Below are 63,978 nucleotides of genomic sequence, written 5' to 3'. Positions count from 1 at the left end.
ACCCCCTATAGCTGCGTGGGCGGGTGCATTTGATTTCCAGCCAACCTTCGGGTTTGCAGCCATTCGGGAATCCTTCAAAGCTCACCTAGCTGAGGACACATTCCCAAGCTGTCGGACTGTCCTAAGGCAAAGGGTGTGGAATGTTTGATCTAGGGATTGAATGTATGGTTTGGCATGAATGATGTGATTGTTGAGTGAGGTAGAGATCTTCTTGTATCGTTGACGCTTGTAAAGCCTCACATTCTCATTCTTGATTTGTAGTAGGGTGAAACTTGGGAGGGAACCACTACTTGTATATCAGTCCTAAGAGATATATTCAGTCTGGGGTTGTGTCCGACTTGAGAACGAAATTTTGTAATCCCTATTCTTTTAACCTTCCTCGGCATGTTAGCCCCAGTAGATCTTGGGAAGCGACTGCAACTTGGTCTCTTTTGAGCAGCTACAAGGGCAGGTCGCATCACTTATTGACTCATATCAATTCTCTCTTTTTCGTTGGCAAAAAGGATGTTTCCCACCAAATATTTGGAATTGCCTAGCTCTCCTTCCACCTTGGTAATGAATGATGGGGATCCTCTTGTGCTCAAGACTCCAAGCAAGTTAAGTTCGTGGAAAGGCAGGCTATTGTCCTTTGCAGGGAGATTGATTCTTATTAAATCCGTTATTGTAGCCTTTCCCACGTTTTGGCTATTAGTCTTGAAATGGTTTGCTGGTATAGTCAGAAAATTGGAAGCTCTTACTTGTAAATTTCTACGGTGGGATGTGGAGGGTCATTATAGGCTTCACCTATTATCCTAGAAAGTGTTATCATTTCTTGTTAAAGAAAGCAGGGTTGGCATCCGTAAACCTGCTGAAGCCAATGTTTCTTATGTGGCTTATTTAGGGTGTGTGGCTCTAACTAGTGAAACTTTATGGGCGGCTGTTTGTAGATCTAAATACCTTAGACTAGTAAGTGCTTGGGATTCTAATCTGCCAAGACTTGCAATCCCCTCTATGGAAAAATATCTTTTCTTGCTGGCAGAGGGTTATGAGTCTCATTTCTTGGAAGCTTAGAGACAGCTCTTTGGTCAAGTTTTGACTTGATCTATGGCGGGTTCCCTTTTGTGTCAAAGGTTTCTAGACTATGCCTATGGTCAATTTGCGAGAGATCTTTCTATCAATGTGAGCCTCACAATCAATAATTATAGGGAACTTCAGGACACATGGAGCCCAAAACGTTGGATGCGTCTCGTGTCAATCTTCTTCAAGGTAAAGATTTTTTGGTGTGGAATGATACTCATTTTCCTATCTTAGGGAGGAGTCAAATCGGAGACAGGATCAAAATGCAAATTATGGAATACTAGTCTTTACCTAGAGGCTAGAGCGTGTTGGTTCTCCTTTATTGTGAGCTATAATAGACTACCTACGGATTGTTATGCTCAGAGGAGGAGCATGACTTTAGCCTCCATGTGTGCTCTGTGTAGTGGACAGTCCTATTTTTCTGTTCCTATTCTTTGCAGATTTGGAAATATGTTTTGTCATGGTTCGGGACGCGATGGCCTTCATGTTTTGATATGGGAGCCTTGTTCCATTGGTGGCTAAGGAGGAGATTTCCGTTCAAGGAATGGTGGACTTGTTGGTTGCTTTGTTTGGAATTACTATTTGGAAAGTCTGGCTCATTCGTAAGCAAGCGGTCCATGGCGCCTTTTTTGAAACCAATTGCTGAAGCCAAACTGGAGGTCTGGATGGCTTGTTCTGAGGTGATTTTAAAGCAGAATTGGACTGATAAGGTGAGGAAAGCCATTCTTCTTTGGTTCAAGACTAACGTGTTCTTGTCAGAGAGAATTAGTCGACATCACCATTCGTGTTTGGAGGTGGAGGTCTCGAGGGTTAATGGCAACTGCATGGGTCCTTTATTTTGAGGCGCAAAGGTCTGATCAGACTTAAAGAGAACTTTTTTTTTTTTTAATGATGATTTCATTCTCCATGACTATCATTTGCTAAGGTTTCTATTGGATCATAATGAAGAGATGGACATGCTCTACATTCGGTCTAACTGCACTAGATGAAAAAGGTCTTTTAGGGAGCTGTTGGCTTGTTTGTCTGCCTCCAAAGGAAGTTATGCCGTGTGAGGTTCTATCCTCGATAAGTTTCAGATTAGCGATGGCACCATCTCCTTGAATGTGATTCAGCTATTGGTTGAATAACTGTATATTTTGTATAGTTTTTTGCTTTTTTTCATCTGTTTTTTGGTTGTTGTATTCCTTCATTCTTTTGCAATATAGAGGCCTGCCCTCAGCTATTTTTCTGCGGAAATGGATGTATTCTAGTTTGGAGATTCAATATCTCAAAGTCCTCCCATCTTAGGGAAGTCTTATGTGCCTTTGATTCACGCCTTTCCTTCTCCATGCTCCTCTTGCTTTCAACGTGCAGCAATTGTAATTTTTTTTTTTCCTTGTCTGTAGATCCTTCCTGGCCTAATATAAGGCTACCACTGTTCAGAAAGCAAACAGAAAGCAGGGAACACAAATTGACAATTTGACAATCGTGCCGTGCCCTTCATTGGAGAGGTATATATATGAGCTAAATCTACTGTCCAAAACTTTAAGATCCCATGTGTCCATGGTTAAATAGGGACCCTTTCAATCTTGTTCAAGTTAGCTGACTGGAATACTTCCCTACCCATCCATCAAGACTTATAGCTTGCTTGTTTTTTCACATGAAAGGCTTAACGCTATGAGGCACAGGCCTGCCAGTGTTGAGAGGAAGAGATTGCCCATAATTCTCCAAGAGTGATTTTGATTCATCTTCACAAGAAAACTACTTCATTAATCCTCACCTTTAAGCAAGTCAGATAACATTCTCACTTCAAATGTCATATTACTCATGGCGGCATTTTATCAACATTTGGGGTGAGTAACAAGAGGCTATCAAGGCTCAACAGAAGGTGAAGACAGCAGAGCCAACATTAAATCGAGGCACAATCAACAACCAGACCAGAGAAAAAGACGATGATACTGCATGTCACTTGCACTGCCAGGACCAGGTGGTTTCAGTTTAAGATCAAGTTGCAAGAGATTGAGAATTCATATTCAGGTCATCTTTTGGCATAAACTGATACAAATCTGCCTAACCCCACTTTGTCTATAAGTGGCCGACTTATGCATCAGCCCACCAGTTAAACATGTTTACAGAGGAAGTTGATGACTACAGTACACCAGTTGCTTTACAGCCATATAGTTGGAGGAAAAAGAAGCAGTCCAGGCGTAATTCCAGGTGAGCCGACAAATCAAATAACATGGTTATCCCACCGCAAAAGGCAAGCGTTTAACCTCCACTACATCGAGTTACGGCTTACCCATCTCATGAAGTCGACGCAACTTAAGCCGACACATGGGATGCGAAACCAAGAATCAGACACGGGAGAGTTTAGCCCAGCCTCGTCAACCATGACAGACTCCGCCAGTTGTTGGCTTCAAACCATATGATGGATTCGACTAGATTCAGTTTGCAGTGATAGCAACAGAGCCAACATGGAGCAGCCCATGACTAGAGTTTTTTCCAGCCTGGGTTCCCACCCAACTCTTTAAGTTGCCCATTTTGCATGTTTGAGTAAGTTGACGAACCCACTGTGTTCTGGTCCATTATGATGCATGCAATGTTGTCACACGGGTGTGGGGTGCAAGTGCTGGCGCTGGTGCGCGATGCAGCAAGTTAAAAAAAAAAATTGAATGTGAGTGCGGTGTGGACCTACGTATATGTGATTTGCTATATATAAGTAATTTTATTTGTCTATACTTGAACTTTTTTTTAATCAAGGTTACCTTAATCTCATACAAAATTTAAGTTTTGTTAAATAAAATAAAGAAGGAGAAAAAGAAGAGGGAAAGATAAGAGAAGGAAAAAATGAAAAAAAAAAAAACGGAGAGAAAAGAAAAACAGGTGAGGTCAACAGCCCCCAACTCGGTTTGAGGTGTGGTGTCAGGAAAAACCTGCATCCACGTCAACCCGCAGCATCCACGTCAACCGGCAGCGTCGACACACCACCATATTTGTCACACCCGTGTGACTCAGATGCAATGGTGGCAATGGTGAAATGTTCATAAGCAGCATCCCAGACCATGTGTTCTGCAGTCCAGAGAAACTCCATCTGATGAGTCTAGTTCTTTGGCTACTGAAACGTGAAAATATGATTCCACAGCATAACTTCCTGCTCATTTCTTACAACACTCAGAAAGGTGGGGCTTCCTGTATCTCTGGGCCCCATCTAAAGATTCATGATATTCATTTACATTTTACACTTAAGCAAGTTCAAAGCATTTATTCACATTACAGGTGACTATTCCCAATCACCATCGAAGAAACCAGCATCTTTCATCTCTGAGTAGTACACGTTCTCCAAATGGAGATCTTCTTCCTATCATGACGACATTTTTCACATGTAAGTCCACGGTGAGCATAGTGATTTCTCTAAAGATAATGGAATCATGTAACAAAACACTCACCAGGAAAAAGTCCGACAAAAACGTCAGGTAGATGAGAGGAAGATAAAGGGCATGATATATGAGAACAGTGAGGCTGTAAAGCCTGCACACAAGAAGATGGAAAGCTGTAAGGAACATTGAGTAGAGCTATTAATGAACAAAAAGCTGCAGCATTCACAGGCATTCCATCCGGTAGATAGCATTAGGCAACTTAGCATTATTAGATAGAAGAATAGGAATATACCAGAAGCCAAACCCAGCTCCAATCCCCATAAGCGCACAAGCAAAGAGTGCAGTTGCATTGAGGAACAGCATTACACCAGTGTAGTTATAGAAGGCAGGTCTTGCTGCACAAAGTAAAATAGATGGTTAGGCTATCACAGAATAAGGTTTTCTGCTGTATCTCCCAAGGATAAAATCTGAATATTACAATGGGCAATCACCAGATACCAGCCAAATACATTACACCTAAAACTAACATCAACAGTTTGATTCCAGCTACAAATCCATTAGTCAGGAGACTTCAATAACTGAAAGAGACCCAAAGTCTATTACCACTAATTGTAAGCACTAGTTCCGCATCAAGTCTCCCTCAGAATTTTGAAGAATAAACAGTGATACAAAGAGGCATCTGAAATCAAAACACTTGCACAGGTCCAGTGTTCTAACAACAAGTACAGATGATGTGAAGTACAATTTACCTGGTAACCTGTCTCTCCATTTTGTGTGGTGCATGAAGAACACCATTGCATACACTGAAGTAAGCAAAAGCCGATGGAAGACCCAGAGTATCCACTTATGCTGATCTTGTTCATCCTTGTTGTCCACAAATAAAGGGACTCCAAAACCAAAGATGTAGATCGCCTAGACGTTAAACACAATTTTATCAGAAAGTGAGAGCATTCACAATTAGATTTCTCCACATAATGAAAGCTATGCTCAAAACAAAATTCACAGATCACATTCACTCAACTTCTGCATGGGTCAGATTAAATTAGATAGTAAATTCTTCATCTCAGCATAATCCTCATCACCATGAGGTGCTAAAGTAATAGACGTGGAGGGAAGATTTGGGATCTGGAACCTGGGCCAGAGAAGAATTTCCATTAATAGGGAATCAATAGCTTCCATCTTTCAGTTCCACAGTGACCTGGCCAAATAGGAAATGCATCTTGGTTGGGCATGAGTGAAGGAGGAGATTTATTGATGGCTTAGATGAGATGCGATTGGGTGCTGAAGTGAAAGATGCCATTATTCTCTCAAGTGATTGGAAGTGGAAGGCATGGATGCCTCAGGTCTGCACTTGGCCAGGATTTTTCCTGGGTTTAGCATAAGATAATGGAGAATCTACCTCAAGGCAGGGAATGGAAACCTGTCTTACACTTCTTTCATTGATTCCTTATATGTGAGTGGGGATTATATTTGGAGTCTTGGACCAACAAGCCAGCAGTCTAAAGCTCGGGGGGGTTATTTTTGTAAAGGATTTGAATAATGTATAATGTTCATATGGGGGCTTATTGTCTTGCCTATTGGTTCCTTAATTTTTTTAATGCATCTCCTTCTAACAAGGAAAGGAGCTACCCAACAATTTTCAAGGTATTAGGTGCTAAACAATAATTTTAAGACCAAGACTAAGAAATTACCATTATTGTGGAAATTCCACACTGAAAAGCATATCTGGCACTTTTATCTTACATTATTATTTCAATGGTCAAACGACATGGAATTATCAGCCCTTAGATAAGAATGTTTAATCTCCTCAAATAATTAATAATACATGTGGATTCAGAGTCAAACTGGTCACTTTAATGGCTAAAACTGCGCTAGGTTTGCATCAGTGCACCTAATGAATGCCTTACTGACAGAACTGCTTTCCAAACGTTCTAAAGATGCACATTTTGCAATAGTTAAGCCCATTTCATTTATGTTGTGCAGAAAAAAAATTCAGAATGCATCATGGATATGCAAAACTTGACGTTTATTTGGTACCAATTTATAATAATTAATAATTCTTTTCATCCAGACAGATAACTACTACAGACTAGGCATGAGATCAGGGAGATTAGTGTCCATGTGCCAGCTAGCACTTTTGGCTACTAATGCTACCATCCAAATTATTGAAGAACCCCTTAAAAATCTTATGTCCACTTTGATAACAAAATGAGGAGGTCAAAGTGCTCTTGCAGCTCTTGCAGAAGAACCGCCAATTTGGAGATCAAGTTTCAAATTTTCGGTATTCCATTGGACAAAACATTGAAAACAAGTGTTGCATTAACAATCAAACCTAGAAGCTACAATAATAACAAAATTACAGTATCTAAATTAACCCATTTGGAAAACAACAACTCAAGAAATGAGCTCATTGTTCAATCAACGAATAATTCATGTATGCACATCCTTAGACATGGTTCCAAACAGAGAATTGAAAGCTTACCTTGAGGAAAAAATCAAAGCATACGATGATTCCCGAAATAATAAGTGTACGCATGAGAGCTTCCAAGCCACTATACTGGTTTCCTTGGAGTAAAAATGCAAGCAAGCTCACTTCAAGGAACAACATCCCAGTAGTAGTTAACAATGACAAAAGATTCCAAGCAAACTCTTTCCCAGCAGTACATTGCCATGCCTGAAATCCAGAGAAGAATGTAATTTTTTATATCAAGGTCCTATGACATGCCACAGTTTCAGCAAATGAATAAAAAAAAAGACTTTAGCTAGCAAACATCATATTCACATATATAAAGAAAGATCTGAGGATTAAATATTACTTGATAGCCTTATTAATATCAAACGCCATGTCCACCAATTGCACTTGATATCAAATAAAGGTAAGAACAACCGACATGCAAAATACTCTCAGGGTGTTGCATGACAAGAATCTCGGTCAGACATCCCTGGACACAATTACCAAGGCTAAGCATGGCACGGTCTCTTATAGACCTGACCTTCTCTCAAATACTTGAGGTCAGGTCATCAGAGTTGAGACCCACCAATTACATGTAGATAAACAGATCCACTGTCCAGCGTTTTTATCTTTTGCCTTTTGCCTATCAGAAAAAAAAGGGATTTCATATCCTTATATCTCAAATCTTATGGACCCTCAAGATTTTTGGACAACATATGGAAGGTCTCCAATGTACCTTCAGTGAGAGGATATCATCCATTAAACGTTATAGGGATGAAGAAAAGTGATGGGTAACAGCAATCAGATTTTCCGAAGAGATATGCTAGGCTGAGTAGCAGAACAGTTTATCCATCTGAATACACTGCCACTCGGAGCTTCACAAACTAAAGTGAAGGACCACATGACATCCCCAAAATACCAACTGAACACTGTTGATCAAAGGATTGGGGTCAACTATCATTTAAGATTAAGAAGAGATGATTGGTATACCAAGCCCTATATCTTTCATTCAAAAACACCCAAAAAAAAAAATGGCAGCATAGAAGTATTGTCTGTCCATTGTTTTATGGAACACATACAAACACACATACACACACACAAACACAATATATATATATATATATATATATATATATACACAACACGGATTTATCTGGCCATCTGGATGCTTTCGGCCTCTCACACAAACAGCCCAATGCAATGCATCAGACTGCATTTTTGAGAGGCCAAATGGACAGTATGTATATATATATATATATATATAGGAAATAGGTAGCTATCATATCAGACCCTATATACCAAACCTTTAGTAGGAATCATCCAGGCCATCGATTCCAAGAAGAACAAATAGTAGAGATTAAGTTACAAATATAAAAGACAAGTTGTTTATTCAAGAGTCCAAACTACCCCTCAAAAAAGACAAGGAATTTCGTTTATGAAAAGTCATTTGTTTCTCTTTCGTCTTTCCATGTCTCATCCTCTGAAGGATATTATGGATTCTTGAAAAAGACAAATTGCTTTCTATATTTGCAACTGAATATCCACCATCCAATCTCCTTGAATTGATGTCCTAGGTGATCCCCATCAAGTCTAGTATATGAGGTTTTATCCGCTTAGAAAAGAAAAAGGCCCAAGGATTCTCCAGCTACCTATTTGGAGTCTCTCTCTCTCTCTCTTTCTATATATATATATATATATATATATATATATATATATATATATATATATATCACCACTGGCATATCGTATCGTATTGGTTGGGCTGACCTATACACCGTATCATAATCTATCGTAAATGTACCATGATGTATCGTAAAATTGATTTTTTAATTAAAAAACACCAAAAAATAAGGAAAAATATCTAAAGCAGAAAAAACAAGAACAATGTATTTCATATAAAAAAACCCAACACACATAAAGAACATTAATGATTCATCATTCATCATTCATAAACCATAGGCAAATATTCAGCAACAAATTCAAAAAATGAAAAGTAAGACTAAGATATTCAAAATAAATAGTAAAACATCTATGATCCATCACAAGTTTAAAGAGCATCTATCACGCACGAGTTGAGACTTTAGACTTTAGAGTGTTATAGAGTCTAGAAATCTACATCACGAGTTCATCAAACCGATGGTCAAACCAATGGTTTCTTCCCCAAAACAGCGATCTTTTGGAGAAACCAGCAAATCTCTCCTTCTCACAGCCTTTAGAGAAGTTTAGAAAGAGGGAGAGAGGGACTCAATCTAAAATAATGACACAAAAAGGGGCATTGGGGTCCGTTGTAACCCTGTATCGTAAGATAAGGGGGGGATCGTGTGTATTGTACAATACACCTCCCCGTATTGTACGGTATACCCGATACGGGCACGATACACAGGCGTATCGCATATCGAGCCCATATCGTCTAGGTTTTCTTCACTCAAACGAGTTGTATCGTACGACACTAGCCCATATCGTACGGTACAGATAACACTATATATATATATATATATATATATATATATATATATATATGCTTGTTTCCTCAAGTATTAATTGGGAAATTTGTTTTCTCGTGAAAATCTCAGTATTCAACAAAATATAAAAATAAAAAATTAATGGAAACATTATGAAGTTTATTACTACTTTTCCTACAAAACACTAATAAAAATTTAAACGGAGGCTAAAATGTTAAAAAGAATCTCAAAAATTTTTAAACATATTAACAAAATAATATTTGAAAAAGCACAATTTTTTCATTTTGGGATATTTTACAAAATATCATGATCTTATCATTTTCTAGTTTTTCTTTATTATCCCAAGCTTTTGAAAAAAGATAAGAGTACATGTGTATCACAATCATCAAGAAAAGAACCATTAGCCTACCAAGTAGAAGATGGTGAAAGACTTAGGAAACATCAACTCCCAATGCTTTTGTTTCCGATCATAATTGGGTGCATCAAAGTAACTCACAACGGACAAAGAATTTTTGCTTTGGATCTAATCGTTACTTAAGATCCATATTTATATTCATTTTTGGTTCATGATATATTCAGATCTTAATTTGTTTGGATATTGGTTAAAAATTCATATCCTATTTATGTGGTTCAAATAGATATTATCATGCTTGCTTTACGAATATTCGTTGTCATTTTGGGTCGATACTGATATTAAATATGTCCAAAATTTTGTTTTATATATCCATTTAGCTGTTGCATTTGGATCTCACAATAAACGTTGTACTCTTTTGGAGCATGATCTGATTTTGACTGCTTTACACCTTTATTTAAGATTTATATCTTTTCTATATTGGATCTAAACACATTGATATGCTTAGTGGTATTTAGATCTAATGATTTTATTGAATTTGAGAAAAAAAAAATGTACATATTCAATGTGAGTAGCACTAGAGTGCTAGAAGACGAATTTCTTTTGTTTTTTATGAAAGAATATTCTCGGGACAAAGATTACATTATTGTATGTTTATTCTAGTTAAAAGGAATGATTATATTACTGTATACGTAACTCAATGAGCAAATTGAATATTGTCCAATCCCAACTACATGCACATACAAGTCATCGTAGAAGAAGACCTTATAGCATAATGAAGAGCTTTCCCAAAAGGGCCTACAAAGTCCAGTCAAAACCAGTTTGTTTTTCTTTTGCCCAAAAGACATCTAATCTACATGTCTAATGAATCAACATTAATTTTATAAAGCACTATGTCTAAAGGCTTTTACCAGCCAGGCCAGGCATCTTCTCCAAGCCAATAGCCATCTCTTACCTCTTTGACTAACCAATGGTAGTCTGAAGCCTCCGAACCACAGATCATGAAAAGAATGTGATTCAGATCAGGCCATATACAAATAAATAACTTATAGAAACTCAAGGAACCCTAGAGGAAAATCAAGGCATGGAAATATCTGCCAACCAAGTAGAATTCTCTCTTCAAATTATACATAACAGGCAAGCAAGAAACGCCAGCAAAGAAAATATCTTCATTCTAAAAAAGGAACTCCTAATGTGGCTCTTTTGCAATAGAGCATCACTAGGTCCCAGCCCAACAAATAAATAATTTATGTGAGAAAACTTACTGAAATTCTTAGCTTCTAAAAAATTTCACTGATACCCTTCTACAGTCCAAACCTGACACAACAATACACCAGTTCGCACCTCAAACTTGATGGTTGGCGCCAAGAGTAACAAAGAACATTTGACTTCCTCTGTCACTTAAAAACATGCCCGTACTTCCATCTTTCTAGTAGCTCAGTTGTCTAATTCAAAATGCAAATGTTTCTGAAATTCCCAGCTTAGCCGTTATTATTTCCTTGATACTGGTCATGTCTGCCACCCCACCCACACTTTTTCATCTAACTAATAGGGTTAATGATTAGCTATGTAACCCAAATTTAAGCAGTCTTAACTTGTTTAAATTCACCTTGAATCCAACTCACATGACAAAAAAAAAGTTGAGCTGGATTTGCCAGCATTTGAACTTAGTTAGGCTTTGAGTACCAAAAAGTATAACCATAACTTGTTTCAAGTTTCGACATTTATCACAGTAGGTGATTTTTAGGGTAATGATTTCTGTTCACCTCAAAGTTCCCTGGTTCAAAACCCATAGATTTTCTTTATTGTTGATCTTGACCATAAGGAAAAATGTTTAAAAATCCTTTCCTTATTCAGCTAGATATGCACTTAGACAAGCCAAATTATTCATTAAGCTTGGTCAACCCAAGCCAGATTGAGGTTCAGACCAGGCTTGATCTAATACTCTTCAGATGGAGCCTAGTTTAAGCAGTCTCAAATTTGGTTGGCTCAGTTCTGGCAGACCAGTAATGCAATCCCTCCATATAAAATCCATTTTCAAATTCTCCAGAGTCACATCCATTGATATTCGTTTTTCAGTGACACAATGTACATCAACATTCTCATGACTGGAATCTTTTCTATGGTCATATCTTCTATAGTTCCTCAGCTTGGTTCTTACCGCTTTGCAAATGCAAAGAACAGTCCCAAGATTTCTATAGGAAGTTTCTCAAACCTAACCAAAAAAAGAAAAAAGATGCCTTACGACTCCATTCTTGCTTGTTGATCAACACTGACACATAAACTCAAATTCATTTTTCAATGACTACAAAAAAACCTCCGAGATTTGATTCCAGAAGCACACGCAAAAAACACAATGTCACAATGAGTAGCAGTGAGATATGTAACGAGGTCAGCTTTTTGTAAAACCATTATGGGCAGCCTTTATCGGTAATTCAGTTTTCTTGCACTGTGGACAAGATAGATGCCAATGTGTTTCGTTTCACTGTAAAACCTTTATGTATAGTCTTTGTTGGTAGCTCACTTTCCTTGCCATTTAGACAAGACAGATCCAATATGTTCCCTTTCACAAAACTTGGCCTCAAAAATGAACGTTCTCTCCTTACTGAGTGAAAGAAATGAATACTCGGATTGGTTATTGTATCCGCTTACTTGAGGTGAACGAATTTTGATTGGTATAGCTAACCAAGTACATCACCCTTTCCAGTAGTTTACCTAGACTGTTAACGCCATCTCACAAGTTGATTCCATGCAACAAAGTTTTCAAAATCTTGAAGGACCTTCACACCCGATTTGTTAAATATGAGAATAGTTACTGATTTTTCATGATTTGGTTTACTTGGAAAATCGCAGATGAAGTATGAGATGCCTCAGCAAGTTCTCATTTACCCAACTATTTAGTAAAACCGGTGGGAGACCAAACCCCAAGCTAATGGTTGATGTCCAAGCTATTACAACATATTGTTGGCCTTTTTTAAGCTAGTTTTGTATTTCAAACTGTTTTTCTTTGACACTACGATTGAACTCTTCAACTAACCAAATGTTGCACTAATTTCATCCCTATGTCGTTGGAAGTTGTAATTCGCTTTGCTAAACCTTCCGTCTTAATCTCCGTCAATTTTTAGTTCCTAAACAAGTACAACAGAGTACTTTCTTAGTAACAAAAACCAGAAACAATTCGATGCTTCATAAAAAACTAACAAACAAAGGAGTATACACCCCATACCATAGTACCTTTCTTGCATTTACCAACTCCTAGTTGAATTTCACCATACCAGTATAATTGTCCATGCTACCAGACCACGAGTTCAACAACGATATATACTTCAGCCGACCCCAACTTCAAAGGTATTGATAAATCCACTAACCTGGCCTACAGAAGATCCTAATCCGCCAAAAAAACTGTGGAATTTCTGCCCGTTAAAGATCAGAGAGCTCGACATAGAGACGAAACCCCAAAATTGGGAAATATAATTCATCAAGACAGAAATCTCAAAACCGCAAAATTGCACAATTTTAACCAATTCGGCATCAAACTCAAACTCTAACGGCCGAAATCATAAGGAAATATATTAACGGCCAGGGGTCAGGACCTCGAGGAAATAGGACCATCTCATTACCTGGAGCAAGCACCACAGGAAATTAAGGACTGCAACGATCCAGAGCAGAGCGTAGTACGTGATCATTATGTACGAGCGCCCATGTGCAAGCTTCGTAATGCTCTTCTTCGCCTGCGAGAGAAGGAATACAAGGAAAAGGAACGAAGGGACGACGAGTCCAGCGTCTAGCCACCAGCCGTGGCATCCGGAAGCCCACCTCCACAGGAACCCCATTGTGCCGGCTGTTGCTTCACTTTTCGCCGCCACCGTCTCCGCCGGCGGCGGCAAGACAGGCGACGATAGCACGATCACCTCTTGCAATCCCCTCATTTCATTACCATCAGAATACCCAGTCGATCAACTCAGGAACCTGCGAAGGCAGGAGCTTTCAAGAGACCGAAGGAACTCCCACGCCAGCAAACTCGACAACAACAAGAGAAGACGCCAGAAGGCAAAATTTTGGGGAAGAAATGTTCGATCGATCGAGAGTTCACGACTTCCCTTCTTCGCACTTCACCAACCAATGTCTTTTCCAAATTTTCACAAAAGGGCCCATATTTTACGACTAACCTTATGAAGCAGCTCAAACTTTCTGAATTATTCATGTAACCACCTGCATCTCCACAAACTTGTACGGGGTTTAAAACGAAATTATGAAAATGCCCTTGGTTCTTGACAATAAAGCAAAAAGCAAAAAATCAAAAACAGGAAAAAATTATTATTATTGTTTTTAAGATATCCTTTCACATTTGAATGGTTAAACATAAAAAATTGAAGTAACGGTTCATAAGAGACTTTAGATGTAGTTCCAGTCCATGGATTATAGCTTTGAATCACGTAATGGCTTTATACTGATTGTATATTGTCAATCACAATAAAAGCAATTCTCATGGATTATAGCTTTGAATCACGTAATGGCTTTATACTAACTATATATTGTCAATTACAATAAAAGTCTCGTCTCTTCAAATCATATCCAATTAATCTTTGATCCTCTCCTTTCCCAAAATTACACTGTCTAATCTCTCTCTCACACGACTAATTGCTCTTTTTCTTTTTATATCCCCTTGCTTCCTCCCTCTTGGAAACCTTGTCGGTGCACATTTGCATCGTGCATAAGTTCCTATGTATGCTACCTATTGATAAAAGTGGGCCAAGAACCGTATGCAAGTGGGTTAGGGGTACAGTTGTCATGTCTCGATGGGCTATGTACCATGTATAGCATGCAGGTAACTTCTTCTTCTCCCCCAGCCCTCGCTGTCCTGGCCTCTCTCTTTTCCCTTTTGTCGGTTCTCATTGCACCTTTGCTGGAGTGATTCATCGCTATATCTCACAAGTAAGCCCTTCTTTTTTAGTTCTGGTATCATCTTTTTACTTTTTGCCTTTTCTTTCTTCAACTTTTTACTCTCACTTAATCTCCCCTTTTAACCATTCTATTGACCCTACTTTTCCCCACACCCTCCTCCTTTATACCCCATCACCCCTTTGCCAATTGTTCCTAGCGGCTCACCTGGTGTTACTGGCTAGTTTCCCCTCGAGTTTTTTTTTTTTTCGGCCTCCTTTTATTTGTTTGGTCTTTATTTTGTTTTGGCTTCCTTTAGTTTCTTGTTTCTTTGTCTCTTCTCCTCACAATAATGAATCACATCTCTCTCTCTCCCTCTTTCTCTCTCTAAAAAAAAAAAGAATCGTCACTCTCGCTGTACAAGAGAAAGTTGTGCGATGCATTAATAGCATTGATCATGTTTTGATTTATTTGATGATGCTCTGACACAAGGATTTACGTTTCTTGATTTTCCTTTCACGTTGGAATTGTTTTCTTTGCATTCGTTTATGTATTTGTGTAAGTTAAGTGACTTATCAAAAAAAAACGCCAATGAAAGCCCAATAAAATAGACAAGGATAGAACACCTTTCTTCCATGGTTGGTCAAAGCTCTCGACACGAAATGTAAACAAGAAGGATAATTAGAGAGAGAGGAAGAGAAGCAGTTCATCATAGAGAGAAAACGAAGCAGCAAGCGTTTCTTTTCTCAGTATGAGATGGTGTGAAAGCACTTCTGCTTAACTCTATGATAATATGAGTTCTATTGTGGCGGAATTAATTAGAAGTCCTCCCGCAACCCATGGGTTTGCTACATCCAATTATATAAATTCTTGGTATTACTTCAAGGAAATGGATACCAAAGGCCTTTAAAAGGATGTAGGTTTTGTGGTTTAGTATTGAGTGCAATTTCTTATGAACAAGAATGCGAAGCTGGATAACAATGCAATTTGTAAAATTTCGACTGATTTCCTTAGTTCTGAAGCACTAGGCAATTTTGTCGTCGGTCACTCCATATTGTTGTGCCATAGAACTTTTTGTGTCCTTCGACTATTGATCTATGTTTTTATACTTTGTTGGAGATTTCCCAATTTTGAATGGTAAATATCATTTTACACTCGCCTCATCTTTTGCTCTTCAGCTGATTGAAGTTCCAATATGGGGACATAAGGGTGGGTGTCGGGCCGGGGGCCGTCGGGTTTTCGAGCTCTTAGACCTCATCGGGCCAGGTCTGGGCCTGGAAATTAAAAAAAAAAAATTATATATTTTCTTATATATATATATATATATATATATATATATATGTTTTAATTTCAAAAAAATAAATCGAAACCGGGCCGGGCCGCAGAAATGAGGCCTGGTCTGGCCCGGGCCCGACTCCGAATCAGGCAGGCCCGATACCCACCCCTAGACAAATCATTGAATAAATAGATGTACTTGTTAGCAGCAACTAATTTATATCACACTTTAGGTTTGGCTTAGAACTTATTTTATCTTGAGATGCAAGCTTTCTGTTTTCCCTATGAGTGTTTTTGCAAGTTTTCATACTAATATTAGTTATTGATTAGATTTTCATAACAGGTCTTGTGGCAACGTCGGTTCCTCATTTTCTCCGGTTGCACGATGTTGTCGCGGAGTCTTTTACATCCACCATCGTTGGCCGGGTGTGCCCTGTTTTCCTCTCGAATTGTGCCCGGAAAATTTTCTTACCCTGCCCGGCAGGTGTGGGCAACATGTAGGTAATTTGCCTACCCAAACTAACAAAAAAAAAAAACTTATTTTCATATATTGTATTTTAAAGTAATTTTTTTCATTTATATATAGGTGTTTCTTAAAAATTTAAAATTTTATAACTATTGCTCCTTAACTAGAATTTTCTGACTCCACCCCTAACCAGGGGGGGGTGGGGCGTGGCCGTTGCCCACCCCAACTACTTGAAAAAAAATTACATTACAAAAATTGAAAAAATTTGGTTGAGTAATGTATTTTTTATATTCGGATTTAGTTTGGCCATACTCAGATTTAGTTTGGTTGAGTAATGTATTTTTTATATTCGAATTTAGTTTGGCCATACTCAGATTTAGTTTGGTTTTATCCAGATAAGTTCGTTTGGCTCGCTTCTGAAAAAAATTCTGGCTCTGCCATTGCATGTGCCCATGAACAGTATCTTGCTCAATCCGATAACTGTGCTATCTTGAAGGCATCGGCAAAGCTGTTGTGACTGTTGTGGGTAATTGTCCACCCCAGCCCACAGAATTTGAGTTATTTATGTGTAGATACTTATCATTTTTTCACTTTTGATATATGAGTGTCCATTAAAGTTTAAAATTTAAAGTAACGTATGTTTACCCAAAAAATTTGTGGCTCCGCCACTGCTTGGAGGTTTCTATCGTCAGGTCTAGGTCGCATGTTGTTGTCATATATAATATGGGCTTTTCAACCTATTTTCCAAATAGGAGACATCTTGCGAGGATCTAAACCATAATTCTCAATTATGTTGGAGTGTATGGAAGCTCAACTGTGGCAGAGCAGGTAGGAGTTAGGAATTTTTTGTTAGGGAAAGGAGTTAGGAATTTTTTGTTAGGGGATCAAATTATAGTTTTCAAAATTCTGACAAAAGCCAAAATATATAATTTCTAAAATTTTTTATATGAGCTAAATGATTTTTTTTTTAAATTACATATATAAGTGTGAAAAAAAATTGAAGGGGGGCATGGCCCCTGCCAACCTCGCGTTGGCTTCGGCCGTTATCTCTCCATAAGCAAGCATGTGGCAGCACCAATATATGAGGTGGGTTCTGGGCAGACCAGTCCAAACTCGATCCAAATTCCATATCGAACCTGAAGTGAGAGAGCGGATCTGGTTTTGGACCCGAATAAGTGGGGCATTCCATAGTCCCAGGCACAACACTAATGAAATTGATGAGCATTCACAAGCTCTAGAGGTGCAACCAATCGAACTTTGGCATACATTTGATGGCGGATGATTGTAATGTCTAACAAGGAAGTTTCATCTTTACCATTTTGTTTATTTTCTGTTAGTACTGTACTCTGCTTCCACTATACTGTATAGTGGTTGTCCTTAGCTCATTCATGGTGGGTCAAGTCTTTAGCAATGTTAGCATCATCTCACTCTCTCGCATATACACCAAATGATGGTAGTGCAACCAGCCCACGTCCTCAGTTTGATTCTTCGGGGGTACTAATGTCATTGAGTTAGTGTTGAATTAATGTTGGAGGGCGCTAACGGAATTGAGGATTTGGATATAAAGGTAAAAGTCAGATTCTGGTTGGATTCTAGTTGTGAAATAGGATTTTAGATTCAAACATGACTTTTGTTTGTTCGTATTTGCATCTGAATATGTGAATATTCTAAAAAAAGGATATGGTTATGGGCATATCTGATTCTAATCTGATTTGTTAACATCTCTAAAAAGTTATTTGACAAAAAAAGACACTTTGTAAGTGTCTCATGAATCTATCCCAAAGATTGTGACATGTTCATTGAACACAAGAACTATCATTTCAGAATAATACTGTAGTTTGATCTGATATTGGTGTGGATTGATCCACAATAACAATGTAGATTGATCTAGAATAATCTAGAATCAGCAAATACCTCACTCGCCTGAAGACTAGCATGAAGCTGATCCTGTAGAATTCATTATTTGTTATTTTCTTTTAACAAATGTAATCGTTATGTAACAACAAATATTTGTTGTATCATTCACATTTGTATTCTCTTGCTTAGAGCATAAGAGACAACTAAGCACATTGTAATTGATAAGAGAAATTATCTCAGCCCATCTTTGTATTCCTTTATGATATCAAAGCACTCATAGAGAAAGGTCACATCCATGGCTTCCCTCAATGCTCCCATCGCATGGAACCACAAGTTTCCTTACCTATCCACATTTGGATGTGGCCAATTTAGTTTTCATAAAGTTTTCTCAAACAAATTTCTTCTTATGAAAAACTCAAGTACTTTGCCTTATTGAGAGCCAAGATATTGAGAGCCAAGACTTGCAGGAGTTCATCAATGGAGAAGCGGCTGCACCATATCAACTATCATCAATGGTAGCAAGCAAGAAGTCAATCCAGACTACTTGCAATGGAAGAAGATCAACTCCTCCGTGGATGAAACACAGGTACTAGACTCTCAGAGGATGTTCTAGGCTTGGTTGTTGGATTGGAAATCGCACAACAAGTGTGGAAAACACTTGAAGAAGCTTATGCATTGACTCCCAAGGGAGGGAATGTTGCTTGCTGCGAAAGTTGCGGACACATAAATAGGAAAACATGAGTATGGCATATTACATCCGAATCTTCAAAAATATATGTAATGAACTTCAAGCGCTTGGATCACACCAAGGTTTTCCTTCTCTTGAATGTATGAATCTTTCATCACGTCAATGTTGAAGCCCTCAATTCCATCTTATAAGGAGATTGTCCCGCTGCTCCAAAGCCATGAAACAATAAAGTTGTTCAACAGATATGAAGGAAATGCTCAGAACCAATATGCTTTCTACACTCAAAGACAAGGATTCAATAGCAACTGTGGAGGAAGAGGAAAACAAACATTCTCCTTTAAAGGTAGAGGGTTTTACCCATACAACTGAAGACAACAAAAGAAGCCAAGAAACACAAACAGGGCACCACATAACCAAATGGATACACAAACAGACATCATTGGACAACAAAGCGAAGCTACAATGAACAAACAAAATCACTCTACACTTAGAAGTTAGTTCAGGTTTAATAATGCCTACAAGGCGGAAGATGCTACCTAAGGCATTGGCAGCAGTAACTATGGCATACACCCAAGATCTGGCATACACCCAAGATCGGGCATGGTTTTCAGATTTGGGAGCAACATCGCACGTAACCTCAAGCACTTGACTTACCTAAATACAAAGAAAAAGATAAAATAATAGTTTGCAATGGAAGAAATTGATTCCTTTATTTGATAAACAAACTTGGACTGGATCACAACAGCAGTCCAATTTGAAGGGGGATATTAACTCAAGCATGATGTTAATGTTTTTAATCCGATATTGATGTCGATTGATCCAGAATAATAATGCAGATTCATCTAGAATAATCAAGAATCAGCAAATATTTCACTCGCGAGAAGACTAGCGTGAAGCTGATCCTGCACAATTCGTTCTTTGTTATTCTCCTTAAACAAATTGTAATCATTATGTAACAGCAAATATTTGCTGTGTCATCTTAGACTATAAAAGACACGTGAGCACATTGTAATCTACAAAAGGAATTATCTCAGCCATCGCTGTTTTCCTTTAGTTTCCCTTTCAATCATGCTGATCTCATGGCCAAATGCCTCAGCTCCTCCATTCAATTCACGCACTTCATCTCCCACCATTTCTTGTCTATGATGTGTTTCACATGTCATGAAGGGTGTAGCATGGTGATCTCTTGCCACATGAGAACTGAGAAGTCAAATCTGCTTTTTCTCTTGCTCATGCGGTATCTTGGTGAAGGATATCTGATCTTGACTGCGTAAATTGTTCGCTTTCATGTGGTGAAGGATATCTGATCACCTGAACCTTTGTTGTCACGTGACGGACGCTTGTCGAAAGCGAGGCGGCCTTTTCTTCATCACGATTGCTCGTCGCCTCCGTTGGATGAAAAGTACGTCGCTCATATTTGCTGCTTCTCTCACGGACGGGGGTAGTATCCATGGCGAACCACAGCGAGAGAGAGAGACAGGAAGGGAGATGGAAGGAAATGAGGTGGTGGTGCTGGACGTCTGGGCGAGCCCCTCTGGGATGAGGGTGAGGACACCACTGGCGGAGAAGGGTGTGGAGTTCGAGTACAGGGAAGATCTGGTGAACAAGCGCGAGTTCCTGCTGCAGATGAACCCCGTCTACAAGAGGATCCCCGTCATTGTCGTCTGCAGGTCCCTCCTCATCGTCGTGGACGAGGTGTGGAAAATCCTCGGTCTTCTGCCCGCCGACCCTTATGGCAGAGCCGCCGCGAGATTCTGGGGCGAATTTTGTCGACTCCAAGGTGGAGTTCAGCTAGCTGCCTTTGATCCGCTCTCATTCTTCCTTTTGTTCCTCGTTCTATTGTCCTTCGTTCTTCTCCCCCGTCCTTTTTTTTTTTTTTTATTGTTTTGTTGTCATGAGAGAGAGAGAGAGAGAGAGAGAGAGAGGAGGAGCCATTGGAGAGTTTCTTATTTTCCACCCCTTCTTTCTTCGTGTTCTTCTTTCAACGTTGGTCTCCTTCCACTTCCAGTGGCAGAGTTGGCTGGAGGGGCACTCGTTCAAAAACACTGAATTCCATTATAAAACTTATACCTTGAGGCTGGTGGGCAACTGCCCACTCCAGCTTGTGTAAACTCTTATAAAACTCTTTTATTATGGTGATGTTGACTCAAGCCTAACCATATGCAGTGTCTATAACCTTTAGCTAAAAATTTTTTATTCCAGCACGGCATCTATACATACACCACGTATATATAAGTAAATATTTAAAGATGACTAAAATTTTAAATGGTTGGTGTCGGCAACTGCCTACAGCTTCTCCGCCACTCTCCTTCTTTACTGATAGTTCATCATTTTGGTAGCTGTACGATTGTGCATCGAGGCTATGGAAGCTCAAGGGAGAAGCGCAGGAGGCGGCCAAGAAGGAGTTCGCAGAGATCCTGCAGCTGTTAGAAGGGGTTCTTGGGGACAAACCATTTTGGTGGCGACCACTTTGGCGTTGCTTTCATCGCCTTCGTTTGCCATTTGCTCGTCTATGAAAGCCAGTGCAACTTCAAGGTCGAGGAAGTGAGCCCCGGACTTGGGGAGTGGGTCAAGAGGTGCATGGAGAGGGAGAGCGTCTTCAAGGCTCTCGCGGACCCTCACAGAGTTCTTGAGTACGCCACCATCTCTGGAAAGAAGAAGGTTGGGGCTCAGATAAGAGAGCGAGTTCTACCTTTTGTACGCGACAAGCCAGCTTCGCTTAGATGGAGGTAAATGTGATGTACGGTCTCTTTTAGATGGATTATATGATGCTCCATTAGCTCAAACTCGACCTTTTGAGCGAAGCTTTGCTCATTTGAGGGAGCCAATATGCTCCTTGTCTAGGTTGCAGTGAGGACCTATTCAGGTGGCTTTGCTCTTCTCAAGCCGAATGGCTAGTGCCATGTAGCGCAACTCTTAAATCTTGTAGCTGTTTTAGCTGAACATGTTCGTTCTCATGCGCCTGTAAACCTGCAGAAAGTTGACCTACTGGATGGTACAAGACAAACTCTTGGAAAATAAAATAATGCCTCTAATAAGAATGAAGGGTCTGTACCAACTGCTGCATGGGGCTGTACAACAATGCGAAATCTAGTTGTGGAAAACTCAAGCTTATAAATGAATCCAGTTAGAGTTCATTGTGCTCTCTCTTTCCTCCCCCCCACCCCACTTTGAGGGTTTTGATTTTCTGTAAACCCTTGGCCATGGTGGTGGAGGGTTTTGTTGTCCTATGAAACCCTTGGCCACCATGGCGGAGGGTTTTGATTTTTCTCTAAAAACTTCACACCATTGGAGAGGGTTCTATTTAGGTTTACATAGGAGCTGGGGGTAAGGGTTTCTTGCTCACCCTTTCTCTCTCTCATCTCTGCACTTGGTTTTTCCCTTTTTCTTTTCTCTTTTTTTGTCAAGGCCTTGCCCATCTTAATTTTTTGGTTTCTCTGGTCGTTGTCTTAGTGGCGGAAGAGCTCCCACCATAGCTTCCCTGCATGGATTGGATTTTGAAATCCTTCGTTTGACAAACCTTCTCGGATCTAAGATCCGAGGCTACCAAACGCCCTCTGAAAGATCTAGTAAATGAAACAGAAGTCACTGAAATATCTGAGTCAGACATCCAACTTTTACGGTTGTCAGAATGGATGTCCGCAGAAGAGTCCGTAGCACAAGTACAATCTAATATTCAGATACCTCACACGATTTGGTTCAGAAAATTCTCTTGATGAGTATGCGTATGATGCTCGTTTGCTAGAAATAAACTATGACATGGATCCATCTATTGAACCCATTTCAGATAATTAAATGGATTTATTTAAAAACTAAAGAAAAGCTATTTGAGATAATTATTTTCTAGAACATCATACACATACACGAAAGCATCACAGTACCACTTAAAAAGGACAACACTCGGAGCTGGCGAAACATCTCAGAAGCTGATGAACCTGATCTATTTACCCTTACTGGATTATCATGCCAAATCAGAGCCTCCCTAATTACACTTGAAAGAGAGAACCAAAAAGGTTGGCAATAGCACTCAAGGTGCAGCAGTTTTTTTTTTTTTTTTATCCGTTGGAAAAGCATCACTTTACGGACATAATCAGCAAGCTGACTAGGTATTTACATTCTTAAAAGGCTATGCAATTATCCATATGTAGGGCAGGTAAAATACATTAGTTCATGAAACATGAAAGCCACTCTGAGCCATCAGATGAATCTGATTGGATGGCTTGCAGCCTGCCACATCAAATTAGAAGGCACAGCTTGTTAAAATAAAAAATAAAGCTCACTACAAAAATGGAAAAAGTAATTTTTACTTTTGATGCGGCAGGCTATCTGCGATCTGATCAGACTGATCGACCAGCTCACTATTTTCTCGTGAATTATCATATTCTACAAGCCCCTCATATTAGGAATCTCCAAGACGTTTATATATCTTGGCCCTTCGCTTTTACCTCCACAAAAAAATCTATTAGCCATCATCTGTCGGTGGTTCAGGAGAATAGCTACGAAGTCCACAATTCTAAGGGCTGAGAAGGATCAAATAATTTCAAGCTAATCTCAACATCCAAGAGAGAACACCAATATCCACATAATAAAGGGATTTGCATATTAGGCTTCCATACAATCACATGCATGCATGTGTCCCATACACAAAAAATGAATAGGTCAAAGACCACAGTTACCCCCACGTGCAACTGCTTATTTGCGAGACACTGCCATCAACATGCTCTTCTGATCCTTCATGTGCTAATAATGACTATATGTAATAAACAACACTTCTATTTTCCATTGATTCCACAACTTCTTTTAATACCAAAAATGTGCACTAAAGATGTAGCATTTAAGATTTTCACAATAGACAAATAGAAAAGATACATGCAATTAAGCTTCCATATACTGTACAACTTCGGCAGTCCATTGTATAAGGCAAAGAATAAAAAAAAACAGGTTAGCTAAAAGGAAGCAACCATGAAAGTCCCTTACACTTAGTGTGTTGCCCCAATAAACCTTCAAATATGTTACTCCTCCTCATCGCTTGAATCAATGATTCTCCGACGTGGTACTCTCTTTTGTGGAGCTTCTTCATCTGATTCCTCATCTCTGTGGCGATTCCATCCAGATCCCTTACTCTTTTGTCTCGGCTCCTGATAAGCAGAGTCCAAAATAAGCCCATAACATGTAATCAAGCATATTGCAGATGAAAAAAACATTCTTGTCTCACAAATCTAAGAAATAGGATGTGTTATGAGGCACATGGATCCTATACACAGTGCATTTGATTGGGTCAAATAACTTCAATCAATTTAAATATGACAGAAAACAGAAGATTAAGTAACTGGAATTGAATGGCATAATTCTTCAGACGTTATTGAGATATGATATGTTAAAGAGGCACATGGATCTTATACACAGTGCATCTGATTGGGTCAAATTAATGAATTTGAAAATGACACCAGTGAGAAATCGAGTTTATTGTAAGTGGCTTTCCTTACATTGAAATCAAACAACCAAAGCAAGGCCTACTTAGGGACCATTGCCTGCAGAGGGGGTCGTAATCAAGGTTTCAAAGCCCAATGACTCACTAAGTCACATGGGCACGTGACTTAGGCCATGGTACCTGTGTCGGTATGGGGTCAGTACGTTTAGGTATAAGAGAGTGACATGTATGTGACAAGAGAGAGGGAGACACATGCATCCGTCCTCATCCAGAGAGAGAGAGAGAGAGAGCAGTGTGAAGAGAGAACGAGAGCTTTGTGCATTGGGGAGCTCCCTTGGAAGCACCTCTTTTCTTATTTTTTAAATAAAAATTCATTAACACCATCAACTTTATTCATATTCACAACAAAGCCACTTAAGTTTCAAAACTTGCAAACCCCACCCACCCCCCACGCCCCTTTTGCCCGTTTTGTATATATTCACTTATGATAAACAATGTTTTTAAACATTAATTTGATGGGATTATAAGTATGACCTATTAAGCTTGCAGATTGTGATATTTTGCATTGACGAGTTTTTATTATTGTGTAGAAATTTTGTTTTGATTTTGATTTTTTGTGGATTATTACATATATACCCTGCCAGACCCTGTAGGTCTGTACCCACAATTTTCAAAAAAAGGCAGTGTCCAATAGTCACAAATAACGTCTCGGAGTTTTAAACGGCAAGGTTTCTCTTGGGTATAATACAGCGGACTTGAAAAATACAGAAAAAAATGGTATTTTTAATTAAAAATTGAGAAAAATAAAATAAGTGAGAAAATAATAACACAAACATCAAAAGATAAGTAGATTTGCAACAAATAAAAAATAGAAAATGAAAAAACAAACTGTTTGGCAATAAAAACATGAAAAAAAAAGTGGAAAATGCATTAAAAATGCGTTAAAAACACATTTTTTTCGTTTTTTCACGTTTTTTTCAAAAAAAATGTGTTTTTTTAAGTTTTAAACAGCATTTCATTTTCTCGCGTTTTTTTCGCTTTTTTTTTCGAAAATAACGCATTTTTTGTGACTATTTGTACCACCATACCCAAGCACATACCATACCAGAACTCAAGTGACATAGGTAACTCAGGACCCAATGCAAGGTGCATTGACTCGTGCACTAGCCAGGTCAACCTGGTGCCTCAACGTGATTTTAAATCTGCTTTCACATAAAGAATGTCTATTTATGCATATATTAGCATTTTAATCCATTATAACATTGATATATATTGTATAATATGTATAATAATGTATATCAGTACATGTACACATAACGTGAAAATTTAATAATATGTTTACTACAGCTATTATATGTATACATGTGTTGTGTGTGTCCACATATCTGTATGTGTATCTGTGGTCAAAAGCGTCAGGCACTGGATTTTCAGACAGGACAATGCAGGGCCTAAGGAGGCAAAAGAAAGATGAAGAAAAGAAAAGAGAAAAAGAAAAGAGAAAACCTTTCTTAAGGCCGCCTAAGCATGATTTTGTCTACACAAGTATTCATCTATGTGTAATAATGAAAATTTTTAGAGTGTACCATACACACAATTGAATATCATTTAGATAAGTGTAAGGTACATATATACTATATTCATAAACGAATTGGTTAAAGCAACCTGGAACTCAGCTGATTTAGCCAAACTCAGATGGCTCGGCCTGGTCATCGACACATCCCATGACTCAGCCGAGCCTTGTCAGCTTCCGGGTTTTCTTAACCAGGTTGAGGACCAAGCTTAGCCAAGTTTTTATATGGTTGATCATAACCTACATCACATGAGTACAACTCAAGACGCATGGATTCAGCCATTGTCATGAAGTTTCGGGTACAATTTCTAAAGAGACAAGGTATGCAGACTGAAATGGAGCATCAGTGTGACGTAACCCTACAATAAGGTCAAAATTCAATCCAGGTCCACTATGGAGATGGAAAAAAAAATCCCAACCAGTCAGCTGATCAAGCCCATGGTGACTCAGAAGTATTTAGTTTACAAAATTAATGCCCACAAACCAGGCCAACCTGAGTCCCAGGCATGTCTCAACCAGTTGCTGGTATAAAACTAATATTTTATTATATCTGGTTTATGCTATACATTTTCAGTCTTGACCTAGTTCTGCCCATAATTGGTCATGTCAACCAGACCAAAACCAGTTAAGCATGTTCCAAGTCTTGGCCCATCTCATAGATGGTTGCTCGTAATTGAATGTGTATATCAATTTTTTTTTCTATGTTCTACTTCTAGACCACTTTTGAACCAAGTCACTCAATCAAGTTAAATTATGTAAGCAAAACAAACGCAAAATGAGAAAGTAAACACCTCTTCGGCTCTTCGTATTAATAAAGATTTTTTAAACAAAAATAATAAAGAGAATACGTAAACAATTGATGAGCTCAGTATAAGCAGCAAACAGAACTAGAGATGAAGCACTTCATATTTTGAAAAATCATAAATTGATATTATTCTGCATGGTCCAGAATAAGTGCCACGAAAATGAACCTAAATTTAATGCTCCAAGCATTATCTGAATTTATTGTGATAATTGAAGAAGCAAAAGTTGAAACCACTCTAAATATGTGACCCAGTATTAGCATGACATCTGCAGAAATTCGGGAGGGAAAAATTTACCTCATCAGCTTCTTCCTCTATGGCTTGTTCAGCTTCCTCTTCCTCCTCTTCCTGCTCTTGTTCTTCCTCCTCCTCATCCTCCTCTTCTTCTTCAAATTCTTCCTCTTCCATGTGTTTACGTGCAGGCATTACATCATTTTCATTGTCATCACTTTCATATTCAGATGCTTCTCTTTCACTTTCTGAGGATTCTAACCGGTGCCTAGGTGGAGGAGCTGTGCTCATTGTTGGTTTTCGTGGAACAGATCTTGGAATTTGTGCAGGCTGCAAAAACATAACATAACTCATCAGAAGCAAAGGAAAAGGACAATCAACAGCAGTAGAATTCAATAAAGGGAAAATGTCAACAGACCCTCTTTGCATTTAGGATACGTCTTTCTGCCCGTCCTTCTACTTCTAGTTCTTCCTCAAAGCGGCGAGCAGCAGATCGACGTGTACCAGGGTAATCATCAGCCTCATCCTCCTGGAAGCAGAAATACACTTCAAAGTTAGTGGACAATTTCTTGGCATAAGAGGCAAAAGACAAGACAAACAAATATTTCAGAAAGCTGCTTGAGCCATGCTCACAGACTGTGAGTGCATACTAAATTTGACAAAGTGCAGCATCATAATGTAGTTCCCTACACTGAGCTCAAGAATACCTCCACCTATTACCTACTAAGATTGCTGCAAAAGCCAGTACAAATGTGTTTGTACTGTCCATTGTATTAATGCATGTCTGCTCTGAACCAGAAAACAGAAGGTAAAAGGAGCTCGGTAGAGGAAATTCACAGCTAGCAAGCCTACCAGTGCATATGCCATATAGCAACACAACCATAAGTAACTGCACTGATGCAGAGTGTTTAAAAGAGTATCTATATGCATCTAGATCCAAAACCAAACTCTGCATGTTTATTGCCAAGCGTTACATCTTTAAATCAACTGCAAACCTCTTCCAGTGCCTCCTCTAAGTATCCAGGCGAAAGCTGTGGTTCTTTCTCTCGAGTTTGTGCATACTTCCGAGCTATCTTCTCCTGCTTACGAAGTAGATCTTCCCTACTTCGAATGGTTTGATTTAAAGCCTGGAGGTAAATAAAAAAAATGGGTGTCATTATTAGTCCACAAAAATAATAACTGTAATCAATCTACAGTTTAAAAAAATGATTGCATAAATGAGATCAAGTGCAGAGAATGGCTTCTGCTAATTGTGAATTCTTCTCTGTAGACCGCTTGGTTATGCTGAGCTTCCCAACTGCTTCAGTCAACCTAAACCTTTATGTTTTTTTGTTGAAGCTGCAAAAATATGAAATCATGTATACCAAGTAGATTTCAAGCTGCATCTTTTTAAAGGGGATGCTTCACAGGAGTATACCACTGCAATTTTCTGGATTACCTCTTGGATTTTCCATACTGTTTTGTTGGTCAGGAAATTAGTTTGTCCGACTTCCGACTCCTTGACGGACGTTGTGTGTTCAGTTTAAGAATATCCAGATTTGTTTTCTTGTGATCCACCTTATTTAATCACTATACATTGTTACAGCACAATGGTTCATAGAATTAAATGATAAATCTGAAAGATGCTTCCACATTGTCACGTATACCATGCAATGATGGAATCACATATTTGAGAATTTCTCCTTATTAATATATTTTTAATACTGTAATCCGTTTGCTCTCTTTGTGGTGATCCTTTGACACATATGAAGGGTAAATTAAGCTCTCTTCTGGCAATAGAGAAAGGCGATAGCTGTTAAAAAGGCTAAAACTACTGAGTAAACTTCTCCAAATCTATGTTGTCCATGGCGCACCTTTGCCCCAAGACTTAGCTGGTCATCTAAAGTAGTCCTAAACAACAAGATACATTAAAACACCTAGGCCATCACCTGAGATGCCTAAGCTCACGGATGCACTCAATCAAGTGCTTTGACAGCCAGAACTTTGTTCCTGTTCCTTTTTCTCCTCTTCTTTCCTCTCCTTATATTTTTTCTCTTCTTTTTCTGCAAAGCAATTTTCTCTCTTTCTTTCCCTAGTTCTTCGGCCAACCAATGTTTTTTATATTTTTCTTCCCTTTTTATTATTATTCTTCTTATTTCTTCCTGTTGTGACTTTTTGGAGTTGTCTACAGAATTAAAACAAGGGTAACCTTATTGCTTTGCAAGCATATGAAAGCAAAGACAAATTTGGGAACTGAGACACACCTCTGGGTAGGTGATCCTGTAGATAACAGTTAAACAGTCAAAGGAAGAAATAAAGCCAAAGAAAAAATGAGAAAGACTAGACGAAAGTTGCAACAAAACCAAATAGGGTGGCATCCTGATCACCGTTCCTGCATAATCAACAAAGAGGGAACAAAGCCCTTTTACTAGATCACCACATACAGTGGCATTATACAATGTCAAAATAGTTTAATTTACAGAAAATACACATTTCAAAATATCATTAGTTGCTTGAAAATGGAAAATTTAGCAAGTCACAACACAGACAACATAATTAGCTTGTTTTTAACTTTTTTTGACGTCTTCAACCAACCACTTGGAGGGCAACAATCCCAGTTCCATACTTAGCTTCAATTGAAAATGAAGTAAAAAGCAACATTAAATTATGTATAGGGAGAAATATAATAAATTTGGAACTGCACAAAATGAACGACATGGAATGAACCAATGTCAATGACAACTAGACAGAAATATCAATAGAAAGTGAAATGTAGATCACCTTTTCCTTTTCTTCCTTCTCTTTCTCAGGATCAATGTCAGTTATACAGTTTTTGACTTTGTAAACTTTCTTGTGTCGTGAATCAACCAGTGCAGTCAACAGACGATGTGATTTTGATGACAATGAGGAAGGCATAAATCTCATTTTGCGTAGCAACCTCCCTTGTGATTGCAGAATACCCTAAAGCAGTACCCCAAACAGCATATTTACCGTTAGAATTCCACTTACAATTGTTTCTCTAATCCACTTGAATTCAATGAAATGTAGCAAATGCACTCAAAGAAGAACGAAGCTTAACATACATTTTAATTATTTATTTATTCATTTTTTTATATAGAATGTCACTCTGAATAGTTCCTTTTCTTTCTAACAGTAAAATAAATCTAGAACTAAAAATTGTCAATAATGAGATAAAAAAGCAAGAAAAATATAGCAACCTTATCATGTCGAAGAAAAAGATGTGTTTGATCATGGCGTGCATCCTGCACAGAGATGTCAAGCACCTCATTGCCAATCAACAGCTGTAGACTTCCATCTGACCACTTGACGAAGCGTGCATTGCTTTCATACTGCAAAATAAAACATGTCAATTGCAAAAAATGCGAGCTGGCTAAAATTGTACAGATTTTGGACCTCCTGTCATAGATTATTCTAGCCCAATGAGTTCACAATATTAATAACTAATGCCTGTTTGAGTATACAGAAAGTGCCAAGAAGGAACAACCATGAATTTAGGTCCATGTCACTTTAGCTTAAAATTATGATCATTTATGACTTGTTTTCCTATTCCATTTATTTGAAAAGTAGAACAACAAAAGCAGTTTATCGTATAGCTTTCGATGAAGAACAAGAAAAACCATTGTATTTTAGTTTCATACTAAAGCAGAATGACATGAATTCCCTGCAGAAATTAAGAACTAAATAACTTGCACCAAGTAAAAACTGTGAAACCAAAAGACAGTAAGTTCAAGTTCAAGCAAACCTGCACGCCATTCCTTTGTATAGCACTCATAGGCACAACAGAATGTATGCACTACCAAAATTAAGTACACGAACGACAAAGTGGAAGTTTGCACTGCCACTGAAGTAATAACTTACAGATAATGTACCGTCACGATTACGAACATTCCTCCAACGGACAATGTTATCTTCTAAACGAATCCGTTTTTTTGATCCAGATTCATCAGTTACGAACACGTCCTCCTCCACGTATGTCTTAGGATCAAACGGCTTTGGCTCAATGCCCATGATGTTTGAAACTCTTATCATGTTCATCTGCATCAAGATGTAAGCATAAGAACACAACATAACTAAATGAAGAAAAAGACACTATAAGATATACAAGTAGAAAGCTAAATAGGTAGGCAGTTGCTATAAGACAAAATACCTACATTTCTAGTACGGTAGTAAATACTAGATATTGTCCACTGGAAAACACTTATCAGAAAATTAACTCTTCAGAATTTATGTTGAATAAACAAATCTCCCTAAGTTGAAAAAAGAAAAGCATGTAATAAAAGCTCAGGTATAGACTTCGCAAGTTCATTATAGCAGAATATCAAATTTAGTATGATGAAATGATCTGAGGAAAAAGTAAAGAAACAGACTGCTTTCCTTTTGATATGACACATACCATACACCCACCAGCAGCAGTTCTGTATTTCCTTCAGAGTCATGGACTAGAATTCAGAAATAAATAATTTTAAAAGTCATCTATGAAAGATGGCAAAAAACCTATGATGCTGAAGGCATGCCTAGGCTGCCTAGAATGCGAGCCTCATTGCCTAGGCGATGGCCGATGAGGCATCTTGCAATGCCTAGACAACTGCCTAAGCACACCCACACCATTACATAACATAACCGCTTTACAAAAAAAAAAAAAAAAGAGCATTGAGTTGTAAATAAGAAAAATATTATGAAAAACCTAGTGTAATTTATTTCAAAATAAAAAACAAAGAGAATAACTTGCAACCACAAGAAAGATAAGAAAGAAGATTAAGAAATTGAAAACTAAGCAAAAAATATGAGAAAAGGAAGAGAAGAGGTGACATCATTGATACCATTATATTAAGAGAGGTTGAAGAACATGATAAATGGTCATGATGAAGCAGTTTATGAGGAGGGCACTTCTCGTACAGGACATGATGTCAACATAGCAAGTGAACCTTATAAAGACAAAGCAGACTCAAGTAGATAAACAGAAAAGAAAAAAGACAAAAAGAAGCATATAAAAGGAGAAGAGAAAAGTTAGTGAAATAGAAGAGGAAGAAGAAGACAGTTTTAAAAAAACAAAGAAGATGATATATAATGCAAGACAGATTAACATTAACGAAACCTAGTCCGTCCGCACTCACAACTAAGCTAAAACTCAAGCAAAATACTGAACTCAAAGGAAAGAAGAGAGAAAAAGAGCAAACCACTTCTTTTTTCAACTTTCAACTGTCTTTTTACAAAATGAACCCACGTCCCTTTATATAGAGAAAGAGATGGATTGCGGATCTGGATCTATTGACAGATATTTAAACTTACATAGATCTGGTTACAGGAATTTGGATCTGGATTATGCTTTCGGCTCTGGATCAGTCTCCCTAGGTTGAAGAAGAGTCATCCTCGACGAATTTTAAATATTTCATTCTGCCAAAATGATTCTTCACCCTAAAATGTTTGGATATGTTCAAGAAGAGGGCCCACCAAGCTTCCACTGCGTGTGCGAGGGTGGTGGGCTGCCAAACATCTTCCTATTGGTGATCAAAGTGGCGGCTTTCGCAAAGGTTTTGGGTGTGAAATATGGGCCTGGACTTCGTCCAAGGGCGAACTCAAGTCGGTCCCTGCCAAAGAAGGTAGAGCAAACTGGTTTGAACCCAAATTCAGACTCTCAATCTTGAAAAATGGGTGTAAATAGTTCAAAGCGGATCCAACCCAAGCCGATTTGAACCAGTCCCATAAGGGACCGGCCCGAACCATCAAGCCCGTTGCAGAAGGGGAAACCCGTTGATAGAAAGAAGGGGCGCCCACCGCCCCCCACCCAAAATTGCAGTGGGGAAAAGGGGGCGAAAGGCAGCCGCCCTTCTGCCCGAGCTTGCCGGCAGGCTGGGAGGTGATTGTGCGGCAAGGTAACTGGAGGGCTCCCATGAACATCAGGCAGCAGGATGACCCTGCCGCTGCCACTAGGTGCAAAACCGGCACCTCACCCAACCAGAAACAGGGTCGCCAACAGTCACCAGACCTCTAGCTTTCGACCCACGGTGATAGCAAGGCTAGTCGCCGGCCACTGTCATCTCTTGGGTAGAAGGAGGCCCATTCACCTGCACAATGGTAGGTGGAGCACCCACAGCTGAATGCAATCATCTCCTCTGCCAATCCGATGTCAGATCAGCATCCCTCTAGTCGTCGGTCTCGTTCAATCTGGCTACTCTGCCGGTCGGAGCAGCGACGATCAGAATCCTCCACTCCTCCAACCTGCCCACAGTGGATCGCCGGTCCTGTGTCGATGAAGAGGCCGGTTCTCCAACGTCACCATGCCCCATCTCCCATCCAGACGAGCATGGCATCGATGGGATCCCAATGGGGATTCTTTCCGCAGAGCATCAACTTCATGGCTCCACAATTCCCCCAAGCTTCCAGTGGCTCTTGCAAAGCCCCATCTAGCTTCACCATTTGATGCTCTGATGGCGGAACAAGCAACTACAACAGCAGTTGGATGAAAACTTTGTGTGCTCTGCAGATCCGAGCATAACATCTTCTTGAATTCATCGAGCATATGTGTGATGGAATCCAATCTAATACTTGTAGCAGCAAAATCTTGTGCGATGGAATCTACCTTCCTGTTTGTAGCATCAAAATTCTGCTTGATATTTGCCATAAGAGATGTGTGCCTTACTAATGTATGTTGTACCTGTTCCTCCACGCCATTTTCTCCTTAAGGCTTCACCATTAACGGTGAAATAGTAATGCCCGTAAAGCCTCGCTCTAATACCAATTAATGCAAGACGGATTAAGATTAATGAAACCTAATCCATCCGCACTCACAACTAAGCTAAAATTAAGCTAAAAACTAACTCAAACTCAAGCAAAATACTGAACTAAAAGGAAAGAAGAGAGAAAAACAGCAAACCACTTCTTTTGTCAACTTTCTTTACAAAATGAACCCACATCCCTTTATATAGAGAAAGGGATGGATTGCGGACCTGGATCTATTTACAAGTATTTAAACTTATATAGATCCAGTTACAGAAATAAGGATCTGGATTCCGCTTCTGGCTCTGCGTCAATATATCTTTCCATTTGGATGATGATTCAGATAGTGATGATGAACTTGCATCTACCTTTTCACCGACTTCATAATATTTCATTTTGACATTGTAATAGATGATTCTATTACTTTAAAAACCTTAACATTATGATATTTTTGAATGTCAATATCTCTATTGCCTGTTTTTACTTCCTATAATATTTTTAGTAGCTTGAACAATTGTCATCATAATTTTGTCCAACAATTCATATGCTACATTGTTAAATTGCTAATGCATTTTCTTTTATATCAGATACAAGAATGGATGAATAGGAAAAGGACATTGCATGGTTGTATTATAAATTGTGATGACAATTATAACACATTGAGGTGTTCATTACGCGAATGTGTAATTCCCAGAGGATAGAGAAATTTCAAACTGCATGTGGTCCGTAGTGGGTCCTCTTGAGCAACTTCATATGGTACCTTGTTGTTCTCCACTGCCTAAATTAACAATTACTACCACTTTAGAGTCATTGACCAGGTAATTCCAGACCCTAAAGATGAAGATGAACTAGCACCTAGAGAGATGAGTGACCTACCATTGCTATTTAAGACATCACCACAATATCATGAAGAAAAAACAAGTCAAGTTGTGATCGATATGTTCAACATTTATGCTCCTTCTTTTCTCACAATTGACAAGCAATAGATTTCCAAGGACATGAGTATATTTTGTATGCTCCAACTCTATGAACAAACAATGATGAACATTAATTTCAAGAACACTTTGTCAAACTATCATTGAAATTGCATTATTTCATTGTAAATTGACTGATGGATTTCTTTTTACAAGGAAATGGTTCCATTTGCTTGTTGAATGCGACATTGATGATTTTTTTCTTTCCAAGGAAATGGTTCGATTTGCTTGTTGAAAGTAACACTTAGACTATATTTGCCTGCCTTAGATCTTAGATCCAAGGTGATTTCAAAACCTTGGGTCTAGGAATTGACATTTTTAGATCAAAGGGGCTCAAAATGCTCCGTATGATAAAAATGTGAAAGAAACTTTGAGTGAGGGAGAGATACTGGAGGCTTTGCTCATTGCAGGCAGATGAACTCATAGAGTCTCTCTCTCTATGTGTGGGTGGGTGGGTGGGTGTGTGGGTGTGTGCATTCGTGGGTGTGCCTATCTGTGTGCATGTGTGTGTTTGTGTGTGTGCCTGTCTGTGCGCTCAGAAAATAGAGGAGGTGTCAGGTGCCATTTATTAGTGTCCAGCTTTTTTTTACTGGTACTGCTTAAAATGCAAAGTCCCACCTAGCTGCACTTAGGCTCTAGGCACTACTGTATGCCTAAGCTTGCCTAACGCTTTTAACAACACAGAAAAACACTTTAGCTGAATCACATAAAATTTTAAATGAAATTTCACACACAAGATGCAACTATGCATGTATAGAATCGGTTAAGGTGAGTGTATATGGAAGGTAGTCAACAATTGAAGTTTTTCAATAAAACTAACAAATAAAAGTCAGCAAAGAACGTGCAGTTAAAACAGAAATCTGTGTCAAGATCATGACTATCAGAAAAGGAAGAATAGAAAAGAAAAGATAAATTTTTCTTTATGCAGTTCACAACATGTTGTTTGGTTTAAAATTTTAAAGGCTCCAGTTTCAATTGTCCTTTTATACATGTTCAACATAAAAGTTAGAAAGCACCCCTTTTAGGTCAGTATGATTCAAGTTGAGGCCTAGCCAAACTCGAGCTTGAGCTTGACTTATGAGTCAAGCCAAAGCTTTCAAACGACCTAAAGCCACATTTAACTTGTGTCAAAGTTGACTTTTGCGAAGTACTAATTGTGCATATCTTGGAGTTTTTATGACCTAATCTACAAAGTTCTGGAAATGTAGAAACAAAAGATTTTAAATAATAAGATCCAAATCACCAAAAGTAATGTTCAAGTCTAGAAGACTATAATTTAAAGGAGATCCAGAAATAAAGTACATATAATTCATTCGACATAGGAAAGAACAAAGTCAGAGGAACACCTTATTCGGCAATGCAGGTGGAGGCCGCAGTGGAATCTCTAGATCCAATGGTGGCCCAACAGGTTTCTCTTTCAGTTTCGGCTCAAAATTATCCTCTTCTGATCCAAATTGTTCATCTTCTTCAGGCACCATATCTTCTGGTCCTAAGTCTCTATGATCACTTTCTTCATATTCAGCAGGAGACCTCTAGTAAAAGATCAGCACGAGAAATTCGACAAAATAAGTAATATTAAATCGCAGAAGTAATAATTGAAACACTGAAGAAGCGATACTTCTAGCATAACCAAAATCTCATTGCTTTAAGAAAATTGAGTTAAGAAGCATGTTGTACATTCCAGGTGGCTTCGCAAACAACATATCTTTGACTTACATGTGAAGTATGATCCAAATCCATGTGTGTTTCATAACCTTCTTGTTCATCTTCATCTGAATCTCCAAAAACATCCCTCATCTCAGCTGCTGACTGAACATGGTTGTCATCTCTGTAAAAGTATATTCTTGTTCAGTATTTCTGTCCAAGGATTATCCATATGCTTAACTAATAAAAAGAATTCTTCTAAGACTTGCAGACTAGTGACCTGAAACTACAGCTGAAGCAAAGATTAACACATACGTGATACGTCAAAGATTTAGTTGAAGATAACATATGTTTGTGGAGCACTATGTAACATGGACACTTCTAAAAGGTAGAAGTAACCATGTCAATGCGAAACACTGGTGCTAGTACCAGACACTGCCTAGACATTGCTGACTTAATTTTTCTAATTTTTTGGGTATATTTTTGTATTTTTATATTTTTTTAATCTATTTTAACATTTTTTGTTCAGTCTATATTCCTATGTCATAGATGGAGAAAAACATTAGAAGACAGCATTACTTTCCACTTATATATATTAAATGACATAAATTGTTCACTTGAGCCCAAAAACTTGGAATAAACAGAGGTAGACATGAACCTAAAAGGTCAAACAGGAACAGAAAAGACCATGAAAACATCAATGAGCATTATGAATCGTTTTAGACTTCCATTATATCCCATCCTACAAGTTTGCCAAACAGATCCTCTACTAACAATCATAGTCCTTTCTGTAACCTTCTATAAACTGCTTCAAAGATCTTGACAGGTATTAAAAGATTTCCAAACTTTTGGGTACTCTTGAAATAAATGTGCCATTTGTCAGCTAGCGACAAGTTTTATGATACAAAAATAGACACTTTTATACCTGATCATCTACAGAAACAGCATAAAGAAAAGCCTAAGCAATAGTTTCCATGAATTTTCAGGACATGAAATGAATGAACCTGATAATTTTTCAAATATGTTGCGAGGAAAAGAAAAAAATGTATCTTGTAAACATTTGAAACTGATTAGTATCACATAGACTGTACATATATGACCATCAGCGAGTAACTGATTACAGTGATTGAGACTTGAGACCTTTGGACTCTGCAGTAAAAGAAAGCTTTTTATTTCCAAAAAAAAAAAAAAATTCCAATATCATGAAACATCGGCACGCAATCATATTCATGCATAAAACATCACCATTGATTCATTCAGAAAGTGGCCTTATCTTGGCAGCATATTCGTCTCAACTAATGGTGAATTGGTGATGTTTAGACTGTACTTTTGTTTCACAGCTCTCAATTGTTGCTGCCTTTTGCAACTTGATGTCTTGTCTCACTCTCTAGCAATATGTTCTCATTTGATCACCTAAAATGTCAATACCAGGAAATTCGTAGAAACCTAGAGAACACATGGAATACCCGCTAACATGCCTATACTCTTTGTATATATTCTATATCACCTTTACGTCTTCCAAAGATATATAATGTGTATAGATTAGATAATGTATAAGATACATACATATATGTGTGTGTGTGTGTGTGTATATATATATATATATATATATATATATACACACACACACATATATATAGCTTATTTAATTTACTTATTCTATTTTCTCTGTTTCTGTTTTCTTTTTCCTTTCTGCATTTTTTCCCTTGGTTTTTGTGTTTTGCTCAGAGGCAGTACGTTGACAAGGCCCTTGGACTAGCCAATGTCTAGATGACGAGGAATTCCCTCTTCTACATTGTAGCCGCTTATTGATTTACAAGATTTCTAGAGATATGGATAAGAAAATGTGACTTTGGAATAATTTTTCTTTAAAATTTCAAACCTTCCACTCACAAAATTTTTAGTGATATAGAGAAGAAAATCACTTTCGCAAAAAACCACTGACCAGGATATGGAAAAACATTCAAATTTGCATACAGTTATAGCTAGCTACAATAGCATAACCACATGCATCATTCTCCATTATAAATGCAGTTTGTAATTGGGTACATGTGATGTTCTGCCAGCACAAGTAGTTCTAAATATTTGCATAGTTTTATGTTGTTTACCTTGGTCCTACACCTTGCTCGACTTCTTCATCTTCATTTTCGACAAAATGATCCTCCTCAGACCTTTCAGAACCACTAGCGATTACCTCTCTTCGCCTGCTCGTTACAACTCTTTGAACATACTCTCCCTGGTCACTTTCTGCATCTTTTCCATCACTTTCCACCTGCTGACCACTAATATCTCTTTCCTGAGAACTTTGAACCCTGTCATCTTCACTCTCTAGTTGATCTTGGTAAGCCTCTGCCCGTTCTCCTCCACTCTCACTATCCGCTTCACCTTGTCCCTCTGTTTCAGCTTCACCTTCCCCCTCAAGCTCAGCCTCTCCTTCACCTTCTTCATCCTGGAGCGTTAATGGAAGCAGGATAAAAGAATAAACTTATAGAAGAATCCTGCAAAACTTCATGTCAACATCTAAATTTGGCTTTAAGCATTCGCAATAGCATGAGAACATAAGTAAAATAGCTCCAAGAGGCAATATAAGAGCACAACATAAGATTTTTGTAACTGATGGATGTTTTAGCTCTGAAAAATTAAGTACTAATCAAACTAAACTACTCTGAAGAACAATCCATTATTGAGATAAGTTCCTATAAAAAACTCAGAAGTAGCAACTTCAACAACAACAACAATCACCAAACAAATGGTCACAATAAATTCAACAGTAGCTGGGTAGATTGGTAGATGATCAACAGTTGATGGGTAGCTTGGTTGATGTACTATGAGGAAGCAGAACCATTACAGCTTGAGACCCAAGTCTGAAAAAAGAATAATGATATCAAATACTAAGAGGGAATCCAAGAACATTAATGTTGCAGAGTTTCCTACTCCCAGGCTCTTAAGCTCATCTGCTCATGACAAATGAATTAGGCAACATTTAGGAAAACAACTTCTGAATCATGTGTATGCAACAGAATCAAATGCAATTTTCCATAAATACACAGTAACATGCAAATAGTTCCCTACAAAATCAGTTGCATCGAGAGGAGAAAGAAGAAGGATGAGTTGCCATTGTCCTCATGCATAAAACAAGGGCTTGAAGAGCATGTCTAGTAACATTCAAGAAACTGCAAATGAGCTTGTTATTCTCTATACAACAATTGAGCTTTAGAATAATTTAGGATAATATAACTTGCTTTCCAAGATGAAAATTTCCATTCTCATCTAGATAATAATGCCCAAATTTTTTTAAGAAGCAAAACTAGAACAAGGTGCAAACTCAGTTGGTTAAATTTATAAACATAAAAAAAGTTATAGAAGGGAAAGCAAATTTTGATAAAAAAGAAAGAAAATTAAAGTAGATATGACATCATTAGATCAATTAATTCAAATATCCATGAGACAACTGAAGCACTTCTCCTCAACGTCAAATCTGAATCGTTGAACACATATACCTTCGGGCATGACCGTCTGAAAATAACACTTGCTAGTCACGGGACTACTACTACGTCATGTGACTGGCACCTTCTCTAGGAATAGCATAAACACCATAGATGGTTAAAGTAGCTCGTGTTCAAGCCCATGCGCACATATAGACAACATTAGCCCTAAAGCATATTAATAAAGCGGCAAAAATCTTGTCGTACCATACGTGCTACTCTTCTTCCAACCCACCAAAGAAGCACCAGGTCAGTAACTGGAACTACTTATTTCTTCTTTCACCCATGCAAAGTCCATCAGAAATCCCCAACTCTTGCGAACCAAATCAAGAACGAAAAGCTGCCGGGAACACTAGTTAAACAAGAAAGTTTATGTATGCATGTCCAGTGGTGCGTGTTTACTCAGAAGGTTCCCAGGTAAGCTCATTAAAAGGTGTCAGCATGCCCCAATTCATCCCTCAAATTAGCCTAACCGAGGAAGCCACAAGGAACAAGAAAAACTACGATCAAGGACAAAAAAAAAAAAAAAGTTGAGCCACGAAAATCGCCACCGATCCAATTAACATCAAACTACGGCATCCTGCAAAGATCATATGTATCTAAATTTTCTGTTTCTGGAAAATTAGTATTCTTTTAAATGCACAGAAACTACAATTCCAAAAGGAAGCAGAGGAACTACGGCGGCAAATTGCAAGCATGCCCACGAAAGGTTCACGAACAGTATCAGCCAACGAGAAAGAAAAAGAGCAATATGACGAAGGACAAACACTGGCAGCGATTGATTACAGAGAGATGAGTCGACCGGCGAAGGTTTTCATCATGGTCGGAGGCAACCTCCTCCTCCTCCTGCTCCTCTTCCTCTTCTTCCTCCTCTTCCGACTGATCTCCGAAGAGATTCTGCATCATCTGGTGCCTCTTCTCTTCCCCACCCATCCTCTCTCTCTCTCTCTCAATCGGAGCGGATTCTCGTTGGGCGCAGAAAAACTGGAGGGGAAAGAGGGAGAGAGATTTTGTCCGGGATTATTTCCGCACTTCTACAAATCAAAAGGCTTTTGGGGTGGTTCGCCAAAGGGGAGGTAATGTTAATGGATCGGATTTGCGTGGAATACATGACCCGACCGCATTAAACCAGCTTATTATGGAAAACGTTTTCAAATCCAAATGAAAAATCTGATTGGCTTTGAATGAGATTCAAATTTAGATTTGGTTTCCCGTAAGTATCCCGTCCATAATAGCACCTTTCATGCGGATCCAACTTTGGGTTGATTGTCAAATGCTTGAATAAGCTTGGATTTATTGGATCTACCATTAAAATCAAACCTGGGGAATCAACATTTTAGGGGGCATTTGTTTATCTTGGATCTGAGATCCAAGGTGATTTGAGATCACTTGGAATCTTGAAAACGAGGATTTGAGGTAAGCACCACCCTCCTCTGCCCGCTTCTCTTCCCAACTCCGACTTCAGATCTAAGAATCTCAAATCCTCGTTTGTCTGTAGACCCAAAATTGAATGTTCTTTTACTCTATTGGTCCCATATAAAAGGGATCTGAGATCTATGATATCCGAAGCTATTAAACACATCCTTGAAAGGGGTGTTTGTCTCACTTGGAATCGATGGGATTCTATAATCATTATTCTCATTTTTTTAAATAAGAAATGCATTATCAAACAAGGAATTTTGATTCTGGAATTATATATGATCGCGCCCTAGGGTAGGATTGTGATTCTAGAATTTTCAAAATCTTTTATCTCTTTGGGCACAAGGCATGAAGGGTGATTCTAGTTCATGAATTCTAGAATTTTTATTCCTTTTTCATCGAACAAGTTATTTTTAATTCTAAAATCAAAATTCCATGCTATCAAACTCAATGGAAAAATAGAATTGGAATTTTCATTCCAAAATTTGGGCTGTCAATTCCAATGAGATCTAATGGTGGGAATTAAGTTGCCAACATAGAATTGATTTTTTTTTTACAATAGTCTAAAATACCCCTCAAAGGCACAAGGGCTTGTGCTTAAGGAAACTCATTTATTTATCTCGCTCTCTCTCTCTCTCCTCCTTTGAAGGGTATTTTTGACTATTAAAAGAACAACTTAACTTGTATATTTGCAATTTAATATCAATCGTCTAATCTCCTTAGAATCAACGATGCAAATGATTCTCATCAATTTTGGCATATGAAGTTCTTGTAGCTACTTATTTCCCTTTATATAATTAGATATGTATTTTAAGTGCATCATCCAAACAAAAAAATCCTTTTTCTTGAACTTACAAAAATCTGGGTCTCACAAAACTAATAAGTTTCCATAAAATTGGGTTCTTGAGTGTGTTATCCAAATGTCCCATAAATCTTTTCAGAAATTTTATTCGATTCAAAAATCAGCTTTCAGTGGATTCAAGCTTGTGCCCATTGTCCAATCTGCTACTAAATTGTTTTGGCCATTTTTTCACTCAAGAAAATCATACAACCAGATCAAAGATGAAAGTAAAACCACATAAAACTTGAGGGAAAAGATCCAACAGTCTTTGTTAAAATTATTTCAAAACCTCCCCAAGAAAATGGGTTCATCCTTATTGATTTAGTTTCCTCCCTAGTTCCTCTTTCTTTGTTCGCCAAACTGATTAGTCTTTTAAATATGCTGGGCAGTTTGAGCCCTTCGATTACAGATACAAAACTAGTATATTGAGGCTTCTTCTTTGTTCATTTTACATGAATCTCTACAAATTCTTGCGTTTAATTTTAAGAAGCAGAACAATGGTTTTTTACCAAGATTATTTAGTTCACTTGCACACTATTGAATTTTAAATGTTTTCAGATGTGTAAGAATTGAAAAACACGGGAATATTTGCTTAGCAATGTCCAAGTCTATGACCTCAACCTGAACCAAGCCTATAATGTCATGAGTGAGCAAAGTTCATCTTGTTTCCTTTCATGTTAATTTAAGCAACTCTTTGAACAAAAGAACGGTTCTTCTCCTCATGCTTTAAATTCAAGGAGAGAAGGAGCATTTTTGTTGCTTCATTTAAAATAAACAAGCGAAGTTTGGCTTCCAACTTAAGAGCAGTTAAAAAGAAAGTGCCCTGCCACTTGTTATAATCTAAGCAAGAGTGAAGAGTGATGACAATTTCATAATAATGTGCCAAATTACTGGTTCCTAGATTAACACCTAAGAAAAACATAACTTTTGCTGCATTAATTGTATCCAAATTTGTAAGTAAATTCATCAGCATTCATTTGCAATAATTCATGGTTTGCTTCGAATGGATATCGGAGCGATGCCAAAGGAGCCGAGGCTCCCACTGCCTTCCCCCAAACTTTTGTCTCTAGCTTTTAGGGCTACTTCGGAAACTAATCGGAAATGATACACCCGTTAAACTAGAGTGCCGCACAACTCATTGTTTGCAATCCAATGGATTCTATAGGAATTGAACTGATGACTAGCCATTTACCAGCATGCTAGCCGGCCCAGCTACATTATGCCCCTTGAAGCATTTCAAATAAGCAATAAACTTTATGGTGATATGCAAACCATGAATTTTGCTCCCACACCAAAAAAAAAAAATGTCTAGCCATATGTATGTTTTCTAAAGTCCATTACAAAGTTACACCTGCAAGGTCAAACTAAAACTTTAAAAAAAAAAAGTGCAACAATATATTGGAGCAACCAATTCTTAGAGGACTTCTAGTAGGCTAGGTGGAAAGGCCTCTATTACTACTTACGCCCTCAATCATCCCATTAACCAAAAAAAATAAAAATCAGGAAGATACCATAATGCTGATCCTCTGGCCAAGTCAGGGATCCAATAAAGGCATGTTTGATAGCCTCCCATTAAATATGCAGTCCACAATCCGTGGGGCAAACAGTGGATTTACATACCATAGATTTCAAATCCAGTAGCAAAAACCTCAGGATTGAGGTCAGACCTCAGTTTCTTGGATACGAGATCCTCAAAGGTAAACAGATCCGAAGTAAATTAACCCTTCGTATGGCTTTAAGACCTCTGCAAACAGGCTAAGTCTTTTTGCAGTGGGCGACAACCATTCTTAAAGAACCTAAGATAGCCAAGTTGAGAGATAATTGATAGGGATGTCAATATCCGACCCAAACCATTCCAAAGAAATTGGATATGGAAGAAATTTGATTTTCGATTAAGCAATCGAATTGGAATTGGATTAAAAGAAAAATGACAACCGATTAGATTCAGGTATACATAAACATATGATCAGATCCGGATTGGATTTAGTTTTAAATAAATATTATATGGGAAAGCTTGGGAATGATATGACCAATCAAATTTGGTTCAAAATTCAGATTCTGATATAAATGTAAAAATCGGATTTGGATTGTGAAATCGAATTCTGGATTCAGATTTGGATGTGACTCATATCATTTGGATTCAAATCCAAATTCAAATATGAATATGTGAATATTGGTAAACGCAGATATAATTAAAAGCATATCTGATTTAAATCAGATCCATTGACATCCCTACTAATTGAGCATGCTATGACCGTTGCTCGAATCTCATAGAGGCCTTGATGACTCTTTCATTTTCAAAAGCTTTACAAAGAAACTAAATATGTTAATCCGGACACAACCTCAGGACAAGGGGATCCAATTCCCCTCCAATTCAACTTTAGCTTGTGTAGATGATCTCCATGGATTCCCATGAACAAGGAGAGCAGATTTTCTTAGAAGGCAGAGGGAAATATAGGGCTCTACGATCACCCCTTGAAGCAATTTAGACAGGATAGTAATACTAGTTCCTCTCAAGTCCTTCATCCTTAGTAAGCCTTCACCACCGGGGCCAGATGAAATTTTTGCAACATTACAAAAAAAAGAAAGGACGATTCGAAGTTGAACAATTTTTTGTTATTTCGTTTTCATTTAATTCAAACAGCCGCTGCAAGATGTTCAAGCACATGCACGTATATTACCGGTTCGGAAATTATAGATGCCTTGTAAAATATTTGTGCGACGATCTAAAGTGTAAAGATCCTTAAAAGCCCAAAGTTTTTTTTTATCTTACCAAACCTTGCAGAAAGCTACAAAATCGTCTGTCAACTTCCTTTCTAATGATGAGAAGATGCAAGAAAGACATTTATTTTATAATATTTGGATAGAAAAGTTTTTAGTAACAGTTTTCCACATTTTGCCTCCCGTAGAGTGAAGCCCCTGTCAGTTTGGACCCAAAACCCTTCACCAATCATGCTAGGCTGGAACATTGTGGACTGTGAATGCTGCTAAAAGTGTTCTTTACTGACAATTGATAGGAACTGCGATCATTTTTAGATTAATAAAATTGAAACATTGTATTGAAAAATTCATCACACATATTAAAAGTGTAAAATATATGCAAAAAATTTTACCAATAATACAAATGACTGTTTTGTAATTTTTAGATAAACTATATATCATTTGACAATAAAGTAAACAGATATTTTAAAAAAATAAACAAATGCATCATTTTATTCCAGCTGGAATCGACCAAGTGGTTAAATTGTATAGAACAATCTAGCGCTTGCAAAGCCCCAGCTTATTGAGGTTAGGCAGCAAAAACGCAACGCAACGTCCGATCCTTTAACACGTATTCGGGGAGGAGGAGAAATTTTACAATGGCAGATTAAAGGAATTTTAAGAACCGCGCACTTTCCAGCTTGCCCGGAACTTTCATTTTTCCTTTATATAGAATAATCAAGATCAACAAAGGAAGATGGAGGGAAGAGAGAGAGAGAGAGAGAGAGAGAGAGAGAGAGAGAGGAAAAGAAAAAAAAAATCAATTAATTTTAATGACTAGAGTGAGTGACATTGCATCCCCTCCGGAAGATTTCGAGGCATGGGGACGGCAGTTACGTATCTGTGTGGGAACAACTTTCTGGGCACAACACCAACAGCATCAGAGGATGAAGAAGAAACCGATGAAGGTACAGCAGCTGAGGCAGGAACAGCACCCTCAACAGCTGCTGCTCCCTCTGCTGGGCCTCTACCATGGAACTTCGCAAAACGGTTGATGATGGAAAACCTCTCCAAGTCCTGGCATTCCACTCTTATATCTAATAACGATGGTCCCTTTTCCAATCTGAAATATATTGAGACGCAATAATGAGAGAACATATTAGAGCGTAGATTCATTTCCAGCCAACAAAATCCAACATGAACAGCAATGCAATTGTGAGTTGAACTGAAAATAAGACGAAATTTATCACAATAACGCACACCCTTGACATGACTCTCAGCACGAGCATTAGTAGGACGTGTACCACCAGCTAAACGTGTGCATGTGACTGAAACTATAGCTTAAGGCCATATGATTTTCTATGAATTTCTGCAAATGTACCATCAATTACTGAAATATACACATTTAAGTGGAGCATAAAGTATAACTATCAATTACTAACAGGCACAACCAAAACCACCCAGAGTAACTAAATTGGAGTGGCAAGCCTATTTGAAGCGCTCATGTGACAAAGCATACATCCCATCATGCAACAACCTCATTTTAGATTGATCTTCCTCACTGCAAACAATGATTTAACAGATGAAGTTCTATGAACCTATGTAACAAAAGCATCCTGCTCCTAGGTTATGGGTGACGACAAAATCCAGTGAACCTATAAGCCCTTGGCAGATGCTCCGAGGCATGCCTAGTTGCATTTGCACTAGGCTTTGGGATGCAGAAGTAGATTTGAACCTTTTTCTCCATCCTTTTTCTCTCTTTTCTTTGCTTTCCACCCTCTCCTTTTTATTTATATCATTATATGTTTTTGAGGAAATCATAACCATGAAATATTTTACTATAAATGCATATATTTGCTATATTAAGCAAAGCACGACTTTTATCATTTACATCAGAAACTCCCTCGAGTAATCATACCAAGGGCCCTGCTCCATCATCTATGTTGGAAAAATTGGAAAAAAAAATGCAACAAACAGCAGAAGTAATTCACAAAGTCTATCTTGCTTTATCTTATTAATGTTTTAGATAACACTTACAGACAGGAATATCCATGCAAGTGTGGTTAAAAATAAATCATCTTATATCAAAATAACAGATATTTAAGATGTACCAAAAAATACTAATGAACGCACATGAAACAGAAGTCAAAGGAATAGATTGCAATGAACAATCAATTATGGAACTTAAATCTTAAACAAAATTTTAGTACCAAACGATAATTTCATAATGTTTTCATGCCTTCTAAAGTGGTTCTTTGTTTCTTGGAAAGCCAGTGGCACTCTTTTCTTTCAGTTCACTCATTTGATTTGATGTTGAACAATGCAACAACAAGTTGCTACCTTCCAAATCTATTATATTACTTTTAAATGAAAACATAACCAATATAGTGTTTATATAATAATGACCAGTCCCCTCACCCCCACTTAAATTTAAACCCCCAGTACTAGTGACCATGTATTGGCCATAAAATAATAAAGCAACAAAAAATGTTGAAACCAAATTCCCAATAACGCTTCCTTGATGAAAAATAATGTCAATAAAACCATTCTTACTTGAAGGATATGATGCAAATGACAATGAGAATAACGTTGAAAATGATTAATAATCATATTTTCATTTGTTATTTGCATTGCACAAATTTATTTTGTATTTACTTATTTTGATAAGCTCTTCAGTTAGCGTTTAACGGATATGGATGCACCTTTGCATGTTTAGTTATTTTTCTATATTAGTCAATTATGATCATCCGATAATATGGCATTCTGGTCAGATTTCCTACCCTTAGTTAATTTTGTGCAGTCATCCGTGCCATAGAGTTTTTAAATGCCTACATCTCTTCAATTTGTTCAAATGTTGTTAATGCATGCTATCGTAAGCAGAATACACGCATATAAGTTTTGTACATAAGTAGATACTAGATACTAAACACAAGACACAAGAAGGAGGAAAAGAAAAAAAGAAAAAAAGAAAGAAGAGAGAGTGAAGGAAGAAGGAAAAAATTTGTGGCAAACACTAAACAAAGAAAAAAGGACAGAAAAAGGTTGTGCTAGACACCAAGAGAAAGGAGGAAAAAGAAAAGATTTTGGTAGATGCCAGCAGCAAAGAAGAAGAAGAGGAGGAGAAAGAAATGATGGCAGCGGAAAGCAAAGAAAAACTGTGACAAACAACAGTAGCAAAGAGGAAGAAGAAGCAAGAAGAGGACCTGTGCAAATAACAAGCCAACAAGGTAAAAAAAAGAGAAGGTGAAGAAGCATATGTTGGCAGCTGATTGGGGGGGAGGGGTGTGTGTGTGTGTGAGAGAGAGAGAGAGAGACTGTAGGAGTCACATCGCCCATAGAGCCTATCTTTTGAAATTTGACTGTAGAGAGCTCACATTTGGACTTCCTAAAGGGTCTTTACAAGCCAAGTGATGCCAAGCTCCAAGAAGCTTGGTTCGTTTCCTGGCACTAAAAGCCTAAGTTCTGACTTGTCCAATCAACAGTTTAGCGTCAGTTATACAATGGTTTCATGTACAAGAATATAGTGATTGTGGGTAATAGATCATGATAGAATGTCTTGAAATGTTTAATATATCAGCACTTTTGTGCACTTCTAATTGGTTTCTTATAAATTGATAGTGATTTCTTTTTCATTGAAAAATACTACGGTTTCATTGTTAATTTTAACATTTAGTGGCATATATATTCATGGTTTTCCATAAACTAGAACCAATGCACCGCAAAATTTAGATAACAATGACCTCTGCAATCAACAGGCTCATAATTTCTAATTTTTTTATCAATCTTAATAGTGAGGTTTTATATTCTCTGACGTGCAACCTCTCAGCCCTGCATTGAAGCATGCTTTCACTTTTAATGGCAGTTTGATGGATCTTGCAAAAACTCTAGCTGTAACACCACTTTAGTACAATGACAATTATGCATGGCAAAAATGGCAGTTTCCCACAGATTTTACTTTGAAGAAGAAAGAAAAAACATATATTAACAAATTAAGCTAACAAACAGCAAAATGTCACCAAAATCTTTTTTTTTTTTGCCAGGTTAACCTACAATAATTAAGCAATAGCTGAAGAGCGACCAACAGCCAACTTATAGTTAAATTCCTTTTCCCATGTGCTCTACTGTAGATATGATCCCACATGGAATGCTTATAGCAACACACACAAGTCTGGAGGGTGAAGGGTCACACTACTTGCAACTCACAAGCCTACAGACCATGAATAGCACATATACCTCTATCCTTCGAACCAAGAAAACATGGTTACAAGAATTTGCATAAAAAAGTACCATAAATGATAAAACAATAAAGGACCAGTGGACCACCCTTTCATGGGGTAGAAGAAAGAAAAGAGTTTATTGACTTTAAAAATTAAATTATGATCCTCTAAAATTTTCAATCTGGAAAGGAAAAAATGTGCAAAAATACAGAGAAAACTCAAGTCACCACCTGGAAACAAATTTAAGTCTCACAAACTCAGGAAAAAAAACAAACTATTCATGCAAGCTAATCTGAAATGCTAGTAAAACTGAAACAACAGATACTGTAAAACGGACATTAAAAAGAAGCAAATGAAAAGGCACAAACCCAACAACATGCAAGAACTGTTTTGCTATTGTCATAACAAAGTAACAAATGAGAGCGGTAGTTCCAGCTGCCACTACCTCAGGAAATCATTTTCTAGTTTCCTTGATTTTTCAAGGAAGCCTTCCATAAGTTTCGAGATAAACTGATTCCCAAGCCTTCTGAAAATTCCGGGCTTCTTGGATGTTCTGGAAAAGGAAGAAATAAAAAGCCTTGTAAAAATTGAAAACTTGGAAAAATCATGAGGATATGTAGAAGCACATGACTGATACTAGTAATTTTCAAAAGAGCAGTTCAGAAACTTACGAGCTATCCTGATCGGTATGTGCTTGAGAATCAGCAGCTAAGGAGGAGATAAGGCTGCATGCATCTCCCAACAAAAGTTTAGCAAGAATATATGTTACCGCCTCATACTCTTTGTCTGCTTCTGCAGAGAGCATTGCTGCCCGCAGAGGACATATTATTTGCTGCATTAGCTGGGTGGTGAAGATTATCCTTCTTCTAGGTCCAGGCATTAATAGGCCGTCATCAATAAACTCTACTTCATCATCAATCTGGAGTAAGAATGAGAAAAGAGACAAGAGAGTATTAGCATCACCTTCAAGCTTCTCAAGCACAAAAATGTTTTGGTACTTGCTATCAAATCAACAAGTAACCTTTTCTACTCGCCGTTCCGTGGCATGTGCCCACCGCAGCTCCACCGAACTGAAACCAGTTGCAAATAATTTAAATAAGAAATGGTGAGAATAGGCAATTCAGCTAATTAAAAATAAGATTAAAAAAAAAGCCAACATTAAATTAAAAATTTTCAAAGTGGCACCACCTTGTACTCTGAATCTTTCGAGAGGTTCGAGTGATCACATTATCCCATGGTAACAGCTCCAAAGTAGCAAGTTTACGCTTCTTATGCCTCACAATTGCCTGAGACTGATCATTAGTATCCGGCCGTGTTGAAAATGGAAACATGTGGTCCTTAGAAGGCATAAGACTTGTGGTAATTTGTATAGATCCAGTGGAACCAACTTGGTTTGCATCATTTATATTTTTTTGCTCAATGACTGTGTGCGGATGTCTGCTTTCAGAAACTCTTCCAAAAAAGTATTGCTGAACCAGTGGTTTTGCAGAATTCTGGGGAACTGCAAATCTGTCAGACATGGTAAGAAACTGTCCATTTTTGTAATTTCCAAATTGCTCAAACCAAGATGTTGCCATCTGGTAATTACGATGGGACTGTTCCATTCCTCTAATAGATTGTGATACAGATGCCAAAGCATTGCCTGAATTACCATAGCTGTACAGAGGTTTTTCCCCCATCTTACCAGTCATATGTGAAACATCAGCATCATCCTCCCCTTTATGCTTCTTGATTGCTTTTGTTGGATCATTCTCCAGACTCTTCATGGTTTGCATCTGGCGTAATAGTGAATAATTTGGCTGTGAACGTGCTGCACTATCTGATGTTGATTGAAAAGAGATATTTGTTGACTTGGAAGCCAGGGATGACTCTGGTGCTTCTCTATCACCAACAATGTTCTGGTTATGGAGAGGAAATCCTGCCAGACGTCTGTTATGCTCTAATGTTTCCATTGAGGAACCACTACCATATGGGACAGCTCTGTCATAGGGGATTTGGTGTGGAGTACCATCTCTGTTTTGCTGTGGTTCATTGGATGGAAGCTGATGTTTGCTAGAAGAGCTTGGACCAGCCTCGGAGGTACAGCCTCCTCTACCACTCAGATTCTGATCATTCACTGTCTGGAACACCCACGTTGTTGCTGGACTGAAAGATGGTAGTGGATTGGTTGAAACTTTCTGTGCAAGGCCAGACATACTCCTTTGGGCTGACATATTAGACCATGCATTTTGCAGCATTGTGGGAAAGCTCCTGTGCTGTGCCATACCCTGTTGACCAGAAACTTGACTAACCGGCACTTGTTCTGAGGTATGAACAAGTTGTCTTAAATTTCCTGTGTATGGAGAACTTGCACTGGAAGGCAATTGACGATTCATACCATTACTATCCCTGACAAGCAAGGATGAAGCAGATGAGCCAGTAAAATCTGTTCCAGCATGTGGATTCAGGTCAAAAGGAACCACTTTTCCAGTAGTTTCTGGTTGGAATACTCGTCTTGATAGTTCACCTGTACATCCACCTTGAAGGCCCTCACTCTGGCTAAATCCAGAATCAGATCTGTCCTGCTTACTTTGATCAGCTTGTTTTGCAGTAACAAGAGTGGCAGACTCTTCAACTACAGCTTGTCCACTTACACTAGAACTATCCTGACGATGCAACTGGTTTCGTAGGTAGTGAATTCCTGATGCTGCCACCACATTATGTTTTGCTTTCAGTTTTGAATTTATATCCCTGTTTGTTATTGGTGAGAACTCCTGTTCCATGACTGTCGATCCAGATTTATGGGCCCAATATTCTTGCTGAGATGTATCTGAAGCATGTTGTAGCACCTGTGGGGAAATCTGGTTGCGCAGCCATATCTTTCCTTTATCTAAATTTCCCATATCAGCATGCCTCGAATTAAGGTCAGTGCTGACCTGTAAAGAGACGTCGGATGTCAAAAAGTGCTTTGAAGCTGCAGGAGCAGAAGATGGAGGGGCAAGGTGCAAGCCAAAGCCTTGCGAAGAAGATAACTGGTTGCCCTGCAGATAAACTGTTGCTGTATTAGATTTGCCTGCTTCAGACATTGCTGATGAGGGACCATGCTCTTCTGAGCCAAAGGGCTTGGGAGCATTCTCCGTACATTGATCAACCTTGTTCAGAAGTTCAAGCATATTTTGACTGCAAGTTAAATAGTTTCAGCAATTAAAAATTGCAAGCAACTACATCACCATTCTAAACGCAAAACAAAAAAAGCCAACCAAAATGAAGCCACTATCAAATTGAAAAATTGCATTTCATTAATTTCTGATTTCACTACCTGGTCTTGTATTTGTCACTTGATGGATGATACATGGCCATTGGCCCATCAAAAGAAGCAGGAGCATCCCCAGGTCCAGTTCTACTGTTTTGCAAGTTCCGGTCCATGAAATCCTAAAAAGAGTAGTGTTTGTAAATTTTACTAAACCATTAGATGAAAGCATTTAAATTAGTAGACGAGCACAAAAGGATATTTTCTGACTTATCCACTTACCTTTTCTGAATTAACAGCATTGTTGACAGGCTTTGTATGAGACATATACCCTAGGTCCAAAGATTTTTGTTCGCCACTTGCAGCATGTTGTAATCCTTGATAAAGCAAATCACGCTTCATGCTGCTAGATTGTTGGAAATTCACTGGAAGCTCACCTGTTGGATGGTACAAGAAACCATGCGGGCTGGAAAGACCACTTCTCCCAACAACTGGCATGGGCAATCTTTGCATTTCAGCTGCTGAGGAATGTGAATCTTTCTTGGCAGACCAAGTATTCTCCTTCAGAGCACTGCTAACCGTTGCATGCTGACCATGATAAATATAATCAGGAGTGAGACCATCACCATGGCCCATAGTTGGGTAGCACATCACCCTGCTGCTTTCATGTGTTTCACCTAATGCATTATCAGAGTGATTCAATGATGAATTTAAAGCCTGTTGGTGCTGGCTCTGATTCTCACCTTCTTTCTTACTACTTAATGACTGTGCAAACTGATGATTATTCTGCACCTGTTGAATTCTTTCCTGATGAAGGTTTGACATGCCTGGTCCAGGAGTTGGAATGAAACTATTTATACAAGCATCAGCAGCATTATGCACCAGAGGACCATTTGAAGAAGATTTTGCTTGTCCAAATCTTTCATTCAAATTTGAGAAAGAAGACAAGCCCCGAACATCATTCTTTTGTACACCATCCAGTTGACCAACTTCCCACAGCTTAAAGTTACGCCCTGTTCCTATATCTATTGTACCCTTAGATTCACTCTTTTGGCATTCTTGCAAGTTGTTTTCATCATCTTGCATGTTATCTCTGTCAGGCAGTGACTCATTCATGTTCCAAGCATTCAACTTACTGACATGTTGCTCATCTGTCTCACGAGTGAAGATTGGTTTTTGCTGGTGAGGCCATGAGGATCGAATATTAAGCGAGTCTGAGCTGATGTTCTCAGGTGCACCCTTGTTTGACTGATTGTAGGCATCAGTCCTCCAAGCACTATCAGAAGCACTACCCAGAGCCAGAGGTGTCCGGACACTGACATCAGCCACAGAACTTTCTTGAGGAATCTGCTCCAGCCATCTAGCTTCATTGGATGATTTTCCAAGTGAATCAGACGGGCCATCATTATGTATAAAATCTTGACTGCAGGGTATGCTGCCCTTCAATTTCCCACTTTGACTGTAAGTGGGTTTAGGGGTTATCTGTTGATATTCTGGCCTACTTTGACCACCAGTGCTCACAGTGGTATCATCAAATAAATGAAAAGATCTTGATGGCAAGGAACTGGGAGTTTCTGCATTAGCTTCATTCCAGCCTGTACTCTGCCTGCCACTTTCATTCAACTCTGAGGGGTTGCCAGTTGATAGTTCAGCTTTTTGATAGCTCAAGCCACTCCACTCATCCTGCATCCCAGTATCACTGCTAGATGCTTCTGCAACAGCTGATTGCATGAGAGCACTCCAACTGCCACTCTGAATAGAAGGAAACATGTTTAAATAGTCTGAACCATCTACCTGATTATTACTTTGTATAAAACCTCCAGTATTCATGCTGTTGGGTCCTCCTCCCCCAAAAGCACTTGGCAGTGGTTGGCCGCTCTGGATGCCATTCCAAGCGTTATCATCACCACCATACAGAATCTTTTCCTCCAAAGGATGTAAGCTGGTAACACCCTGTGGAGGACCCACCTGAGGGGTTACCTTTTCCTCCACATTGCCCGACCAACCAGTATGCTCTACCCTCCCATGAAATTCTTGGATTTGTGAGTTCCTCGGTGAGGAGGATACCTGCTGAAAGTTTCCTGGATGGATACCACTATTTACACTATGCATGCCCTGAGGACGACCAAAAATATTTTTCCCATGATAGCTATGTTTAGAAGCAGGAATACCATCATTGCCAGAAACAAGACCAGAAACAGGGGCAGACTGATCACCATGGAAAGAACCAAAGGCATTAGACTGAATAACTGTTTTCTGATCCTGATTCCCACTGGCTTTCGTCAAGAGATCCGCATTTCCATGAGCACTCCATTGAACACTGGAATATGGATTTGTAAGGTTGCTGGAAGACTCTCTTATACCACCAAATGAAGTGCCATACATGGATTGATCAAGCTGCTGAGGAATGAACCCCATTGAACGCAATGTGTGTGTGTTCTCCTGTTGAAGCCCTAGGCCATTTGGGAAACCCTGAATAGCTGGAGCACCAGTCCGAGCCATACCTGGGTTACCAAGTATGAACATCTGGGAGCTATTCAGCATCTTAGGATCAACTCCAACCTGAGGTACCCTCTCACTCGACCATATGTAATTTGATGCATCACGAATTGGGGTGCCATCCACCACGGGAGTTAGCTGGTCCCCTGCTGTTTGTGCAGTAAGTGCAGAAAACTGACTCTGTAAGTTTTGTGGTCTTGCACCCTGATCAAGTTGCTGTAATTGATGCTGCCGCTGAAGCTCTTGAAATTGCTTGGAAAAGTACTGTTGCTGCAATAGCTGCATATCAGTGAACCCTAGCCTAGGTTGCGAAACACCAGGCTGTTGACCCCTCATGAGGTGATGCTGGTGGCCAATAAAATCAAAACTGAATGGAGCTTCTGCAATTTCCACACTCTCAGAGATCCTACTGCAACCAGAATCATTTTCAGAACCTTCAGCTTTTTCACACTGAAGAAATTTCCTTAATGCAAATTTCTGCCTGTCGCAAGTTGACGTTTGATCCAGAAACACAAAGACCTCAATTTGAAATCACAACTATAAGTGCCTTAAGGCATTCCATTTACGCATCTTTTGATGCTTCAAAATCAGACTTTTCCAACTTAGATCATTGACGCCACTTGATGGCATGCCCACCATGACCTTTCTCACAATCTCACATGACAAAGGCAGAAAACATCCACATATCAGTCAATAGTTTGTCTAATCTGACTAACAATCAGAAAAGGAGAGGAAGCATGACAGTGCAAAGATGTCCCTGAATCTGATGGACAACTTGTTGGTAATATGGAGATGATGTTCACGTCTCTCTGATAGTGTACTCATACAGGCCTACCTAACAGATACCTATTTCAACATGCCACTTGAGAATGATAAGCACTCTAACATAAGCTGCCTTACTCAAGAAATTGTGGACCCTGCCTCTAGTATCCTCGACAGGCATAGATGGGCATGCTGAAAAACCATTTGCTCCAATTGAATATGAAAGTTCACCTGGAAAGAATAAAAAATATCAGCAATTGATGAAATCCAAGCATTGATACATAGAATAAATTATAGAAGCAGATCAGAAATGGGTCACCAGACAAACACAAAATTTGGCATGCCACATATCAGTCACATTGGTGACTCCACTAAAAACACTCTGCAGCTAAGTTTTTTGGTAAGCATGTCAAAGGAAATATCTTTGGTAGTACATCCTTCACTTTGCAAAAGTTGCCAACCAGCGGAATTACTTCACAAATGAAGAGAAATCAATATGCATGTATGTCTGTGCACATGCCTGTGTGAGAAAGAGTGTGTGTGTGTGTGTGTGTGTGAGAGAGAGAGAGAGAGAGAGAGATCTTTCATGCACCCAAAATGATGGTGAATGCATAAGAAAGGATTAGGGCTTCAGTGGTTCTGCATGACATGAAGAAAGAGTTCTCAAGGGATCATTTGGACAAGTACTTCAAGGGGAATGTCCCCAATAGAAGCTAAAACTGATAAGCTCATATTAAAACTTGTGTAGAGCAGGCATTACTTTAGTCACAACCAGTAGAGTTTGTCATACAGACTAGCACATCCAAAAACCAAACAGCCAAAGTTATTGGGAAAGAGGAAGAAGCATTTTACTATTTTAGCTTTTTCATGCACAAGAACAGCTGATTAATCAGATAGATGGGTTAGAAAGTAGCCCAAGAAGCACCCCGATTCTTGCCCTGTGATGTAGTGGCCAATGATAAACAATTAGGACAGAATGCATCCTAGGCACATCATGTGAAAGGAGAAGGATCAAATTCCTTTTCCACTATCAAAAGCACCAATTATGAATGGTCAGTATCTCAATTGCATTCCCATCATATCCTCCAGTAACCTTTTTTCAGGAGTCATGACAAAAAGCATCCCAAGCACAGCACCTGAACATTGCCAGATAAGCAAAGTTCCTCTTAAACTGTTGGACAAGCAAACTTCCTGCTGAGCTATCAAAAAAGAAAGACCTGAGTCACTGCAAGTGCCCTTTCCCCTGAAATAAATTTTTTTCACACGTAAATAAAATGCCATAGTCACCAGAATGCTGCAAACATGAACCAGCACCTGACAATATATAGGCTCCTGCCTAAGACAATATGATTTCCGAAAAAATCAGCAGTCCTTCGCATTATGAGTAAAATCTGATCATCACAATAGTGTTAAGCTAAATTTATTATTCTTTTCCTCAAATTATATTATCAACTGTACATCACATCAATGGGATGAGAGACGAAATTTAAAACTAATTTAACTTTTTATTCATGTCCATCAGCCATGATAACAAGTTTATATAATAAATAATACATAATAAAAACACATAAAAAGCTAACCTGACCCCTTTCCCATTCAATGATGAAGCTCATCCCCAACCTCCGCTCAGGGGAAACCCCTTGAAAAACGCTAGTTAGACTTAAGTGGGACTAGTTGAGTCCTATTCAAGACTCAAGAAAGTTAAATCAAAGAAAAAATCCTTAGCTGTAGGAGATTTGCGCTTATTATTAGAAGGATTAAACGAGAGGGTGTGCCCACCAAGCATATCTTCATTAACAGATATGACCAGGCTAAGTTAGCCTAGGCAGAAAGTTGGTTCAACTGCTATTTATTTATATAATCTATGTGTGTATATCAATAGACATGCTACCCAACTGATGTTAAATTGTATGTAGATACATATGCATGTGTGTGTATTTTTTTTTTAATTTTCATTATATTATACACAAAAGATGCACATACATGTAGTAGTAACATAATTGCAGTAAATATATTGTTAAAATTTGCACTTTGTATATAAATATATACTATCAAAATTATTATATACAATATATCTATAATGAATTAAAGATACTGCTAACTACATACATAAATGTACTTTGCTCGAACAATGAAGTTGTGAAACCAGGCCAATTCATCAAGTTAACCCAGAAGTCACAGAGTCAACTTACTTTGAGTTGACTTCCAAGTATCTAGGTTTTAAACATGGTTAGCAAACCTGGCAAGTTGATTCAAGAATCACTCAAGTCCACCAAGGAAATCAAATACTACCCAAATGCAACAGAATCCCAGAGGACTCTATGCTCAAGATAACCCGAATCTTAACTGTTTCATGCAGCATTCTAACTACTAACAATTGTCACTAACAAATAAACTGTAGTTGCTTGTTAGAATAAATTAATCTAACAGATGTTTATTTAGTTGTTATTAATTTGAGTTGTGATGATAAACTATAGTTTTTTATTGTATTTACTTGATCATTACTTGTTGTTTTGTAGGCATGTTCAAGTTCTTTATCATTTCGTAGCAAACATACACTATAAAAATTTATCACCGGACTTGGACAAAGTTCCCAAGTCAACTCGCTTAACCAATGACCCAGTAGTCAACCAATCCAAGTGCGATTCATGTGCTTCCCAGCTGTGGTTTCCAAACCTTGAATTGGACACCTTACATGCCTCAGCCTAGGCATTTAGTCTAATGATACATTTTCCATAATTATTTAAGTAAGACCTATATGGCCATTACTTCTTGACGTATGTGCAAGCATGTCTCTTGCACCATATCCGTTGTTTGATTTCTCACTGGAGAGATCCAACCTAGAACACTTGGAAGCTTAAAGAAATGAACATTGATTCTACGTGCCACTCAATCTATTCCAATAAAGCCCTTAAGTGGCTAAAGAAGCTTGTCTACAATGCATGTAACCTTTCCATCAACAACTAGATTGGTATATTGATATGAAATTCCAGCTGATATTCAAGCAAATTCAAATCCTTTTATCTCTATGCCTCTGTCCCAAGATTAAGTGAACGAACAACCCACAAAAGAAGCATCTAGCAACCACAAGAGACACAAGCAACAAAGAATTAACCAGTCAATATTGCTTCAAAAAGCATTGGATGATACAACTGAAAAGAAGATAACACCGCTTATTATGGTGTATCATCTGATGCGGAGAAGAAGGAAAATATGCAAAATGCAATAGCACCACACAATCTTGGGGGGTTAAGAAGGTCGACTTACGTTTCATTCACCGTTAAGTAATGTTGACCAGCTATGTTTAGTATCAGCAGCTTGGTCACTCCTCTACAGATTATCATGCAACTGTACAACCTTAGTTACGCATCCCTAAAAACAAGATAACAGAATATCAGTAAATCCGCATAAAAAGCAAAACGGGAGTCGACCAACAGCGTCATGTTTCAACAAGAACGTGCAATTAAATAGCATACGTATGGATGAAGTTAACACAAAAAAAAAAAAGAACTGTCAGATGAATCCTAAATATACTGGCATGAATCCGCCAAAAAAATCAAGTCATCTTGATGGAAACGAACCAAACTTTCTAACCAGGGCAATTTTTTTAAGTGCACCACCACATAAAATCCTTACAAACTCTAAACTTTCTAACCATGGCAATTTTTTCTTTTAGGCCGGAATAAATGAATGACGCAGGAAACAAGAATCATAGTATCAAGAATCAAAGAGATGGTCGAACCCAAATTATCGCAACGATCTTTACATGCCTCGCCAATTATCCGAGCTGCACATAAGAGCTCAGCCCTGGAATGGATGAATACTACAAAAAATTAAAGTGAAATAGTGAACGAACCAAACCAGAAATTCCGAGTTTCAAGAGCCGTAATCAACACCGCTTGCTCGAACTTTGAAAAAAAAAAAAAGGAAAAATCTTCTATTAGACTATTATGATTGGATGTTTCATCCGCATGGGATCATCTTTGCTTAACTTGAAGGGAAAAAACCTCACGATCATCACAAAAAACAAAACCCGAAAATACAGCAAAAAAGTACGAATCAATTGAAGTGCACCTAACACCCCCAAATTATTCTCTAGACTCCCCATTTTTAGCTCCCAAAAGAGAGCACCTAGTGTCTCCGTCCCACACACACCAGAAAAGGACCCAGTTCAAATCCAAAAAGAACGAAAAACCGAAACCACTCACATCACCAGGCGCCAACCAAAACCCTAGCCCCATCTGCCCGAAAATCCAAAAGCAAGAGAAATACTGAAAATCTACACACCGGCCCGCCGTCCCTTCCAACTCCGGGCCAGATCAGCAGAAACTGGACGCGAATTGCAGCCGGCCGATCGTCAACCCGACGGAGACGGCCAGAGCCTTGCCGGAAATTACAGTTAGGGTACACCTAATCCACCAAAAAGAGAAAACAAGATCGGAGGGTTCCGGGATCAAGGAGAAACGCCACAACAGAAGAAGGCTCAGAACAATAAATTCAAACAATCAGAGAAAGGAAACGGAAATTCGTTTTTCAGCTTACTTGAAGAAGAGTGGAGGGAAGACAGGAGAGAGGAGAGGGGAAGCCGCTCGCCGTCTGTGAGCTCGAGGGTACTCTGGGAATACCAAAAAAGGGAGGAAAGAGAGAGAGAAGCCGCACAGGCGCCCCGACTCTGGCCGAGGGGCAGAGAGATAAAGCAGAAAGAGGGAGGGCCACGTTTTTCGGAAACACCGACGATATTTTTTTATAATTCATTTTTTTACCCACTTTTTATCAATTATCGTCTAACAAAAACTTGTTCAAAATTAAACTCTAAATTTTGCTTCTTTAAATTGAATGCAAAATTATTATTTCTCATGCAGCTCGTGTTCTCCATGTAACTTCAATGACTATGATTTGCTTCCACCTGATCTCTTATTACAAGCTAGTATTGTGTAGGATCATGAGTCATGATAAATTCTTAGGCTCGATCAATCGAATTTGAATAGGATCTCATTGTCCGATTAATTAGATCTCTATATATTGAGATTTGAATATAAATGAAGAGAAACTTATGCCGTATCTGATCAAATATTTGAATCAAACGCTAACATTGTTTTATTTCATAGATTCAAGTCTCACTTTTAAAGATACAACCGAATCTGAGCTACATATATGATATGTTAAGAAGACCGACTTTCAACATGTGTAGATATTGGGTATAGGATATATATTTGACATATTATTCTCTTATTTAAAGTACAACATATTTAGTTTGGCACAGTTCTCTATGGCGTAGCAACTTGGTCAGAACTTACATGAAAATGAAAATATATATATATATATATATCCTTGTGTTTTTCTACCGCGAGGAAGCGTTCAACGGCCAACTGCCGTGCTTTAAGAATCACAACGCAACGGTAAGTGTTTGAGGTTTTCTTATGAGGGAATTTAGTGATTGCGTTGAAGAATTTGGCGGTAAACTTCACGACAGCGTGTGCGGTTCTTAGTAAAAACGACAAGTGTGAGTGGTCTTTCGCAAATATTCAAAGTGTTGGCGCAATTAAAATTGTTCCCAAAAGTTTGGCGCGAATTTGAAATTACGGGCAACGAAATTTTTTAGGGCCCAAATTTTCAACGGAGGGAACAGAGGAGAGAGGCGTAGCTTCGGAACCGAAGCTCTTGGTTCGGTTACGAGCGGTTGCCAGGCTCTGCGGCGGAAGCTGGAGGCTCGGTAGAAAACCGAAATTACAAAATCATCCCCAGTCTTTTCAAGTTTTTGCGAGACCTGCATAATTTGATCCGTATGTTGATTACTGGGGTGTGCTTTTGTTTGTATGTAATGACGAATAAGTCCTCGTCGAGCTCAGACCCTGACCCGTCTGGCTCGGGCCAAATCAACTCGAGGCTCGAGCCCACCAGCCCCACCCGATATTTCTTCCACGCTGTCGGTCCAACAAATTTCGAAATTCTCATTCTTACACGGCCGCCTTGAATCTAGCGGTCGCTTGAATCGGCCGGCTAGTGGACTTGATTGAATCGGTTGTGAATCAACATAAAATATTTTTAAAAATATAATAAAAAAGAATTAATTAAAATAAAAATAAAAATATTTAAGAATTTAAAAAAAATTAGTCAAAAACTCTTGAAATCATAGACCGGTTTGAAATAATGTTCCACCAATTGGATTCGAGTCGGCCAAAATCAACAGGTTCTTATAATCTTCAATCCTTCTTTCCAATGCCTATCTTCAAGTGGTTGGGCGTGAAAGGATTGTGCAACTATATCATGTGTTTCATAGTAACGGTGCAACTATATATATTATACTATATCAACATTGAGTGTTGTAGTATAATGTAAATAAATGAATAATCTATATAGTTTTTAGTTGGAGAAGCCAAACATTCAATCTCTATCCAACAGCAATAAAAGGGACTTACAGTAGCAATAAATAAAGTTGATCAATGATTAGAGCATTCAATCAAGAGATTGAAGGCTGTGGGTGAAAGAGAAACTCATGGTCATTGGTCGTCGATTTCTTTTGTGGGTTTATTACCCTCATAATGGGTTTACTTGTTTCAGTGAAGGAACCATCATTCGGTTCGGCTAAGTACATTTTATTTTTATGATTATTGACTTTAAATCCTGGTAATAAGAGCTTCCCATTAAAAGTTACTTGCTATGATTTAATTCCTTCTTTTTTCCCTCTTTGAAGGAGGCTGCTGGAGAATTCAGAGTCCCTTTATGTTTGTTTATTTTTTGATAGGTTGTGTTTGATAGCTCTGGATCTAGCCTCGGATCTTAAGTCTGAGAAACTGATTATCTCAATAGCATGGATTTAAAATTCACGCTAAATGTTAAAATGCATAAATTCAAGGTTAGATGGTGGGTGGTTTGATTATAAATCTAGGATCTCAGGTCACTGTAGATCTCAAAATCGTGGTGAAACAAACACAACCTTATGAAAATAAATTAAAAGATATCTTGAATGGTAGAAGAAAAGAAATCCCAGTGTTCAAACAGGTACTTTGATGACTGGGTGCACTTTTTATGACGAAACATTTTATTTTCTAGTGAATCATTAGTTTGTCTTGTGATAAAAAATCACACGAAGCTATGGGAAGTTGGGATTCACAAGTCAAAGAATGAGTCAGCGAGTCGAACACAATCTTCCGGTCTCACAACTTTAGTCTAGGATTTATATTCTCCTAATTTGTGAAGCACATATCAGGTTTGCAGTATTCTATATAATATATATATATATGTGTGTGTGTGTGGATGCTTATGTGCTCATGTGCTCGTGCATGTGCACAAACCATGAATACTAAACTCTTGATCTCTTTCAATTTGAAGTTTTAATTGTGCTGCCGAGGCATTTATAATGAGTGATCCGTAAAAAAAAAACTGTATTGTGGTTATCAGATGGGGGGCGGACACTAGGTCAGGTAGCGGGCTTGACTCTAGCCTGACCCTTAAAATCGGGTGTTAGGACAGCTCGAGTCTATTTATCTCAGCCTGATAATTTATTTTTAATATTATTTTATTTAAATATACATATATATACTATAATTAATTATTTATATATATTAAATTATACTAAAAATATATATGTTTTATTCTAATTGGGTTCAACCTCAGGCCCTATTACCAGCCATGGCCCTTTCTACTTTCTCATTGTACCCAGTGTTTAAAGGTTGCTTCGAATGAAAAGTGGTACACTTGTCAATTAGAATTTTCCATATGATTTACTTAGTAGCAATGGAGAAAGAAACTCAATTTGGTTTGGGCCATTAACAATTTCACGCACATAATTTTGAGGCTGTTTTTTCCTTTATTCCCAGATTGTGGTAAAAAAGGGGAAGAAACATACTAAGAAAAAAGAAAGGCAGGAGGACGTTGTAAAATCATATTTAATCCACATCATTTTTTCTTTCTTCTTCTTTTCAGTCGTCAACAAGGGTTGATATCATATTTTATGGTTGCAAACTTACATGCAAGTTTTATGCATACACGTGTGTATATATATATATATAGTTTCAGCTCGCATTTTTGAGAAATGAAGTCTGGACATATTAGTCCTCTCTGGGAATGAGGGCCGGACATATTAGTCCTCCGTCACTTTTTTTTTTTTTTTTTCCTTTTTTTCAATCATCCAATCAACATGAATATTTCCCTTTTTTTTCAATCATCCAATCAACATGAATATAATTCATGGCCAAGATCATTTTAATTGATCAACATTTAAAGGTTTTTTTGATATATATATATGTCATAGAGGGAATATATAAACGTGTTTTGGCGTTATTGCGTGTTGAAGCAAAAGCAGGGAATATCAAAGGGGCGTCTGATAAAAAGAAGAGGCCACGTCGGCACGAGTTACTGAGCTTCGTTATTCGCCGCCCCGCCCACCTTCGGCATGAACATTTTATTAAACATTTATTTGTGGCAAGACTGGTTCTTCCTCACCCACTCCTTTCTCCTTTTACATGTTTTTACTACTTTCGAAAAACTGGAACCTCCTAAAATTTCCTCAACAACAAGTTAACCGTGGGTGTGTAGACCCAAAACTCGCTCAAGTTTTGGCCTAAGGGGAACCGGGTGTTAGTAATTTCTGTAAACTTTTTAGGTTTTC

At 38.3% G+C, this 63,978-nt stretch overlaps 3 protein-coding genes and 1 pseudogene across 6 annotated transcripts; 1 reads left to right on the top strand and 3 right to left on the bottom strand.

Moving 5' to 3' along the window:
* Positions 1 to 4,130: 4,130 nt before the first annotated feature.
* LOC116258372 (protein CANDIDATE G-PROTEIN COUPLED RECEPTOR 2-like) lies at positions 4,131 to 13,779 on the bottom strand. Its single transcript, XM_031635499.2, has 6 exons — positions 13,299 to 13,779; positions 6,895 to 7,086; positions 5,162 to 5,324; positions 4,705 to 4,807; positions 4,482 to 4,563; positions 4,131 to 4,393 (listed from the first exon to the last, which is right to left on the bottom strand). The coding sequence occupies exons 1-6, from the start codon at positions 13,605 to 13,607 to the stop codon at positions 4,316 to 4,318; spliced, it is 927 nt and encodes a 308-aa protein (XP_031491359.1). The 5' UTR covers positions 13,608 to 13,779; the 3' UTR covers positions 4,131 to 4,315.
* A 6,250-nt stretch (positions 13,780 to 20,029) lies between these two features.
* LOC116259306 (glutathione S-transferase U19-like) lies at positions 20,030 to 21,878 on the top strand (annotated as a pseudogene).
* A 1,724-nt stretch (positions 21,879 to 23,602) lies between these two features.
* LOC116258921 (protein LEO1 homolog) lies at positions 23,603 to 40,732 on the bottom strand. Its single transcript, XM_031636399.2, has 11 exons — positions 40,487 to 40,732; positions 38,324 to 38,664; positions 36,288 to 36,399; positions 35,918 to 36,103; positions 30,739 to 30,915; positions 30,078 to 30,209; positions 29,641 to 29,820; positions 27,876 to 28,007; positions 27,299 to 27,409; positions 26,947 to 27,210; positions 23,603 to 23,983 (listed from the first exon to the last, which is right to left on the bottom strand). Exons 1-11 carry the CDS (start codon positions 40,631 to 40,633, stop codon positions 23,858 to 23,860), a joined length of 1,908 nt encoding a protein of 635 aa, XP_031492259.1. The 5' UTR covers positions 40,634 to 40,732; the 3' UTR covers positions 23,603 to 23,857.
* A 4,412-nt stretch (positions 40,733 to 45,144) lies between these two features.
* On the bottom strand, positions 45,145 to 60,043 carry LOC116259065 (uncharacterized). 4 transcript variants are annotated; one of them, XM_031636674.2, is made up of 11 exons: positions 59,910 to 60,030; positions 59,655 to 59,777; positions 59,110 to 59,190; positions 58,635 to 58,739; positions 52,389 to 55,598; positions 52,176 to 52,288; positions 50,066 to 52,036; positions 49,899 to 49,947; positions 49,549 to 49,796; positions 49,323 to 49,430; positions 45,145 to 45,783 (listed from the first exon to the last, which is right to left on the bottom strand). In XM_031636674.2, exons 5-11 carry the CDS (start codon positions 54,939 to 54,941, stop codon positions 45,498 to 45,500), a joined length of 5,328 nt encoding a protein of 1,775 aa, XP_031492534.1. In that variant the 5' UTR covers positions 54,942 to 55,598; positions 58,635 to 58,739; positions 59,110 to 59,190; positions 59,655 to 59,777; positions 59,910 to 60,030; the 3' UTR covers positions 45,145 to 45,497. The 4 variants fall into 4 exon arrangements, with proteins under 4 accessions (XP_031492534.1, XP_049934910.1, XP_031492535.1 ...); XM_050078953.1 differs by lacking the exon at positions 59,110 to 59,190 and having other exon boundaries at positions 52,389 to 55,259; positions 55,506 to 55,598; XM_031636675.2 differs by lacking the exon at positions 59,110 to 59,190 and having other exon boundaries at positions 59,576 to 59,777.
* Positions 60,044 to 63,978: the final 3,935 nt, after the last annotated feature.

Source organism: Nymphaea colorata, chromosome 8, assembly GCF_008831285.2.
Source record: "Nymphaea colorata isolate Beijing-Zhang1983 chromosome 8, ASM883128v2, whole genome shotgun sequence".
In the NCBI taxonomy this organism is placed as follows: Eukaryota; Viridiplantae; Streptophyta; class Magnoliopsida; order Nymphaeales; family Nymphaeaceae; genus Nymphaea; species Nymphaea colorata.
The sequence above is the reverse complement of the archived record's forward strand: the minus strand, read 5'-3'. Positions and strand labels throughout refer to the sequence as shown.

What these genes read in the sequence shown, in the direction of transcription:
- LOC116258372 (XM_031635499.2), bottom strand. Translation starts at nt 13,607, where the DNA reads ATGAGGGGATTGCAAGAGGTGATCGTGCTATCGTCGCCTGTCTTGCCG. An exon ending in TCCTGTGGTGCTTGCTCCAG is followed by an intron (nt 7,087 to 13,298) that starts GTAATGAGATGG and finishes TCTGGATTTCAG; the next exon opens with GCATGGCAATGTACTGCTGG. An exon ending in ATGGAGAGACAGGTTACCAG is followed by an intron (nt 4,808 to 5,161) that starts GTAAATTGTACT and finishes TACTTTGTGCAG; the next exon opens with CAAGACCTGCCTTCTATAAC.
- LOC116258921 (XM_031636399.2), bottom strand. Translation starts at nt 40,633, where the DNA reads ATGGGTGGGGAAGAGAAGAGGCACCAGATGATGCAGAATCTCTTCGGA. An exon ending in GCCGGTCGACTCATCTCTCT is followed by an intron (nt 38,665 to 40,486) that starts GTAATCAATCGC and finishes TTAACGCTCCAG; the next exon opens with GATGAAGAAGGTGAAGGAGA. An exon ending in GTATCCTAAATGCAAAGAGG is followed by an intron (nt 27,211 to 27,298) that starts GTCTGTTGACAT and finishes ATGTTTTTGCAG; the next exon opens with CCTGCACAAATTCCAAGATC.
- LOC116259065 (XM_050078952.1), bottom strand. Translation starts at nt 54,941, where the DNA reads ATGAGGGGTCAACAGCCTGGTGTTTCGCAACCTAGGCTAGGGTTCACT. An exon ending in CGGAACGGCGAGTAGAAAAG is followed by an intron (nt 49,797 to 49,898) that starts GTTACTTGTTGA and finishes TTCTTACTCCAG; the next exon opens with ATTGATGATGAAGTAGAGTT. An exon ending in CATACCGATCAGGATAGCTC is followed by an intron (nt 49,431 to 49,548) that starts GTAAGTTTCTGA and finishes TTCCTTTTCCAG; the next exon opens with AACATCCAAGAAGCCCGGAA.